The 72,089-nt window shown below is 43.7% G+C and overlaps 1 protein-coding gene across 2 annotated transcripts; it reads right to left on the bottom strand.

The window, feature by feature from the left end:
- Window positions 1-20,324: 20,324 nt before the first annotated feature.
- LOC147445348 (uncharacterized) lies at window positions 20,325-66,999 on the bottom strand. 2 transcript variants are annotated; one of them, XM_086524886.1, is made up of 7 exons: window positions 66,694-66,999; window positions 66,186-66,205; window positions 32,708-32,836; window positions 32,419-32,514; window positions 32,236-32,335; window positions 32,032-32,148; window positions 20,325-20,748 (listed from the first exon to the last, which is right to left on the bottom strand). In XM_086524886.1, the coding sequence occupies exons 1-7, from the start codon at window positions 66,941-66,943 to the stop codon at window positions 20,495-20,497; spliced, it is 966 nt and encodes a 321-aa protein (XP_086381012.1). In that variant the 5' UTR covers window positions 66,944-66,999; the 3' UTR covers window positions 20,325-20,494. The 2 variants fall into 2 exon arrangements, with proteins under 2 accessions (XP_086381012.1, XP_086381011.1); XM_086524885.1 differs by having other exon boundaries at window positions 20,325-20,754; window positions 66,694-66,993.
- Between the last annotated feature and the right edge of the window lie 5,090 nt (window positions 67,000-72,089).

Raw genomic sequence — 72,089 nt, 5'->3', positions numbered from 1 at the left:
AAATTTGCACTTCTATAGATTGAGGTGGATTTCTACATTGGACAAACATGAGTGTCAAATGATCAATGTGTTATTTCGTTTCTCTTCAATGCACACATAAGTCATCCATGAACACGTCAATAAATTTTTGAAGATTACTTCTTGAGCGCATGATACATTAACCGTTGGAAGGTAGTTGAGACATTGATAAGGCCAAATTAATTATGTGGTAAGAAAATATCTTCTCTTTAGTGGAAAAAATAGTTTGTGATGGTCCGGAGGTGTTATAGACATTGATTTTGACTAGAGAACCCATCTACAAAATTGGAGGCTTCCTTGCATGCTACATCTTCAAGCACATGGTTGGTGATAGGAAAATAGTAGTTATCTCTAATTGCGCTAGCATTAACCTATTTAGAGTTGAAAAAAACACTAAGATTTTCATTCTTCTTGGGTACTTCCCCAATAGGAGAAACCAAATTCGTATGCTTTCTTTTTTAGATCAACTTTGCCTCAAGTTATCTGGCAATTTCTTTCCTAATCTATGTTGTGAAAATGTCATTATACATGTGGTTGTTGCTTCTTTGGCTTTGCTCCCTCCTTGAGAGGAATCATACGTTGGAAAATTCATAGATCAACCTCTTTAAGATCTTTGTAATAAGGAAAACACATCCGTGTACTCTTCAAAGTCTAGATATGTAGTTGCTACTCTTCTAAGCTTAGATCAATAGCAATCTACTAGCCCATCTTGGGTGATTCCTATGTCACTGCTAAATCTATTGGCTTTGCTCGTTCTAGGACATTGTAGGCTTCCCCTACTTTTCTGGAGGGCTCTCTCTCATGTTTCAATAGGAACTATATCGCATTCTAAACATGTATGATTTGAGATGGAAAGGAACTTCCAAGTTGTTGTCACTTCCCTCGAAACTAGATTATATCAGTTCTTCTTAAGCTTCTTTCAAGGTGTGTGTTTGATTCTTGATGTATTCCCTCCATTCTACCTTGGATGGTTTACATGATTTCTTTGACCCATTTGTAGAGCTTACATCTTTAATTTCAACATGTGAGTCGGTTATTTGAGCGTTGACATTCGTTTTCTCCTAGAGTTCCCAAATTTTTAAAGAGGAAAATCATCAACCCTAGCTTCTTGAGTTTGCTCAATCAAATTTTGGATGCATAAGAATCCCGCTCCCTCCTCCAAGGAAATTGAAAATTTTTAATTAGTTTTTCTTTGAGGGCTATCATCGCCTCCATTAAAATTCTCACTGCGTTATCAATAACCAACCACTAAGCCTCCCAAAAATTGTTTGGATACATTTGAGACCTCATCTTTGGGCTTTTGTCCCTTAAGTTCTCCATTAGATGGTTCCTTTAGTGTGTTATGAGCCATGTATTGACTTAGCTGCTCTCTCGTTTTCCTTATCCTATGAGAATTTTATGGGGGTTACCTCCTACTGGCAGACTCACTATCTTCTTAAGCTTTTTGGACTCAAGATTGTATGCAAGGGACTATCCGAGGGAGCCCAAAATCCGAGCAAATATCTCAAAGCAAACACTTTTTCGAGCGACCTTGGGAAAAAAAATGTTTGTAATTGATTCAAACTACATTCTACTATTTTGCTATTAAATGAGTTGACTTGGCAATGCTGAGTGCATTCACACATCTGATCACCTAAAAACACAAAAATTGAGGAACCACTTGAAATCACTAATAGTTACCACGCCTGTAGACAAAAAAAACTTATGAATGAAGAAGCTCACACTAAGTATTACTACATTCTACTATTATGATATTAAATGAGTTGACTTAGGCAATGTTGAGCGCATTCACAAATTTGATCACCTAAAAACACAAAAATCGAGGAACCACTCAAAATCAACAATAATTACAATGCCCTTACACAAAAAAAATGTTTATGAAAAAGTTCACACTATGTTTTGCTTATTTGACACCTTGACAAAAGTAAAGAAATTTAAAAAATATTGTAAAATAGCTTGCATTGATCAACATCAAAACTGCAGTACCCCGAAGGTTCTCTGGTGTTGGATATTTACTTGCGAGCCCCCAAAGCCTAAACGAGTTCCACTTTGGACAAAGCTTCCACGTGGATAAACTCAAAGCTTGCATTCATCAGCATCAAAATTACAACTCATTTATGATTTTCTAGCGTTGGATATTTACTTGCACACCTCCCAAAGCCTGAAAGAGTTCCACTTTGGTCAAACCTGCTTGGTGGATAAACTCATAGGATCTTTCATCTAACCCAAGCACTTGAAGAAACACATAATATAAATGCTTGCATGGTAGATATCCAAGCTTCTTACTCTCTCGCTTCTAAAAATCCTTGCATGTGCATCATGGAAAATCAGACAGCGTGATCGAGTTACCCCTTTTTCCAATGACCCATCCAAATAAACGTAGAATATTTGTGACTCATTACATACAATGATTGCTTCTTTTACCAATTTTGTTGACATAGCCCTTCCCAAGTCAATCCTGCATTGGAACTCTTTTGTCAACTTAGATCTCCACTTAACAACCTTGCCCTCTCGATATTTTGGGCGAAAGCACTAGGTACTCTGCTTGGAGCATGAGTGTCCTTGCCAGTTTTCAAACCCTCTGATGTGTCACAAAGCACAAATCCATCAGCTTGTAGATGCTCCGCTTGTGACGAATTCCATGTTGTTCCCTCTGCCACGGGCCATACTCTAGGTGCTAGTCCAAGAGGTCCCACAACCATCTCATGGACATTCCATGTATGCATGTTACTGGTATTGCAAAACCAAATAAATCCCTCTCCAACTCCACTTGGGTTTGAGCTTGAACTGGAATATTGCCGACCTCCCCAAAAGCAAGGAGCTAGAACTCCATTCTTTACACAAAAAGAATTCTCATTTATGAACCATCCGCATCGGTTTCTCTGATCACCAACAAATCCAAAGCATGTGACATTGGACCCTGGCTCTGTTTGTCTTATTGCCCACATACTCTTGGCTATTATCATCTCAGGCCAAGCATTGGTTACATCAAGAGCTTCATCTCTTCCCTGTCGAGAACTACTAATGTCAACGGATTTTGTGATAAATTCAGGCCTATGGCTGTCCTCATCAAGTTGCACTTCTGCGTCAACAAAGACGGGTCCTTTTTTTGTCTTAATGCTCTTCTCTCTTGTGGGACGTCTATTCATTTTAGGACTATTAAAACCCATTTCCTCCATAGAAACATTAGCATAATCAACTAGTTTTTTTGCAGTTGAAGCACCAGAAGCATGATTCTTAAAGCACTCTACCAAGTTTTCTAAGCCTGGTCCCACAAATGTACGAACACATTTAAGATATGCATTATATTTTACACGTTGTAGTGTTGCCATTGACATGTCCACACCAGTTGCCTCGTACAAGTTGAGCTTTTCTTTAAAGCCAACAGAAGCTTGCATGCTTGGATGCTTTGTCTTTGATAGCTTTGTATTAGGGGTATAAATACTAGATTCATATTGAGACACAAATCTGCCCCCCCACATCCCACCAAGCCAACCATGTTTCTAAACATGGAATCTCATCATGAATAGCATGACCAATGTTCCAAAAGCGGCGTAGTTCCTCCTTGTAAATGTCAGCTTGATTCTCTGAAAAGGAGCACATCTCCACTTGCGGCATAATATTTTGTGTTCTTGAGATGAAGGACGAATACACTTGGTTGTGAGTCGTATCATGGACTGCTCCCATTGAAAAGCAGAAGACCTTTCTTTGCTAGGTGTGACGTTTTTGGCACCTCCAAAATAAACTGTGTAATTGCAATCCAGTTAGCATTAGCTTCATCAACCATAAAGCCTCTAAACAAATATCCCTCTCCCCCTGTGCTTATTGGAATCTCTTCCAACTTCATGTGATCACTTGATAATGTCAAAGGATGCAGGGTAGACATTGTTTCCCCAAGTGCAAATTGACTTTTGATATTAGCTGTAGAAAGCTCAATATGCCTTTTATCTGACATGATGACAAGCTTCTGTGTTTTTGAAGGACCGTAAACAGTAATGTGTCTAGACATGTCCGTGAAAACAAATTGTTGAGTAAGCCACAAATGAATATTTTAAACAAACCAAGAAAACAGAACGGGATACTCTAAAACAACTTTTGCACATGTGAGGTATTATTACAGACTATGGCTCATCAATCCGGCCAATCAATAAGACATCGTAAAGCTTTAATATTTATGTAAAGAATCTTTTTTGAAGTTGCATATCTTGTGTCACCATTCGCTATCCATCCGCATGCCGGGTGTTTATTTATTATTCTTGTATAGGATTTTTAAAGTGATATGTATCTTTAATATTATCCTCTCTGTCAAAACATTAGTATTATTGTTAGAAAACCATTATGTACTATAAACTAGCTAAAAATGTGAGTCTCAAGACACATAAGAAAATGAGAATGACAGAGCAACCTACTCCATGAGCATCCAATCGCTCCACACCTAGGTCGTCCCCACGTCGTCTGCCTACTTCTACGCGTCGAGGTCGCATTCCCAATGAGAGGTACTCCTACAATTAGCCTTGTTTGTTTTAATCTTTGCTTAAATAAGTACCTTTTGAAATATCGCAGATCATTTGAGCTTGTTTTAAGTGGCTTGCTCAAGCTTGAATATGTTACTGTAAATTCATGTTTAATCGTGTTTTTACTCCTAGCATGTCTTGCTCGAGCAAGCAGGTGAATGTAATTTTATTGCCAAGCCAGGTAAATGGTGCTTTAATAGAAGCATCTCTTGACAAAAGCATCTCTTATGCTTTAATAGAAGCAGCAGAAGTAAAAGCATTAGTGAGGGATCTCCGATGGCGCAAAGCAGGTGAATGTAATTTTATTGCTAAGCCAGGTAAATGGTGCTTTAATAGAAGCATCTCTTGACAAAAGCATCTCTTATGCTTTAATAGAAGCAGCAGAAGCAAAAGCATTAGTGAGGGATCTCCGGCGGCGCAAATCTCTTGGTAACATATAAAAATGATCTTATTTAAGGATCTCTTAACCAATCTGCGCAGCAAAAGCAAAAGCATTATTTCAATTATTATGTAGTCAAAGGGATCTGCGGCACCGCAAATCTATTGGTACCATATCAAAAAGGTGTTTTTTTGCAGCAATAAGTAGATCAGTGCGGTTTTAGAGATTGGCCTTTTTCGGTATCATGTTCAATGTTCTGTGTTCACTCTTACTATTCAGGTTTTCATTCAATGTGAATGGATTCTTGGCGTTTCTATTTCACATTCGTCGTTCAATGCAAGCAATGTCGGTCCAATGACTCGGCATGTCTAATGGCACATTGCCATTGTTGCCAGTTCAAGAACATTGATAGAGGTTGTTATTTTGTCAAGGATTTTCATAGGAAGAAGAAATGAATGGCAATACAAGTAAATGTTTAATTTTATTTGAATTACTTGTGTAGTCAAGATAATCATCGAAATTTGTGATGGGTCTTGAAGATTTTCAAGTATTCTCTAAAATTTTAATCGCATAGAAATGAAACTTTGGTCAGTTTTTTTGAGCTCTTTAAGTCATTAAATGTCGAAAGTATATTAAATATGATGACTTCTTTGTTTCTTAATAACTTTTTGTCCTGTCCAAGATCTAGAGGTCGTTCAGGCAGGAGGGTGTTGGACTCCTTGCCAATCGGAACATATGATTCCACATACCAAATTAGCTTTATTTTGGAGTCAGAAATGGGAGCAAGACAGAAATTGTATGAAGACGATGTTGTATCTCTTGAGATGGGACAAGACTCTTTGCATGATGTGAACCCCATTTTGGTTGTTGAAGAAAGTAATTTGCAGATTGTGCCCTAGGAGATAAGAGATGAGATTTCTGCAGCCATTGGGCCAAAAGATGAATCCAATGCATTCACACATAAAGGTGCCAAAATTTTGGCTTCTACTAGACTCTTCAACTGCGTCGATTGTCCTCCTATTCCACTTTGTTGTCTCTATCCATATGCCTGAGTTCGAGGCTTGAGGGATGATTTAAGTGGTTTGAAGTCAGCCTTTGCAAAGGCTGCATGCAAGAAAAACGGTCTTTCATTGTTTCCTTTTGGTCATGTTAGAGAGATGAAAGAATGGTCACAGGTGAGAAAAGCATCTCCAATTTACTTTTCAATCTATTTTGTTTTTGAAGTTACTATGCATATGGACATGTGATCTTATGTAGATGAGGTGACAAAGGAGTGGGATCCTCTTTGGGTGGAGGTCAATGAAGAGTTTAAGATGAAGTGGCAAAGTAATCCAAGGTTGTCAAGTTGTGTGGGTCATATGATCTACGTAAAGGCTGCATGCAAGAAAAACGGTCTTTCATTGTTTCCTTCTAGTCATGTTGAGAGATGAAAGAATGGTCACAGGTGAGAAAAGCATCTCCAATTTACTTTTCAATCTATTTTGTTTTGAAGTTACTATGCATAAGGACATGTGATCTTATGTAGATGAGGTGACAAAGGAGTGGGATCCTCTTTGGGTGGAGGTCAATGAAGAGTTTAAGATGAAGTGGCAAAGTAATCCAAGGTTGTCAAGTTGTGTGGGTCATATGATCTACGTGTGGGAGGGTAACCATAGAACAGTGGCATGGACTCAAGCCATAAAAGAAAATATTTCTACGTCAAAAGATAAGCATTGCAGAGTTCTTTGTACAATTATTGATCCCACCAAAGTCCCTGAGATTGCTTGCTAAGCAGCCTTCAAGGAATAAACTTATAAGCTCTTTAAAACTTTTGGGATTAATAAGAATTGTTTTTTTATAACAAAGTCAATTCACAGTTCTAAATTCTTTTTTTGGTGTTACTAGTATGAATTCCGATTCTCTTGTTACTTCACATCTTCGGGATGAGATTGTGAGTTTGTCTCATATTTGTGTTGTCAATCGTGACGTTTATTGAAAGCTCTACCCGAGAACGATCAGAAATCGATTGCAGATGTCAGAAATAATATTCTAAGGGGCAGGAATCATGGTATCCACTAAGACGTTGTGAGTGGGATGAAAACACACACAACGCCTCTATAACGATCCGACACACACTCTTGGAATGATACAAACACACACTATGGGGCACCACTCGGCTTACACAACCAGCCTGGTCGAGACAGGAAACACACAGACGGAGTGAGAAGAGAGAGATTTCCCACTTGTCCACTCAACACTCACACATACACACTCACACACACACTCTCAATTCAGCTCAAAGGAGGCAAATTGATGTTGTTTAGACTCAATGAAGCTCAGCCCAACACCAATAGGGCAAATAGTTTACACAGTATTGAGGAAATACACCAGATACAACCACAAAGTTAAGCGGAGGCTTCACTCACTGGAGAAGATTACAAAGAAAAACAGCAGAAAATCTGTGAGGAATTTGGCAAAATGGACAGCGCCATTGCGTCCGGAACGCCCAAAAACCCCACCCTACAATGTCAAAGTGCTCAAATCCGACCTCGGATGAGCAGTTTAGGGCCAAAAAATGCTCCAAAAACAGCAAAAACACACTTGCGGCTGTTCCTCCTCTCTTCTCCACGTTTGCTTCTGGTCTTCTCTCTCTTTTTTCAGTTCCCACACTTAGCTTTTTTACTTGGGGACCCTTGGCCTTTTAGTTGACCTCAAACGGACCCCGAACAGGCCAAAAACTGACCTCGCAATGCATAGTTGTCACCTTTTTTGCATCATCCGCACACCTGGCACTCAGCTTTTTCCAATAATGCGTCTCACAACCACGTGAAGTGGCCCCAAAAAGTGGTCCTCATGATGACCTTTCTACATAATTATCATAAGAAAACACCCATGTTGTGTCTGTACTTCTCCACGTGCAAATATTGACCCCATTCGGCCTCCTGACGCCACTAGATGCCATCTGACGCACCTGCTTACCTCATATCGTCAGCCCGCGGATAGCTTCCTTGAGAAGTTTTACGCGCTACCAACTCCTCATTATTGTAGAAAAAACACACTGGTACTGGTAATAGTGAAAATCGTTGCACTATGTACACCCTGTCCTACCTGTACACACGTAGGCCCCACGTAACCACCTGGCTCTGGAAAATGGGCAATCCTTTATTCGATGCACCATGCGTGTGTATGTACATATGCACAATCCCTTACTCCAAAAAACTCCTGACATAATTTGCCCATCCCCTAGCCTGTTAGATCATTCATGATCAGCAGTAGCAAAAAGCGATATGAGACTCGCAGCGTCACAAGTCTCCTCATCCTTCAGCAACACTCCTTGATCCACACACAGCTCATCTTGCTCGACCATCATCAACCTGGCATGATACAATTTAAGACGCAATCCATTTACCCTTGACTTATGTAGAAACCCATCCAGGTTAGCCAACTGATATGTACCATTCGGGAAACACTCCACTACCTTGAAAGGGCCTTCCCACTTAATTTGAAACTTCTTTTAGAAGGTGTTGTCCAACTTACTGTTGTAGCGCAAAACCAAGTCATGCTTCTTGATACCCTTACTTTTGACCTTTTCATTTATCTTTGCCAAAGCCCTATCTTGCATCTGCCCATAATGTTCCAATGCACTCATCCTATCCAGCTGAACCTCTTGTAGCTGTAAGAGCCTCTCTTCGAATGCATCACTAGGCGGCCCAAGCAACTTCTCTAACATCTTGACCGCAGGCAACTCTACTTCCACAGGCAATAGTGCTTCTTTTCCATACACCAAATGAAATGGAGTAAACCCTGTACCTGTCTTCACCGAAGTACGGTAAGCCCATAATGCAGTAGGAAATTCCAAATCCCAATTCTTTCCTTGGTGCTCTGTCACTTTCGAAAGAATCTGTACCAACTCACCATTGAATCTTTCATTTAAGCCATTACACTGTGGGTAATAAGGAGTGGTATGCTGGTGCCTAATCTTCATCTTTGCACATAAAAAATCTAGCAGTTTAGCTCTAAAGCCAGGCCCCTTATCTGAAAGTAGCTCCAGTGGCACCCCAAACTTGCAACATATTTCATCATACACAAATTTTGCCACATCCTTTGCAATGATCTGTTTTACTTCTATAGCCTCTTCCCAACTAGAGAGATAGTCCACTGCAGTCAAAATATAGCTTTTGCCCCTGCTTGTGATAGGTAACGGGCCTATTGCATCAATCCCCCACTTTTCAAACACATCAAACGCCATAATGGTTTTTCGTAGCTCTGGCTTCAACACTCTCTTCCCAAATGCTTGACACCTATTGCAAGACCTACACCAATGGTGAACATCCTTGTGCAAAGTAGGCCATACATACCCCTCTTGCAAAATCTTATGCAAGGTGATCTTTAGAGCAAAATGGCCACCACATGCGCCTTCATGATTCTCTTTCAACACTCTATAGAGCTCCTCCCGCCAATGTACACGTCTCAACACGAGATCAGCCCCTTTCATGTATAAGACATCACCAATCAATTTGAACCTGTATGCTCTACGCACAAAACCATACTTCTTAGACTTCTGAATCTCCTTTGGAATGATTCCTGTTAGCAAAAACTCCTCTTCTTGAGCCAAACTTTCCCGGCCATGATAAAGAGGTAAAGTGGTCCTCAACACAAATAGCTCCCCAATCATGCCTTGAGCTGCTTCATGTGCCTCTCCATTTAGAGCACGTTCAATGTGTCTGATGCTCCATGCTTCGAAATTTTTTAACAGGCCTTTAATTCTGAAGCACATTTCCTTCAATGAGGTGTTCTTGCTCTTCCACACACCCAGCACTTGCTTCACCACTAACAAGGCATCACCTTTTATGCTCAACCTTCGAACCCCATGCTTCAAACAAATGTGTAATCCGGCTTCCAAAGTAGAATATTCAGCCTCATTGTTACTATGAGCATCCAATTTGAACCCTCTCTTGCATACTAGCTTCCCCTCTGGATCATAAAGTGCTATACCCCCTGAAGCTGCATCATGGCTCTTTCTGTATGAACCATCAAAGAACAACACATGTGCATTGCTGATCTGTGGCACTTCTTCAACTACCTTTCTCACCACCTCTTCCTTAACAATAAGGGGATTCTCGTTGTAGGTCAACAAATCAGCTAGGGTAGCCCTTGTACTATCTTCCACTAGAAAAGAGAACTCAAACTCTTGCAGCTCAATTACCCATTTCTTCACCACATTTGACATGTTAGTACCATTAATTAACTGTGGCAAAAAGGCATAACTCGTCAAGAAAACAAAAGGTCGTGGTAGCAAGTAATGACGAAATCGTCGACAAGCAAATATTACACTAGCCATCACTAGCTCTACTTCCGAGAACTTTCTCTCCGCTACCAACTTCACTCGGCTTGCACAATACATTGGCCTCATATAATGGCTGCCCTTCCCCTTTTGCAATAGCATGGCTCCAATGGCATCATCCCCTACTGAGGGATTTACATAATAAACTTTCTCCCAATCAGGAGCCTGCATGGCTGACAACCCCCCTAACACCTCTTTCACCTCTTGAAACACTTCTTCACACTTGTCATCCCATTGCAATGGATCATGCTTTGCCACTTGTTGTAATGGATAAAGAATCTGAGAAGACAATGGAATAAACCTTTCCATGTACTTCACTTTGTGTATAAAGGTTGCCAATTGCTTCGTACTCGTAGGTGATGGAAGAAGAATAATAGACTTAACCTTGTCTGGATCAGTCTCAATGCCATTTTCTAACACCATGTGGCCCAATAACTTCACCCTTGGCTGTGCTAGATGACATTTCTTTGGATTTAGTTGTCGTCCACATTCATCATATCCAGCCAATACCATCTGCAGCTTCTCATGGTGTTCAGCCCTACTGCTATAAACACAGAAGTCATCCATAAAAGCTTTAACACAACTACCAATGAATGGTTCCAACACCCAATTTGCTCTCTCTTGATAGAAGGAAGGTCCATTTGACAACCCAAATGGCAATGCTGTGTAGCAATAGCAGCCCCATGGCGTAATAAAAGTGGTTTTTGTGCGGTCTTTAAGAGCAATCTTCAATTGAAAATAGCCTGAAAAACCATCACACACACTGTACCTCTCATAACCTGCCACTGAATCCAAGATCTGATTGATGAATGGAAGAGGATATGGGTTCTTCTTAGTGGCTGCGTTTAAGGGTTTAAAATCTACACAAATTCTCCACTTCCCATCCTTCTTTGGACTGACTACAATTGGACTCACCCATTCTGTGATCTCCACAGGGACTATCAACCCTGCCTTCAATAACTTGTCCACCTCTTCTCGCAAGGCTTCCATTTGCTCTTGACCCATCCTTCTTAGCCTTTGCCACACTGGTTTAGCACCTTCTTTCAGCTCTATATGCATCTCTTCACCCTTGAACCCTCTGATCTCTTCATATGAAGTAATGAACAAATCAGGAAAACTAGCCAGCATGTGCAAATATATCTCCTTCTCCATAGCTGAGAGGTCTCCGCTGATCATTTGTGTCATCAATTCCTGCTTCTTTGACAACTCAACTTTGGTTTGCATCAGCCCTTCAATCACTTCATAAGGCCCTTCACTTTCATCCTCGACTTCATTTGCAAATGCGATTAAACCAGACTCCTGGATTTCTTTATCCATCAAAAGAAATGCAACATCAGCATCCTCATCATTGCTGGCAGTGCTATCACTGTCCTCATCTGTCACCGTGGAAGAGTCTTCATCACTAGACTCATCCTCATCTTCATAAAGCTCCTCTAATCGTTTCCTTGTGTCCATATCGTATAGCTTCTTGGTACCTGTCTTTCCATAGAGGCTAATCATACCATGTCACCAATCTTAAAGAGCTCCCACAGCACGTAACCATGGTCTGCCCAGTATAATAGGATATGCTCCCAACCCTGCTGGCATCACATGAAAATCAACCACTGCCTTTGCATAGTATGCCTCCACTTCTAAGCTCTTTATAACACCCAAGCATTTTACTTTTTGATGGTTTGCCAATCTGATCCGAAAACCTGACACCCCAGCCACTGTGAGACCCATCTTCTCAACGCATGAGTGTGTTATGACGCATATTTGGGCTCCGCCATCCACATAACCTTGTCCCAAATTTTTCCTTTTATGCCACACATCTACTATTGGACAAATGTCTGGTAGCTCATCCATTGCCAACACCTTTATTGAACCTCTCTCTGGCTCTTTCCCCATTGGGTTAACCATCCTCTTCCATTGTCGCTTTAGCTTAGGCACCATCTCTATAAGCTGCCCAAAAGTAACATCTGCCTTCCTACTCGTCAGATCCTCCTTCAAGTCATAGCTTAATTGCCCATCCCCTAGTGGAAAATCTGAAACATGAAACTTTCGACGAGCTCTCCTTTTCCTCTTGGCCTTGACATCCTCGCCTTCATGGCTCTTTCCTTTCTTCTTACTAGGACCTGGGGCACTTCTTCCTTCCTTTTCCTCTGTGGTCCTCTTCCCAATAGGCATCACTAATTTATCCTCTAGCTTTGATGCCTTCTCCAAGGTGACTACACTTAGCACTTTTGTCTTTCCCTTTTGCTCCTGGGTCAGTCTACTGGTTCCTTCATCTCCCTTAATTTCGATGCCATAATCATGCGACCTAGTTAGCACCTGTTTTGGCAATGGATACATGTCTCCCCCCATCCTTGGTGGCTTATCACATTGCGGGCTGATGTGACCCAACTCTCTACAATTGTAACATGTGGGTGTCTGCCTCCAAAAACTACCATTGCTTTGTCCAACACCATTCCTAGGCCTTTCTTCACCTCCTGGATGATTTGCAAACCTCCCTCGACCTCGATTATTTCCCACTTGACCTAGCATGTTTAGGCTGAGATTCTTCATCAAATCTACCACTTGCCTCATGTCTTGCCTTAGCCCATCATCTTGCACTGCTGTAGTGACCACTGTTGGCATAACTTGAGGAGTAACAGAAACCACTGGTTCATGATGAAACCCTGGCATGTGACCTTGCGAAGAATCCATAGGCTGAAATTCAGATCTCATGGGCAAAGACTCCACCCCTAACTAGCTCATTTTCCTCAGCTTCCACTCTTTGTTCCTTGCTACCTCTAGTGCATCTTCATATGTTCTAGGCTTCTTTAACTCCACTCTCCAACATATATTCTCCCAAAGACCAGCCAAGAACCTGTCCTTCTTCATCATGTCAGGTGGGGGTACCTGTGGTGCTAAGGCCTTGCACATCCTCTCCCATGCCAATGAGAACTTACGTATGTACGCATCTACTGGCTCACCTTCCTTTTGCACCAAAGCCTATACTTCTTGCCACACTTTGTCAGGATCTTCTATCTTCACAAACTCCACTTCCAACCCATGCCGTAGATTGTCCCAAGTCAACCTTACGGGTGGATCAGCCATACGCAACTCCTCTTCAAATGCCTTGGACCAAACTCGTGCATCACTCTTCAAACAGATTTGGAGAAGAAGTAACATCTGCGCAGGGTCATGAATCTGGTTGCTAATGCAGGCAACCTCCATCTTTTCCAAAAAGTCTTCCACATCTTCATCACTTCTTCCATGAAACTCCGGATAAGAGAAAGCCATGGCTACCCAAATTATGATGCTTTGAGAACCCCTTTGAACACACGTGCAAGAACCCAAAACTTCTGACTGACTCAATTCCCACAAACTTCAATGGAGCTCACCTTTAGATAAGGACAAACACATGCACATAAAATGAGTTTTCATAGTTAATCATCGGAATTACAACAGGCAAAGGACATTCTAGGATCTCTCTTAATCTTCTCGGCCCGAACATAAAGACTATGCGCTGCTGGAAAAAAATCTTCCTGGACACATGAACATTTATCTGGATTCTCTGAGTTAAATGAAAAGGAGTGAATTGAGGGCCATTTTGATCATCCATTAAAGCCAACCATGAAGCTCCCAAGAAGGCACACCTGACTTAACCTCTGATTTTGCCAAAATTTCAGCAGCATAACAGCATAAATGGCTCAAAAGACCAAGAAACCAGCCATCATAACTTGGAAAAATTTTGACAGAGTTTTCCCAGAAGTAGAGCAGTAGGAACCCAAAATATAGACTGTATATATATATGCATAAACCTGTCAACAATAGAGCCCGAGCATCAAATAGGACTCACTAGTACATAGCCTATGGCGAGGTCACGAAAAGGGTGCTCCAGCTACCTGTATCACCGAAAGGATCTCCACATTTGAGAATCCCCCAGCTCAATAAAAACCTCACGCTATCGACCCTCACACGAAGGCTAATGCAAATCGCGTATAGTCAAATCTCAGAAATGACTATCTTCCAGACCAAGTCTCAGAAATGGCTGGGACTGCCAAATACAACCAAGTATGGCTCCACAAATGCGTACAATGGCAGTTTCCACAAGTAACGTACAATCCAGCAGACAGTGAGCTCAAATAGGTGCCAAGTGATGCATACCCACAACAACTGCAAGTGACATCACTGCTAGTATATCACTGTACTCCAGCTACCTGTACCTGTGTGAATCACCTGTACATGTACATGTCCCTGTAACCTGTAACCTGTAACCTGTAGCCCCGAATCTCGAAGCTTGAAGCTCGAAGCAGAAGGTACTCGAAGAAGATCCTCCGTGGGGGCGCCAAAAGAATGTGAGCGGGATGAAAACACACACAGCGCCTCTATAACAATCCGACACACACTCTTGGAATGATACACACACACACACACACACACTATGGGGCACCACTAGGATTACACAACCAGCCTGGCCGAGACAGGAAACACACAGACGGAGTGAGAAGAGAGAGATTTCCCACTTGTCCACTCAACACTCACACATACACACTCACACACACACTCTCAATTCAGCTCAAAGAAGGAAAATTGCTGTTGTTTAGACTCAATGAATCTCAGCCCAACACCAATAGGGTAAATAGTTTACATAGTATTGAGGAAATACACCAGATACAACCACAAAGTTATACAACCACAAAGTTAAGCGGAGGCTTCACTCACCGGAGAAGATTACACAGAAAAACAGCAGAAAATCTGTGAGGAATTTGTCAAAATGGACAGCGCCATTGCGTCCGGAACACCCAAAAACCCCACCCTACAATGTCAAAGTGCTCAAATCCGACCTCGGATGAGCAGTTTAGGGCCAAAAAATGCTCCAAAAACAGCAAAAACACACTTGCGGCTATTCCTCCTCTCTTCTCCACGTTTTTTTCTGGTCTTCTCTCTCTTTTTTCAGTTCCCACACTTAGCTTTTTTTACTTGGGGACCCTTGGCCTTTTAGTTGACCTCAAATGGACCCCGAACAGGCCAAAAACTAACCTAACAGTGCATAGTTGTCACCTTTTTTGCATCATCCTCACACCTAGCACTCAGCTTTTTCCATTAATGCGTCTCGCAACCACGTGAAGTGGCCCCAAAAAGTGGTCCTCATGATGACCTTTCTGCATAATTATCATAAGAAAACACCCATGTTGTGTCTGTACTTCTCCACGTGCAAATATTGACCCCATTCGGCCTCCTAACGCCACTAGATGCCATCTGACGCACCTGCTTACCTCATGTCGTCGGCCCGCGGATAGCTTCCTCGAGAAGTTTTACGCGCTACCAACTCCTCATTATTGTAGAAAAAACACACTGGTACTGGTAATAGTGAAAATCGCTGCACTATGTACACCCTGTCCTACTTGTACACACATGCGCCCCACGTAACCACCTGGCTCTGGAAAATGGGCAATCCTTTATTCGATGCACCATGCGTGTGTATGTACATATGCACAATCCCTTACTCCAAAAAACTCCTGACAACGTAAATATCTTGCACGGCTTGTCTATGATGTAAGTGGAGTGCTTTCCGTCTCTTTTGTGTTAAACGCCATGCAATTTTGCAATGACTCTGGATTATTTATTCCTTTTGATAGGTGACCAAGGAATACAACACAAGGGTGGATCAGCTCTCTCATGAGAGTTTGTTTGATGAGGATTTAAAGAAAGAGTAAGATAAAATATATCATGACCTCACTACAAAGTACAGTGATAAGATTGGGAAGGTATTCTTTCTTGTTTATAAATTTTATTGTGTGAAAGCTATGGTTTAAATGACATATTTTTAAGAAGGTTGTTTTTTGGTGTTATAAGCTTCTTAACATTTTGGACCCACACTTGGGTTTGGATTGGTTAGCAAAAGTTTTGTCATTGAAATGGAACCTTGGAAGCTTTGCAACATTGGAGAAGATTAACTTAATTGTTGTTTTGGATGCTCCAATACAAAACAAGTTGTTGTGGTTGTCTCTTCTAGAGCAGAAAATCTTACTAGAGCTGCATATGGTATCAAAAAAGGAGACCATGTTTATAAAATGTGAGTCTTCTAATACTACAAGCATTTTATGCTTTGAAGCAAGTATTGAATGGTTTTTCAATTTCTTTTTTGGGTGGACTCAAGCTGACTTCGTAGGGAGGGTCTCCTGGCTAGGGTATTTGATAGAGCATCGCAGTTGGTGACGGATATGTTGGGCACATGTGGAGATTTAGTATTGTCACCTGATTGTACTGTGATGTTCTACTTTGAGGAGATCAAACTCGAGGATAGGCCTTGTCTCTTTCCTTTGGAGATGTCTTTGGAAATGAGAACAGAAGATGCTGATAAACAAGCTCTCAAAAAGATAGACACTTTGCATAGGATTGCACAGAGATTGGCATACAGGTACTTTTGTTATCATATTGCAATGCAATTTATTTTATTTATATATGGGCATCAATAATGTATTCATTGCGTTTGTTGTCAAGATCCTTGGCCTTTTTGGGGTCTCAAAAGATTCTTCTTTCGATTCCACTACTTGCTAGAAAGTGGACACAATTGAACTTACCCGATTCATGCATGTATTCAGAGAAATTTCTTAAGCTTTCTTAATGGAAGATTGACGCTTGTCCTTGGTGGATTGACCATGAGAAAGGCCATGTGTTGGCTCGTGAGAGAGACCTTAGAGATGCCATGCTTAGAGATGGAGCTTTTGATGCCATTGCAGCTTGTTTTTTGCCAGCTTCATCGGGTGATGTAGGTACAGGGCTTCCACCACGTCCAGCAATGCAATCAATACATTCATCTTCAGATAAAGAAGAAATTTCTTATTCGCATATTTTGTCTTGAAATATATAAACTTTTTATTTTTAAAGTATTTTCGTTGGAAAGGGTTGTCTCAAAAAATGAAGGAAGCTATAGCAGACACTACTACAGACGGTTTGATGAAGGAAGCTATGCCATTCTCACATGGTTGTACTATCACTCGTACTTAGGATCCATATTATACTTTATATTCGATTTCATGGATTTTTTATGAACAATTTCTCTCTCAGATATTGGTGGATCTTCTCGATTGTGTCGTGTCTTTTCTTTTGATTATCCAGATGATGTCACGATGCATGGTCAAACTAGTCATGATTTTGATCAATGTATAGATGTCACCGGAGATTACATTGCCATTTCTGGAGATTTTTCATTGGGAGTTAGGTCTCCATCTTGGGCTTTGATTCATGAGCATATGCTCAAGGCCCACCAAAGTGATCTTGTTCAAGTCAGTTGTGTGGGCTGCAAATTTTATTTTTCCTGGACCTTCCTTATGGAGGTTTGATTAGTGACTATTGTGTCAATCCTATGGATAGGATCACAGAGGATCATGTTCGCGTAGGAATTCATCTCACATGGAACAGCTTATCAAACTCGGGATGGTTGTTAATCATGGCCTCTTTCACGGGTTTGTAGTCTTTCACCACTTCAAAGTAAGTATTTGAAGTTCACATTTAAAAGTCATTAGTCACTCATGTGGTATTTGCATTTTAAGTGATTCACTTCGATGGGTGGAGAGGTTTAGCATTGCTTTCGACATGCAAATTTATCAATGGATAGTGGTGCTTCATCATACTCCCTTCGACTTCATGGAGAATGGAGGAGAAAGAGTTGAGGTGATCGCTATTTTTTATTTGTTTTTATCATATACTTTTATTTAAGGTCTGTTCCTTTTCGAAAAAATACCTATATCCTAGATCATATTCTTTCATGTAACGGCTCTAAATGGGCACTTAGTCTCTACCACAACCGGTACTCTTGACATTTCTATATCCACAAGCTCCAACTCTAGGCAATGGAGATTGCGTCCCTAAAGCAAGAGTCGGTCTTGAGGGGTTGCCCCCTACTGAAGGGGTCTCCACCACCTTGCACGTTTCGCTCTTTCATTTTTTCTTCTAAGTGCATTTAGTTCTTCTGCTTTAAAGTAACAATTTTGTGTGTTGTGGTTCCCCATTTTTCTACACACCACACCAAACATACTCCTAGCACCTTGATCGACATCCGTAATTTGTTGACATGCTCATGTGGGGTAGTTACCTTAGCAAACTCCAAATACGTAACCCCTTGATAGTGTGGGGATTCCTTGCATAATAGCTTGTCCCTAAAAAAATTTATCGAGTATCCTTTGATTCACAATGGCTTGAAATTTGACATGTTGCTTGGTGGCACCTAAGGCTACATATCTTCATAAAGCAAAGCATCTCAATAACATTCATTTTTTCTTCAGCCCTTCCAAGAACCATCAAACAAAGAATGCTTCTTTAGGTTCTCGCCATCTTTGTTTCCTCTTGAAATTCAAAGTGTTATATTGTTATGTTTAATGTCCATTTTAGTATTCTCAATCTATGAAGGCCTTAATCATGACCTTAAAAGCATACAGCATGGATAGTTTCAAGGTCTGAAACCATGCTAGTGCCTTACCTTATGGAGTGAGCCCAAAATATTGGATCATATTATGCACATCAGCCACCTTCTCACCATACACTATCTCCCTAAACTAGACGACATTATCATCTGGGTCCATAGGCCCATTTTATAATTCACAAAGTTTTTAGAGTTGATATAGCTTGATATACTTGGAGTAACATGGGTTTTGAGTCGGTTGCTTCCAAGGAATCCACAGCAACCTTCAATTTTTGTGTGTGCTCACATTTTTCTACTTACAGTTTGAGTCGATTTAGGGCCTTTCGTTGATTAGTAGTGTTGGGGCCACGAGATGCACCTACACTCTTGGCCTTCTTTTTCACGTGATGCCGGCATCTTTAAAGGTAGCAACAAATAGTAGCTGCATGGGTGAAAAAGGGGAACCTCCAAAGACCATTCTAGAGGAGTGCTATTTAACAGGTTCCAAGGATTCTTCTTCTTGTGTTACCTTGTCAGTAGCCTTGATGGCTACACCCAAAAGAGCACGCTATGAACATACATTGTATTCCTAGATCAACCTCTTTGAAGTGGATGTCTATATGTAACACCCCCCCATGAGAGGGCGACTAGATTGGCAAAACAGGAAGTGCATAGCTAACCAGAAGAGGACAAGGGTGACCACCTCTAAGTGTGTCAACAGAACAATGTATCTTAGGACTAGGCTTTTTAAGGCGATGAGACCCATGGGGGCCCTTTTCATATATCTAACAAGATTTGCCAATGCATGCTAGCACCTTTAGCCCAAAATGGACTCTACGATATGTAAGCACAAGCGATTGAAGAAGAGAGAACCATAGGAGAAACAAAAAGCAAACGTGAGGACCCATGGAAGCCCACTCCCACCCTTATTGGGATTGCTAGGTTATGCCAAGCGTTTTCCAACGATCCTCATATATGAAGATGCTTCTGGATGAGTTCACACATCCATAGTATTTCTATACATCATGTGAGTTTCTTACCAGATGCAATGTGCTTCGAACTCCGACACATATGTCTTGAACTCTTTACACATTCTAACAAATAGCACAGAGAAAGATTGCTTTCTTTACAAGGCCCTTTGCATGCAGTGATCACTCTCGCAAGTAACCTACGTGCATCAGCAAGAGCATTGCAAGAAGGGGAGAGAGAGAGAGAGAGAGCGAGAGAGAGAGAGACCACCCTCTCAGGTAGCCACAACAGCCTCGCGCACGCAAGAGAGGGAGAGAAAATGGAAAGCCAGAGCCACAGCAGCCTCGCGCGTGCAAGAGAGGGAGAGAAAAAGGAAAGAAAGAGGCATGGCCTCCACCTACGCGCCCCTTTTCTTCTCTCGCATATGAAGGCTCAGGCCTCTTTTTAGATTCTTCGAAATTTTCGATTTAAAATGATTGGATCCCCTCTACTACTACTACTACTACTACTACTGGGCTCCATGGAGGCTTGGCAACTCTATTTTGCCTCTCCATAACATGCTAAGGCCTTACATTGGAAGTATGTGAATGGCAAGTTCATAAAATGGTGGAGAGCAAACGAACTTTTTCGTAGAAGCTCTCTCTCTCTCTCTCTCTCTCTCTCTCTCTCTTTTGCCTGTTAATTTAGTTTGTTTTAAGGCTGCTTTCTAGGTATACCTCCATAAACACTTGCAGAAAAACACAACCAAAGAGAGACAAATCACCTATAAATGCAGTAGAATGAAGATATCCAATTTAAGTTCATCTAATTTTTGCAAAATTGATGCCTATGCATTTGAGGTCCACTCCTGCGAGGGGGGGCATATTTCCACCTGTGACCTACAACACCCGCTTTTATCAATGGATGGGCCATAGGTCACCTTAGCTGTTAGCATCTTGACTTCTCTCTGTTCTGCTGACAACCTTAGCCAGATTCTCTATAACAGTTAGAAAACCATGAAGATAAGCAACTTCTCGTATAGAGGGCCTCCCCCGCTGTAAAAGCTTGCGAAGAAAAAGGAAAAGCCTGTCAGGAGTCTTGAACTCAGGCATGCCAGCCCACTTTGCCAAATAATTGCACGACATGAACACGTCCTCCCAGCGATGCAGTAGGTTTTCCACTTCATTCACACTTGCTGTACCTAAAGATACAAAAGGTTCTCTCTCTCTCTCTCTCTCTCTCTCTCTCTCTCTCTCTCTCTCTCTCTCTCTCTCTCTCTCTCTCTCTCTCTCTCTCTCTCCGCGCGCAAAAAAGTGGGGCTTCTAACCCTTTGCATAACATTGATCAGACATCCAGATGCAAGAAATATGGGAAAACCCCTGAAAGCTACACCATGAAATTATGGGGGGAAATACCCATACAACCACAAGATACATCAAAAGCTAAGATACTGTCACAGAAAAGGAAGCATGCACTTAAATACTTTCGAAATTATTCAATTATTTCATGTAGGAATCCCTACAGAACAATATTGCAGAGGGAACATAACACTAAGGACCAGAAGAAGGGCTGGTCCCCCCCCCCCCCCCCCCCCTTCTGAGGAGATTTCCTATTATCAACTTAACTCTTACAAACACATGAACCAGAGCAGCTCGCACTGATCTCCATCCCAGATTTATTCTGATGCAAGAAAATGCATGTAAATCATTAGTCTAATGACCGAAATTTGATGTACCTGTAGCCGCTATGTCTGTTTCATCCTGGATTCCTTTATGCGGGAGCGGTCACTGTTGTTCATTGCTCGCTTATGTGGGACTGAACTGAGAGCTGAGAGAGAACTCTGTCTGAGTGTGTGTATACTACTGAGAGAAGGCTGCAATCAGGTAGCGTTACTTCACTTATAGCCAAGCATGTGTTTTTTCTATGCCAGATGGCGCTCATGAGGGAGAAAGAAGGCTCGTAAATTTTCCAGAGCTGGCTGTTTCCAAAAACTCATGCTACATGTTGAATTTTTGTAATAATGTTAGAAGGTTTAGCCCTTTTCAAACTTGCCCGACCACTCACTTCAAAAGTTCAAAAGGTTAACAGGGGTTTGTCGCCAATTTGTAGCATGTTTGCCTCTACTGCTTCCACATTGGTCCCGACTTACTCTGCATGCTTCCACCAAAGGATGTATTTATGCTGTGTCTGGCCGGCCACTTTCTTCGGCGGCTACGAGTCTTTGCTAAAAATATTACAAATAATCATGAAGTGGTAAAGAAGCTCTATCTGGTTGTAGGAAGCCTACACAAATCTATCAAAAGCTCTCTCTGCCTCTTGCAATATAGCGAAGCCATAAGAACGAGTGCTAGCTATCAAAATGATATGAAGTATCTGTTGTAAGAAACCTCCTATAGGAACTCAGAGAAGCCAAGGGACTAATAAACCCCTGTGTTGTGCCTCCAAAATTATCCACATCATTCCATCATCATTGGATGTGGTACTCCAAAATAAGGTGCACATCTCCGACACAACTAAACTGTAAGAAAGGAAAGAGGAACCCACTTGTCCTCCACTACAAAAGCCAAGGGAAGGTACCAAGATGAGCATCTCTCTAACCAAACCAACTTCCCCATGACATCAATTATCTGACTCATACAACGCTGCAAACTGTCTAAGATCCATATAATAGCTAGTCTCCACCATCGCCTGCTCCAGCCATAGCAGCTATAATACGCATACTTTATTTAAAATACGGGACGTCCCATATTGAAACGTACAGTACGTCTCGTAGCGTTTTCTATTCTCGCGCCTTTTTACTAGAACGTATTCTATCCTTATGTCTTTTGCTAGTTGATCGAGTGTGTTTTAGAGCTTCATGGTGCTTATTTACGTATGCTATGATTAAACATTGAAGAGTCATTGAGGAGGTGCATAACCCACTTCATTTGTCCTTATTGAAGTATCATACCTGAAAAAGTTGACGTATTTTATTTTTGATTCTCAAAAATATGTCTAGTACGCATATTGTACACCGCGTATTAAACGTCTCGTCCCGTATCGTGGTTGTTATGGGTCCAGCAAGAGTATTATAGACAATCACCTTCGTCCAAAAGATATCATGTAACATTTGCAATCTGAATCTAATTATAAGTGCACTCTCTGGACCAAGAGAAGTCTGGCGTCCTATAGACATCAGCAAGAAAAACATGCCAACACAAAGTGGCCCACTGTAATAGGACTAGTCTTTGAAGTTCTTAAAGTCGAAAAGAATGTAGCAGGGCATATCTTTCGTTAGCACGATTTGAAAGATTGTTGAATAGTCTATTAAATAGAGCTTATACGAATGAGTTGAGATATTAAGAGAGAACATATATTCTTTTTTTTTAAATAATACACTAAAGACGGATTTGATAAAGATTAATGAATAACAGATAGTCTGTCTATGAACCGTAAAATTGAGATTTTTATTAATATCAATGTTTTATATTTATGTGTTTTAGCTTAAAATGCATGGGTAGGCTTAAAATAAGTTGTAAAAGTAGTGGAGACTCAAAAATAGAGTTTTTATGAGTCGCGACCTAAAAGTTGCGTTTTTAGCCAAACAGGGACGTTTTTCGCAATTCTGTCCGCGCTGCCTTGTAGACCAGACCTATTCCCGTCGTTTTGAGTACCTGGATCGCTCTGTTTTGAGTTCGTTTGTAAAAGTTACGATGAAAACAAACAGAAGGCAGCAGCAGTGTAGTGTACACAGGGACAGACAGACATACAACATCATACAGTTCTCCCTGCTATCAACCAAGAAGTGGATTGTTTCTTCATGGTAGAGTATAGCAATTGAGATTATGAAGGTATATAATTATATTTTTTTTACTTTGATTATCATGTTGAATTGGTTGCACGAGTATGTTCTTTTGGCTATTTTGTAGGCGATGCAGAAATCAATGTGTGAAACAAGATCTGTGCAAAGTGTCATGATAGAAATCTAACCTTTACGGATCGCTTAGCGATCACGTTCTTATATTATTCTCGCAGGTATACTTGGTACGAAAATCGTGCAGGCTTTTCGAGGAAAAGAAGGATAAAAGCACGACGGATGGTGCGTTTGGAGATCATTCACCATTCTCTCTTCTGCGAGTGCGAGTGCGAGTGCGAGTGAGAGTGCGAGTGCGAGTGCGAGTGAGACGCTGCATGCAAGCGAATTGAAGCTCGGGGGTGGTCGGGAGGTTCGAGCTCCGTACAACGGAGTGCGCCCATATATTTTGCTCCTCTGTTAGCAAGCGGTTGATTCTGGACATGGAAGGATACGAGAGGAGGATGAAGGAGCAAGAAGACCTGATTCGGCGACTATGAGAAGATCTGAAAATTGCAAATCGGGAGCGTGCTGAGGCTCTTCGGGGCAAAGCAGCACGAGAGCTTGATATCTATGTAGACCTTGATGGCCAACATGAAGGTGAAAACCATGCTAATCCACCTGGAAACAATAATCATCGTGGCGGCGCTGGGGTACTGCCAAAAGAAACGATGACGATATGGGAGAAGCGACAACCAAATCATTCTTAACGAAGGCTAAGATTAAAGAGTTTGATGGCATAAGAAAGATATGCGAAGATTTAGAAGCGTGGATTGAAGAACTCAAAGATTTGGATTATACTTTCAATATCGAAAACACGACCACGAGACTTTCGAATGCTCGAGCAAGGTGACCGATAAGACAATACGTACCAAGATGGCTCAATTGGAGACTTTTGGCGATGCGTACGATAAAGGTAAGTCATCTACCCCTTCTTTGTGATGTTTTATGTCTTTGATACGTCCTTTGAAAGCTTCTGTGAGATCGAATTTATAAGTAGAAGTTGAGATTAAAATTTGAATTTCTTAATTGATTTGGACAGTATTCATTGCTTCTTATTGTCTAAATTGATTGAGAAATTAAACTTGAAATTAAATCGAGAAGTTAAAAGACTTGTGGACTTAACTAGTGGTAATAATAGTTCCACGAAAGAGTTAGTAGAAATTTTTATTTTTTATTTTTTTTTCTTTTTTCTTTGAAGAGTCGAAATCATAAAGATGATTTCTATAAAGATGATTTCTATAAAGATGATTTCTATAACATAAACATTGATATGCATGATGTTATCATTGGTATCAATTAGATCATTGAAAATCATCTTTTGATTGATTGTTAAAAAAGAAAAATATATCTTTAATCATTTGATGATGATAAGTCACACTCTTTGTGGAAAGAAAGAGATTCTAAATCTAGTTTTGGCAATGGAATTGATAAGGTGACTTAGATAAGAGTGTGAGACGCAATGTATGGCTATAACTGTCCCACACCTATAAATTTTCTTAGCTCAAGGAATAAGGTAGAACTGTCACGTGAGATGCTTGAAAAAATGGATAACGAGTTGGCCAAAATCAGGGAGAATATTAGAGAAGCCCAAAAGAGACATAAATTGTATTATGACAAGAAACATCGGGTTGTGGAGTATGAAACTGGGGATATGGTTTTCTTAAAAGTTATTCCCGAGAAGTCTCATTTAGTTCTTGGGAAGGATAAGCGATTGTCTCCACGATTTGCTGGGCCATTTAAAATTTTGAAGCGCATTGGTTCATTAGCTTACAAATTGGAATTGCCTTCTCATGTCAAAGTGCATCCTGTATTTCATGTGAGTTTATTGAAAAAGTATGTTCCTAACGTGCACCATGTTTTACAGGACAACCCTAAGTTGAAAGATGACGGACCATTGACTGTAGAACCAGACTTAGTACTAGATAGGCGTTTTAAACATCTGGGAAATAGAGACATTGTGGAAGTTTTGGTTAAGTGGCAGAACTATCCAGTAGAGGATGCATCATGGGTTGATCTTAGTGTTTTGCAAAGAGAATTTTTCTCTCTTTAGACCAACTCTGAGGACAGAGTTAATTTTGATAAGGGAAGAATGTAATAGGACTAGTCTTTGAAGTTCTTAAAGTCGAAAAGTATGTAGCAGGGCATATCTTTCGTTAGCACGATTTGAAAGATTGTTGAATAGTCTATTAAATAGAGCTTATACGAATGAGTTGAGATATTAAGAGAGAACATATATTCTTTTTTTTTAAATAATACACTAAAGACGGATTTGATAAAGATTAATGAATAACAGATAGTCTGTCTATGAACCGTAAAATTGAGATTTTTATTAATATCAATGTTTTATATTTATGTGTTTTAGCTTAAAATGCATGGGTAGGCTTAAAATAAGTTGTAAAAGTAGTGGAGACCCAAAAATAGAGTTTTTATGAGTCGCGACCTAAAAGTTGCGTTTTTAGCCAAACAGAGACGTTTTTCGCAATTCTGTCCGCGCTGCCTTGTAGACCAGACCTATTCCCGTCGTTTTGAGTACCTGGATCGCTCTGTTTTGAGTTCGTTTGTAAAAGTTATGATGAAAACAAACAGAAGGCAGCAGCAGTGTAGTGTACACAGGGACAGACAGACATACAACATCATACAGTTCTCCCTGCTATCAACCAAGAAGTGGATTGTTTCTTCATGGTAGAGTATAGCAATTGAGATTATGAAGGTATGTAATTATATTTTTTTTACTTTGATTATCATGTTGAATTGGTTGCACGAGTATGTTCTTTTGGCTATTTTGTAGGCGATGCAGAAATCAATGTGTGAAACAGGATCTGTGCAAAGTGTCATGATAGAAATCTAACCTTTACGGATCGCTTAGCGATCACGTTCTTATATTATTCTCGCAGGTATACTTGGTACGAAAATCGTGCAGGCTTTTCGAGGAAAAGAAGGATAAAAGCACGACGGATGGTGCGTTTGGAGATCATTCACCATTCTCTCTTCTGCGAGTGCGAGTGCGAGTGAGAGTGCGAGTGCGAGTGCGAGTGAGACGCTGCATGCAAGCGAATTGAAGCTCGGGGGTGGTCGGGAGGTTCGAGCTCCGTACAATGGAGTGCGCCCATATATATATTCAATTGCTCCTCTGTTGTATCAAACACTATCAATACAAAGATTTCTTCCTCTGTTTTGCTGTCTATCTCTATTATTCGGTTCACGTGACACCCACCCCTCGAAATCTCCATGGACCACGAGCAAAGAAGTAAGGCAAAGACATGGATAACGGGGCATCTGGTGGTGATGCAATAATAAAACTCCTCAGCTAACTGAGAAGACTCACTATCTTGCTCTCTCCAAATGAGCCTGCTATAAGAGGCACCTGCAATTGAATCTCCAAAGAATCAACAAGCTGTTGAACTGGCTTGTCTCTATTCCTCAAGCTCTATCTATTTGACCACCTACTCTAAAACATCCTCTCGATCCTAATATGTTAACCAATCCTTGCGAGGGTCTATCTAGGAGCCACTCTGCCTCATCAATCCTTTGTCTCATTTTCCGTTTGTAAACAAGGACAGGCTGTACCTAACCCTGTCTACCTGTCTCTCTTTTGGCTTTGTGTTAACTCATCACTCTGCTGCCGCTGACTTTGACCCCTCTAACCTCTATCATGCTGTCACGCACGATCCTGTTGCTGTGTAGAACTTTGCAGGTCTGTTGTAGCTGCGAGGGTCGTCCCCTCCTGTGACTAGTTTATCTTTGATGTCGCTCCCTAAAACAATCCCTCACCAAATGCCCCCTCACATGACATCTAAGGCACTAGTTCGGTCTACCCGTAACAATGTAACACCTCTTTCCACACGGAAGTGTCTGTCTAGGAACTTTGTGGAGGGCGGGGTAGCCACCTTAATAGATAGCACAGATTCTGGGTCTCTAATGAGCACATAAAAGGTATGCCAAAGATCAAACCCATCTGTCTCAACTTGTCCGCCAACCAACACTGAGCAGGTAGCTCTGGCAAAGCAATTTCTACAGGATACTTCGAGCCGTGACATCCGTCCTTATAAGCAGTAATGTAAATTCTTCATATGAGGGATGCAGCAAAATCAATGTCCCCAAAAGTAAGAGGAGAGCAACCAACTATCCTAGAGGTAAGCTCCTAGTATGAGAAAATATCAATGAAAGTACCTATGCCCAACAAGATGATGTCCTCCATTGTGCCTTTATCCACAGCAACTAAACAACACATTAGCCACTCTCAGGTTTTCACTCGAGCATAGGAGCATCCTACTAGTCCGCCAAAGACCTCTGTGAGAGAGCACCTCAACATGGTCACCCATCTTTTGCTGAAGATCATCTAATAGGACCACCGACGGTGACCCACCCCAAACAAACCTGCCACTCCAACAATCCCAGCCCACGCACCTCAAATCAACCCACCACTCGCCCAATCCCACCCTCACCTCTCAACCCCAGTGAAAGCTCTGGCTACTATGCACGCACGCACGCACCCACGTGTGTGTGTGTGTGTGTGTGTGTGTGTGTGTGTGTGTGTGTGTGTGTGTGTGTGTGTGTGTGTGTGTGTGTGTGTGTGTGTGTGTGCAGTGAATATTGCAGTGACTACATTAATCAAGACTTAAGGCAGTGGCTTTAAAAAATTGATGCATTAATAAGAAGGCCATTCAGTACAACAATTTGGAAAAATTGAGTAACCCCTTCGACTTTTATCCACCACAAACCCAACTTATGCAAGTATTAATCTTGATACGTGCATCCATCATAAACCAAAAAAAACTATAATTAGTCTCATAGTTTATGGACTAGTTTCATAAGATCAATACACATGTTACAGATGTCCACATAGAGATATTGAGGATATGCAAGGACCTAATTGGCCATGGTTGGAAAGGTTGTAGTGGCGGTGTAGGGACCAAGGAGAATGTCCTCCAATCTTAAGCTCAGAGGATTCCATGCGAATGCTCTTTAGTAGCATAGAATGGGTGGGTCCATGGGAGAGGAGGTCGTGGCTTCTTCTCTGTTATGGGTGGGTGGGGTGATGTAGAAAAGAAGAGGGTGGGCGACGGGCGCGCCATGCGGGGAGTGGGTACCTTATGCACGCGGTAGTGTACTATTATGTTCTCCATCCATATAATCGCATGATGGTATGCTTTGGGTTTGGTTTAAACCAAAGCTTATAGGATTTTACTTTCAAGTAAATAAGCCTATGATTCCACATGTGATGCTTCTATGCTACTTTGTGGCCCTCCTTCCTTCCCAAACTAGGAGGTCCCAGAGGGGGCACTAGGCCCCCAGAGGGACCTAGTGCCCACCATTGAGCATTTGTAATATTGTTGGTATGTCATGAATCTTTGATGTGTATTTGGCCAAATAGTTCTTCACTAACCGCCAAAGTCTGACTCTCTCAAATCCATTGGCACAAAAACCTTGTACTAACCTTTTAACATCTTGGGTTGTTGTCTAAGTTGAAGAGTTGGAGAAGAGGATTGGTTTTATTTGGAATAATATTACTTTGTGAGCCCATTCAGATCATCCATTTTTGCCTCTGTGGATGTATTTACACGCTTGAATTGAAGAGCTATTGTCTTTTTGTATCTTGCTCCTGTTTATCTTGCCATTTTCAATTTCCAATTGCACGCTGAAAAAACTAGCTTTTATAGCTATTCCATTCTTAAAAGATGTACCACTATGATCTATTGTCAAACAAGGCGGGTTAATTGGGTTTTGGTTGGGGAAGGAGGAGTGGCCAAGGTTGTTGACCCATAATATATCATCCAAATATCTAAGGAATTCGAAAATGATGTTAGTTTTCGTCTCTATAGTTTGAGTCTTGTAGTGTGATTGAGATATATTCAAGAGTGTAGGTAGAGGTTGTCACAATCTGGTGACGTGGCATCCGTACCCGGACAAGCGCATTGTTGACGTGGCAGCAAAACCTGAAAAACGCACCGACATGCTGACGTGGTAGGCTGTACGGACTACCGTACGGAATTTCTGTATTATGCAATGGCTTACCGATCCTGCCAATGCCGTGTGTCCCGACCTTGCTCCTGCATCTGGTGCTCCTACATCGACATCATCAGCTACCACTTCTTCTATTGTTACATGTGCTGGCTCCTCATCTACTTCTTCTCATGGTACTGCTTCTGGCGGATCAGGTACTATGGTCACACAGACTATGGTGGATCAGTGAAATCTGAACCATCACAAAGTTTACTCTTTCTTACTCATCAACTGTGCGGATAGCGTGTTGACGTCTTTACGCTCTCAAACCACTGCACATGAGGTATGGGGTTTCCTTTGCAACATGTACGAGGCGAAGACACCCGGAAGGATCCTTGCTCTGGAAAAGGCTTTGATGGACTTATAGGTCTCGTCATTTCCGACTATCCAAGACTTCATATCCTGCATGCTTCTGCTCCGTGATGAGCTAGCAACTTGTGGTCACCAGATCTCTTCCGAGGGCATGGCAACTCGGCTGCTGCTCAAGCTTCCAGACTTTTATGATTCCTTGTTCCAATCACTTACTACTTCTACGCGCCCTACTCCTATCACTTGGGAGGAGCTCTTACCCGCAGTGCAACAGATAGCTTCGCGCATTCAGGACAAAGCCACCTCAGAAGCCTCTGCGGGTGCTACTGCATTGGTTTCTATATCCTGTGGGGTTAGTAGTGCTCTCGGACAATCCGAACCTAGTCGTACACCTTCTTGCCATGACATTATGTGTACCTATTGTGGAAAGAAAGGTCATTACCCAGCAAAATGTTATAAATGACGGCGCGACCGTAAAAAGGATTTAGATCCTGAGGATGGGACGGCTTCTCGAAAGACGTATGCCACCGCCATCTCTAGCCCTTCACAGGCCAATGGCTTCACCCTCTAGTTTCATCCACCTCCTTCCCTTTTATGATCGAGATAACTTTTTGGCTTGGAGTTTGCCATTTTACCACCTTGACCTTCTATCCTTTTCTGTCAGAGTGCTCTACTTCAAAGGGGGTTCTCTCTCTTCCGTCTCTCTTCTGTTGACCCCACCGATGAGCTCCCCTGCTCGTGTTCCATCTTTTCCTCATGTATATCCTCTTCAGCAACTTGTTTTGTTGTTAGCCTCTCCATCAGCTTCCTTGTGCAACTTGATCAACCTAACCTAGCTTCGGTCATCATCACATTGGTGATGGACAGTTTGTCGTTTTGTTTGGCTAGCGCTTCTTCTTTTCACACTCCAGATTTGCCAGGCGTGTTGCATCTTCTTCCTCAACGACTCCGCATTTGTCGTTGAGAGGGAAGGAGGGGCGGGTGGGGGTGTTAGATTCTTCATCACCAGATGCTTCCCACCCTTCCTACACGCTTCACACACATCACGTGCAGTGGCCCTTGGTTGTGGGTTGGCCACCCATACACCTGCTGGACAAGGATCTTCATGTACATTTAGGGTTTTGCTCAACACATTGCCCGGTCGTCGGACCTATTCTGATCCTTTTCTATTTTTTCCATATTCATGGGTATTTTTGGCCATTGTCGTTGGGGCTTCTGATCTGCCCTACCTACCCCTATTCTCCTATATACAGGAGGGGGATGTGCACTCTCCCATTCATCTTGCCATCTTGTCTTGTACCAGCAGTATTGCCATCTGGAGTTTTTGGGGCTTGCCAACCTTTTCCATCTGTCTCTTGTGTCTCTCTCTCTCTCTCTCTCTCTCTCTCTCTCTCTCTCTCTCTCTCTCTCTCTCTCTCTCTCTCTCTCTCTCTCTCTCTCTCTCCACCTTCCACTGCTCACTCTGACACCAACACACCCATCAACCCACACCCACCAAACCAATTCCAAACCTAAATCACCCATCAAACAAGAGAAAAAACGAAAAAAACAAGCAATAAACAAGCAGAACAGGCAAACATACATGCACACACACGTCAACCACGAGCAGTCATGCAAAACACGCTCACCCCAAGCACATGCAAATCCACAAGTACAAGCATCACACACAAAAGAAATAAGGCAAATACAAACAAGCAAGCTAAACAAACGAAAACTATGAGAAACAAAGAAAAATACCTGCGTAAGAAAAGCAAACAAAACCAAAGGAAAGAAATGGTTGCAAGCTCTCTCTCTCTCTCTCTCTCTCTCTCTCTCTCTCTCTCTCTCTCTCTCTCTCTCTCACTCACACACACACACACACACATGCATACACACATGTGACGAAGCAAAGATGTTTTCATGCTACCAAATAATCGCATGAATGCAAAGTTTAATGTAGCTTGGGAAAAACCATCCCTCACATGATCAACGTGTGCAACGAAAAAGGAAAAGTCCAGTGGTGTGCCCGTGCCGACACACAAGGGGACGACAGCAAAACAAACAAGCAATCAAAAACTCAACAGGCATTATGAAAGAAACAAAACACACAAGCACGCAAGCAAACAAGCACACAGCAAAACCACACAAAATGTCTGCTCACACACACACACACACACACACACACACACACACACACACACACACACCCACTTTGCAAGAAAGCACAGGCACAGCCAACCACAAAACGCAGACAAACAAAAAACGACGAAGAGTCATGGACATCGTGGGGCATACGATTGATGTGATTTTTAAGTAATGACATCATAATGCAAGGCTCAAAAAAGAACTGACCCGGCAAAGTATTGTAAACCACTGAATCCGGTCGTACTGTCTCATAGATGTCAAGCTTTTTGGGAACCCATGATTCATACAGTCTTGACAGGACCACTGTAACTGCATGACTTAAATCTGCAAAATAAGGCAGTTTGACTGATCACGGGCAAGGCCACAAAGCATGACCGACTCTATGAAAGCTGACGAAAGTATTAGACTTACTAAGGGATCCCTGCCATGAACCAGTGCATATAGTACAAACATGGGTACATTGCAGCAGTTCTTCAGTATGAAGGCCACAGTCCTCTCTCCCGAACACAAGCTGTGGCATTGCTTCTTTGCAGCAGTGAGTATCTTACACCATGTGAGAAGTCCTGAACTAGGGATGTTTAAATAATGTATTACCGCAAGTTTGAGGTCCTCATGCTCCGGTGCAATCAGCTCACTGAGACTAAAGCTCGGAAGCCTGATTTTTCCAATTCGCCTGGTGAAAGCAACTGCCTGGCACAGTAAATACAATACAACATAAGCTGCAATAAATTTCCATTCCTGGTTGTACTTTAAAAGATGTTTCATGTGCCGGCACATTTACAAGCTTAACTCCACAATAGCAGAAAGCCAGTACAAGCTTAATGTGCCGGCAAATTAATGACAAGCTTAACTCCACAACAGTAGAAAGCCAGTACTCAATTACCATTGAGCAATTCTCTATTGCTTGTGATAAAGATTCTTTAGCATGGATCTGACAAAGAAGCTCTCTAGACACAGTATTGGCAGCTGCATTGAAACCCTCTTGAGATTGATGATCACAACATGCATTCACCTGTTTAAAGAGCACTCTCTCTCTCTCTCTCTCTCTCTCTCTCTCTCTCTCTCTCTCTCTCTCTCTCTCTCTCTCTCTCTCTCTCTCTCTCTCTCTCTCTCTCTCTCTCTCTCTCTCTCTCTCATGCATTGATGATCACAACATGCATTCACCTGTTTAAAGAACACTCTCTCTCTCTCTCTCTCTCTCTCTCTCTCTCTCTCTCTCTCTCTCTCTCTCTCTCTCTCTCTCTCTCTCTCTCTCTCTCTCTCTCTCTCTCTCTCTCTCTCTCTCTCTCTCTCTCTCTCTCTCTCTCTCTCTCTCTCTCTCTCTCTCTCTCTCTCTCTCTCTCTCTCTCTCTCTCTCTCTCTCTGTGTGTGTGTGTGTGTGGACGAGGGCGACCTCTGCTGTGGACGAGGACGAGGGCGAGGGCGACCTCTGCTGTGGATGAGGGCGAGGACGACCTGCTGTGGCGAGGGCGACCTCTGCTGTGGACGAGGGACGAAGGCGACCTGCTGTGGATGAGGGACGAGCAGGCTCAGACGTGGGACGAGGGACGAGCAGGCTGAGGCGAGGGCAACCTACTGGTCGAGGGACGAGCTGGCTGAGGCGAGGGCGAGCAGGCTCTTGGCGAGGATCGCGGGCGAAGGCGGGCTGGCTGAGGCGAGGGCGAGCAGTCGTGTTGCCAACCTGCTGGATGAGGGACGAGGGGGCGAGCTTTCTCTCTGCTGGACGAGGGTCCTGGGCGAGCTGCTGAACCTGATCAAGGGCGAGCTACTAGGCCTGGGCAAGCTGCTGGTCCTGTGTCAGGAGGGCGGGACGAGACCAGCCTGCCAGGGCTAGGGCGAGGAGTCAGCCAGGACGAGGGCGAGTACCTGGTGACTAGGGCGAGGCCAACCAGGGTGTCCGCTGGTGAGGGCCTTGACTCAGTGCTCGCTTTGTTCTTCTTTCTTAGATGGACCAACCAGTCGAGGATGGTGATCCAAGTGGCTTCCCTGAGGGATAGTTTGGCTTCAGGGCGGGCGCTCCAGCAAAGCTAATTCTGTATGCCTATGCAGCGTGTTAACGAAAGCGACTTTCAAGCGGAGGAACAGAGATAGTATACTCTCGCCAAGCTCACTGCGAGCAGGGAAAACCCCGTCAGAGTCCAAGATGATTTAATGATGGAAAGAGTTCAAGTGATGATTAAATCTGAGCTCAGCTTTATGAGAGATGACATCAGGAAAGAGATGTACGCAAACGCAGATAGTTATAAGAATTCTATGTATGCAGATATGAGGAAAGAATTAGATAAAGCGATGCTTGGTAGGCATGATGAGATGTATCTATCTGTGAAAGGGGAGATGCAAGCTCTAATGCGTGCAAAAGTGAATGTAATGGAATGTATTATGCAGAAAAAGTTGGATGAGACAATTACAAGCTTTGAATCTTGGAAAACCAATGTGGAAAAATGCATGAAGGAAAAAGATGCAGTGATTGCAGAGCTTAAAGGGGAACTTGCAGCTTGCAAAATTATGCCCAAAACGGAAGGGGAAAATCAACCCTCAATGTTAAAGGAGCTCGAAGATATTAAGGAGCAGGTGAAAACTCTGCGCGAAGGAGAAGAACAAAACTCGAAAGAGGCTTCCTCATGGGCGGAGCGCCTTGTTAAAACGCAGGAGAAAGATGATGAAGCAGAAAAATGGATCGAAGGTGCAAAGAAAGGGAAGGACCGGATGCCAGAAGCCGCACAGACTTCTACCATCATCAATATGACCATTGAGGAGGAACAAAAGAGGAGGACTAGAGCCCTCCATTTACTGGTATCAAAGACACCGAAAATGTAGAAGACGAAGTGAAGGAACTCTTGCAGCACATGGGCATCCCGGAACCTATGCACACAGGTGCTTGGAGAGTAGGAAAGAAGGGAGTGGATGAAAAGGGAAACCTCAAAGAGAAAGCACTTATTTTGCGTTTCCCGACTTTGGAAACAAGGAAGGAATTCCTGAAGAAGAGACCAGCACTTAAGAAAACTGGAATATTTATGGGGGATGACCTTACTTTAGCACAAATAGCACATATGCAAGAGTTGATGCAAGAGATCAAGGCAGCAAGGGAGAAGGGAAAAATTGCCTTTTACAGAGGAGGGAAAGTAGTGGTTTTGGAAAAACGCACAGCATGACGATGCGAGACATATGGGACCACACTCCGGATGGCGGCATGGAATTGTAATGGATCATATAGGCTGGATGTGGGTGCCTTTGAAGATAGCTTCAGAGATAGAGACATTGTCTTTTACTCAGAGACACATCAAAAATCTGGACAATTGATGCCAAGTGTGACTGGTTATTTATGGGAGACAGCTTGTCGGCCAGACGCTAGATCCCAGCATGGAAGTCGAGGTTCACGAGGGGTAGCAGTCTTATTCAAGGAAGAGTTGCAGCCACTATTACAGATTGTCCGGAGAGATGACCAGGCGACATACATGTGGGTGAGACTGAGAGCTGAGACAGACAGATTCTTATACATTGCTATATGTTACTTTCCCCCTAGCACATCAGTCTATACCTCACCTAGAGGGCAATCCCCTTTCTCTATACTTGATGATGACATATGGGAGTTCTCTAGAGATGGAGATATCATTCTCTTGGGAGACTTTAATGCCAGGACGGCCAACTCCCAAACGGTATTTTATGATACCTCGGAGGAGATGCTTAGAGAGATGGATATATCGGAGATGGGACTTGGCAGACACTCACAGGATAAAGAGCACACAGAGTACGGTGGATATCTCATGGAGATGACAACTACGCATGGTCTGGCCATACTTAATGGTCTAGAGATTTTTCCTTCGTCTGGGGGATTCACATGCTTTCCACACAGACATGGGGCCAGTACAATGGACTATGTCATGACTTCACCGAGCTTCATCTCTCATATTCAGGATCTCAGTGTGGGCCCTAGGCCTGTTGGAGTAGCAGTGGACCATGCTCTCCTAACTTTTTCAGTCTCTTTCCAATGTAGTGTCTCTCAGACACCACGGAGGAGTGCACACACACGGTATACTTTTACACCAGAGACGGATTCAGTTTATGTGGAAGAGATTTACAGACGGATGGGGGCAGCCGAGCTTGTATATGCAGTGGAGGAGATCACCACTTTATTGACGGAGATCTTGCATGGGGCAACAACAGACGCATACCCACACACTCAACCAGATCAGAGAAGACGTTCTGGGAACATGCCTCAGAATAGTTGGTATGATGAGGAGTGCAGAGAGATGAGAGTTCAGATTCAGAGAGAGCTTATGCTTGGAGTCATTGCATATAGACAGTCTCGGATTGCCCTTCGGCATTTAGTGCGACGGAAGAAGCGGGCCTTTTTAGCCCAGATGGAACGTGATTTGTATCAGCTCTTTTTGAGCCGAGATTCAAGTGAGGCCTAGCGTCTCTTCCATGAGCACTCACCTCCTCCAGTGATAACCTCTCTCGAGATTTGGGGTCAATATGCAGCATCATTATATACAGTACCTGGGCAACCACCATTACCAGACCCTCTAGAGCCATGTCCAGCCACTAGTACCTTCTTTACCACTGAGATGGTGAAGAACGCCATTAACAGGATGAGGACTAGGAGAGCATATGATCATGATGGTTTGGTGGCAGAGCACTTGATACATGCTAGAGATTTACTGTCAGAGGTTCTTGCGCGGTTGTTTAACCGTGTCATGTGTGAGGGACTACCCGAGTCCTGGAGATTATCTACTATTGTACCTCTATTCAAGGCAGGGGACCCCACAGTGCCAAGGAACTACCGTACTATTATGATAGGGCACACATTGGCACGGTTGTATGCATCCATTCTTGAACAGCAACTGAGCAAGACAGGCTGGATTCGGGAGGGGTTTCTCCACTTTGGACCATATTCTTACACTCAGAGCCATTATTGAGGAGGGTCGGGCACATGGGAGACGGATGTATTGTTGCTTTGTGGACTTCCGCAAGGCATTTGACATAGTGCCGAGGGCCAAATTGATGCACAGGCTACTGAAGTTGGGAGTACCCACAGAGATCATATGGGGGATCATGGCTTTATACGGCTCAGTGACTGGCCAGGTACGCACTCTTGAGGGGATTTCTGACATTGTTCATTCCACTATTGGAGTGAAACAGGGGTGTCCTTTGTCCCCAACACTTTTTGGTATGTATGTAGATGAGGTCTCTGACTACATTGACAGGGAGGGTGACAGAGGCGCTCAGCTGGCAGGGACATGGATCCCTTTATTATTATATGCTGATGATATTGTGTTGATGTCAGAGTCGCCAGAGGGCATGCAAAGACATTTGGATGCATTGCACAACTTTGCAGAGGATAGTGGACTGTCTGTGAACCTTGGTAAAACCAAGGTTATGGTGTTTAACACCACACCACAATGGGTCAAGAGATCGGCACCTACACCCGTATATGGCCAGGACACTGTGGAGTACACAGATGAATATACATATCTGGGGGTGGTATTCACGGGACCGAGGTTTACCTTGAGGAGAGCAGCAGAGACTAGACTATCCAGAGCCTATGCGACATTGGGAGGGCTAGAGAGGATGTGTTCGCAGGTTCAGTTTCAAGAACCACGAACAAAACTATGGCTCTTTGATACTTTGGTTGCTTCAGCTATACTTTATGGGGTCCAAGTTTGGGGACCATTTGTGAATCATGACAGTTGGAGGAACATGGAGAGACCCTTGGTATTTATGATATCCCGGATGATTAGAGCCAAGGCCTCTGTACCACATGCGATTATTCGAGCAGAGGTAGCCGCCCCTCCTATAGAGATTGAGGCTCTTACCAGATCAGTGTCCTTTATGCACAGTCTATGGGATACACATAGAGGCAGATATACTAGACTGGCTCTTGAGTCTTCTAGACAGTTAGCGATGCAGGGAGATGCATCATGTTGGTATGCACAGATGAACTCATGGTTTCAGAGGCATGGTCTCCGCATGGATAGATTGCCTCCCTTTCACTACTCCCTGGATGCACCCTCCCTGCCAGTCACACGGACGGAGATCACTAGACTCATTCGTCAGGATCTTATACAGTTGGACACCAAGAGGACATGGGTAGAGCCGATACAGGAGTTGGGCACGAAGATGGCTTTCTACAAAGAGCACCTTCTCCAACTTTCAGGAGATGGGTTTGTGACTCGTCCGAACTACATGGACACTCATTTATCTCATGGTCTGCGATGTGCTATTGGTCAGATTCGCACATCCTCACACCAGCTGGAGATTGAGAAGGGTAGATTCAGAGGGATACCGCCGGAGTCTAGGATATGTCAACTATGCGGTAGAGAGCCAGGGACAAAGCTACACTACATATGCCACTTCACTGTGTATTATGAGATACGAGGGCGCTTCCATTGCTTATTCAGGGAGGGTTTTGGACCCCTAGATAGAGTCATGAGGTATCAGGATCAGAGATGCCTTGGCCTATATCTACTCGAGCTACACCGACATAGAGATAGTCTGTTGAGGAGACATGGAGTACGACAGTCGCAGAGACAGATCACAGACTTCTTTGGATCGAGGGAACCAAGAGACCAACCACCAGCACAAGGTTGTACCCGCATTCATACGAAAGGCACGCTCATTGACAGGGCGATTGAGCTCAGGAGATCGAGACGACCACGACCGAGACACAGGAGCACACTACATCGACGGAGACTCCAGCAGAGGATCAGAGGCATTCTAGCACGACACCCAGATTGTCATTGAGGGCCTATTCTACATTTTCAGATTTCAGATTTCAGATTTCACATTTCACACTTCATTTTCAGTTTTCATTTTTTACTTTCAGTACTTTTTGTACTTGTACTTCAGACATTGTATTAGATTCACCACTTTGTATCTGATGGTCTCATAGGTCATTTTGGCCTTTTGAAGACGTTAATATATCATTTCATTTCTCTCTCTCTCTCTCTCTCTCTCTCTCTCTCTCTCTCTCTCTCTCTCTCTCTCTCTCTCTCTCTCTCTCTCTCTCTCTTATATATATATATATATATATATAACCAGCTCGGACACCCAAGCAAGAATCAATATCAACACACAAACAGAAACTAGAACAAAATCAACACCGGAATTCAAAAGAGAGAAAGAGAAGCGGTGGAGTTCCGCTTCCAGATGCACCGGCCCTAAAGTCTGGTGCCCCTTTCGGTTCCTTTTTCTTTATGATAATCACAGAATACAACTGCCCAAGAGAGAGAGACTCTACAACCTGCAACCATGCAATGATCTGCCGATACCACACTTATATAGGTACACAGTGGCCCTAAAATTGGGCGCCCCCAAAAATAAGGGACTGCTAAAAGCAGTAGCTCAAAAATCTGCCCGACAAGTGCGCCAAAAAGCTGCCTGCTGTCTGTACATACTACCATTCGGCAGTCCCGAGATTCATGGCACAAATTGCAGAAGTGGTTTCTACGTCTTCTGGGTTTTTAAAAACTGCTACAGCAGCACTTTTGCCCGCCTAGTAAGCCACATCATCAATTATATGACATAAACCCCCCATTAAAAGAAGGGTAATAATTGCCTCGACTACACCTGCAAAACAAATAAAGGACTGAAAATAGCTAAGTAGACACGACTCTATGCACACATGCACCAGATTGCCAATCCTGCAGTTGCACAAAGACACCAGTCACTGAGCAATCATCATCACCATCGACATTTTAGATACGATTCATAATCATTGAAAGTTATTCAGCAATCACATTCCAGACTGCGCTGACCTTTTCATGGATGTCTTGATCTACTAAATCTCGTTACTATCATATTCACATCGCCCGTCAAGTGAACAGTGCAAAAGGACACAAGTCACTGAGCAATCATCATCACATTCACATCATTATCCCCATTGACATCTTAGATACAATTCAAAATCATTGTGACTTATTCAGCAATCACATTGCAAACCGTGCTGATCTTTTCATGGATGTCTTGATTTACTAAATCTCGTTACTATCATATTCACATCACTCGTCAAGTGGACAGATGAAATGTCTGCCACACACACACACAAGAGAGTACATGTAAAGTTCTTTTTAGGAATTCCCATTTTCCATGTACATTTTTCATAAAGTCATTCCACAAAATACTATCAGTCTGTCATATTCACATCACTCGTCAAGTGATGTGTATAACAGATAAAATCGAGCAGACATTTCGTTTGTCAAACACGTACTCAAAACAAACACACAGCACTTTTGCAAACCTGGCAAGAAAATACAGCACACTGAACCTGAAGTGTCGAGCTCGCTGCTGCTGCTCCCCCCCCCCCCTGTTGGAATTAGGGTTGCAGAGAAACACACACAGCTTGGAGAAGACGAAGGAAGCTCAAGGCACACAATAGAGAGTGTATTCCTTAGTGTGCAATGGAAAGATAGATAGCCCTAGAGTGATGGGCGTATATACAATGCACTGGGGAAAAAACCTCCTAAAGAGGGAAAAAATGCCCCGGCGGTCCTAGTGTGTTCACACACATCACTACCACATGTATATGGTAACAAATCCCCCCTGGAGTGATGCGGTGAACGAGAGCTGGCACATGAGTAAAGGGAAGTGCCATGCCCTGAGGACAGGATCAGTCCACAAAGGGGAGTAAGCCCAAAGCTTTGCGGAAAGCTTCAAGCTTCTCACGAGACAATGCCTTTGTGAAAAGATCTGCAAGGTTGTCCTGTGTTGGCACATAAGCCAAGCTGATCTCTCCTGCTGAGAGCCTTTCCCTGACATAGTGGTAATGCACCTCAATGTGCTTTGTGCGAGCATGAAAAACTGGGTTCCTCGCAACTGCCAATGCGCTCTGACTGTCAGTGAAGATAGTGTTGGCAGTGTTCTGTCCAACACCCAAGTCAGCCATAAGGCGTCTGAGCCATACACACTCAACCGTAGCTGTGAAGACTGCCCTGTACTCAGCCTCACAACTCGAAGTGGCCACAGTAGGTTGCTTCTTGCTCAACCATGATATACATGAACTGCCAAGCATGAAACAAAAACCACTTGTGGACACTCGCGTGTCAAAACAACCAGCCCAATCTGAGTCCGAAAAAGCATGTAAGTCTGGCGGCAATGATCCCCCCTTGGGATAAAACAAGCCAAGATGTAAAGTGCCACTAAGGTAGCGGAAAATCCTCTTGACAGCCTGCCAATGCTTAGACCCTGGGCTATGCATAAATCTGCTGACCTGCGAGACTGCAAACTGAATATCTGGCCTCGTGTTGCATACATAAATGAGGCAGCCAACAGCAGTTTGGTAAAGAGTGACATCAGCAGGATCGCCAGCATCATGTAGACTCAACTTCAAACCTGTTTCCATGGGAGTGGCAATAGGTTTGCAATCCTCAAGTCCAAACTTACATAGCAATGTCTCTATGTAACTTTTCTGACACAAGGCAATACCACCATCACACTGCTTAAACTGTATACCCAAGTAATGATGCAACAGCCCCAAATCTTTCATCTTGAAAGTAGCATTCAAATCAGCCTTAAATTCAGCAATATGTCTCTCATTTGGTCCAGTGATCAGCAAATCATCAACATAAAGAACCACAATGAGAAATACATCATCCTCACGCTTTACATACAATGTGCTTTCTGTTGGACTGTTACGAAAGCCTCGTTTAACCAAATGAGTGTCAGCTTTCTCATACCAAGCACGAGGAGATTGCTTCAACCCATACAAAGCCTTCCTACATTTGCACACTTTGTCCTCTTGTCCTTTTATGACAAAACCGCGAGGCTGCGTTACATAAACTTCCTCAAATATGTCACCATTCAAGAAAGCAGTAACAATGTCTGATTGATGTACATCCCAACCAAAATGAGCTGCCAATGCACATAGAAAACGCACAGTAGTCATACGACAAGTGGGAGCAAAAGTCTCTTCATAATCTATGCCTTTTTGTTGTGCATAACCCTTTGCAACAAGTCGAGCCTTATGGCGATCGATCTCACCATCCGGCTTGCGTTTCAACTTGTAAACCCACTTCGTACCAATGGCCTTTTTGCCAGGAGGCAAATCACATAAAGTCCATGTGTCATTCTCTATAAGTGCATCATATTCTGATTTCATGGCAGCAATCCAATTTTCTGAATTCTGTGCTTCATCAAAAGACAGAGGCTCCTCAACATCATGTAAACTAGACACAGCCAAAGCATAACAATCTGATGCATAAGATGCATGGCGAGAGCCTGAACGAGTACGACTAGATAAAGGTGCATCCAATTTACTGTCACGCAAAGTGTGCACCAGCCATTTTGGCATACCTCTAGCTTGCTCATTTTCAGCCCTTTCCTCATCAAGTACATCATGTACATCTGCATCAGTAATAGGCTGTTCTAAAACATTTTCAGAAACCCCCATAGGCTGTACATTTGCCTCATTGGAACTTACATTCGTATTTCCACCACTGAAAAGAGGCAACAAAGTGTCATAAATGTCCTGTGAGCTTACATTACTGTCTCTAGTACATGACAGCAAGGGTTGAACAGAATCTTCCACAAACACTACATCCCGTGAAACCAAAATACGTTTTGTTTGCGGATGATACAACCTGTAACCTTTGCTTTCAGCACTATAACCAACAAAAATACATTTGACAGCCTTATCATCCAATTTTCTGCGCTGCACTTGTGGCACCAAAGCATATGCCAAACAGCCAAAAACACGCATGTGCTCAATAGAAGGTTTTCTATCATGCCATGCTTCATATGGAGTAATAGACTGCAAAGCTTTCGTAGGACACCTGTTAAGTACATAAGTGGCACACATGATGGCCTCAAGCCAAAAGGAATGTGGCAAAGCTTGACTTTTGACCATACATCGTGCCATTTCCGTTAGTGACCTGTTTTTCCTCTCAGCAACACCATTTTGCTGAGGTGTATAAGGCACTGTACATTGGTGTTTTATCCCACGACTAGCCAGAAATGCATTAAATTCATGAGACATATACTCCCCCCCTCGATCGGAACGGAGGGTGCCCATAGTACATTTTGAGACATTTTCAGCCATAGCCAAAAATTGTTTGAAGCACATAAAAACTTCGGACTTCGCTTTAAGCGGAAATACCCACGCATGCCTGGAGTAATCATCAATGAAAGTCACGAAGTACAGGTAATTGCCCAAGGACGGAGTTTGCATGGGCCCACAAACGTCACTATGCACAAGCTGCAACCTGCATGTGGCCCTAACTGAACCATCCTTTGGAAACTTAGAACGCTGCATTTTACCCAGAATACAGCCTTCACAAACATGTTTGATAGGTGCTTCAAGAGGCGGCAAAGAAGCAATCATATCAGATTTCTGCAAACGCAGCAAACTGGCAAAATTCAGATGACCAAAACGTGCATGCCAAAGTTTTGCATCTGAAATAGCCCTTGAATCTGCAACAGCATTTGCAAAATTTTGTCCACACTTGTCATACAAAGTGAGCTTATACAGCCCACGGCACAAAAGCCCAGATGCAACAATTTCATCACCAAAACTGAGATCATGAACTGTACATCTGTCATCCACAAATTTGACTACAAGTCCAAGTCTAGCAAGTGCGGATACAGACAAGAGATTCTTCTTGATCCCAGGTACATAAAGTGCATCAACAAGTGTGAAGGAACTGCCATTAGCAACAGTGAGCACAATCTTTTCAACTCCCTGAACTGGATAAGAGGCGTTGTTGGCACAAGTGACTGAATTCCCATGAGGGACAGACTCGAGAGAGGTAAACAATTCACGATGTGAGGTAATGTGCTTTGTAGCACCACTGTCGAAATACCACACATGTGAATCTGCAGCAACTGACAAGCATGCATCATGGACAGCAGGATTGTAAGTGCACTCTGCGCTAAAAGCCCATTCTGCATCAACATCAGCATCACAATCTCCTTTCACAGAAGACTCAACAATGGCTGCATTTGTAGTGGAACCAGCATTTGCAGTGGAACCACCCTCTTTCTTCTTAGCCTCTTTGGCCTTCAACTTAGGACACGACTTGATCAAGTGATCATTGGCTTTACAATAATGGCAACGCATTTTCTTTTTGCCCTTATCACCAGAATTGCCAGACGAAGTGCTGCCAGCAGAAGCATTAGGAACAGAAATTTTGCCACTCGCAGCAGAACCATAAGAAGTGGCTGCATTACTGTTACCACCCTTTCTTTGAGAAGCAATAAAAGCCTGTTCAACTGCACGCTGCCTAGTCCTGTTTTTTCTAGAAAGTGACTCTTGCAACAGCAATGTGCATAATGCATCAAACTTGACAACTTCAGGATTTCCTTGGGTCATCAGTCTCCAAGTACTAGCAAAAGTCTGGTAGGAATCTGGTAAGGCATCAAGAACAGTCTGCACAAGGGAACTGTCAGAAATGACTTCACCTGCAGAAATGAGTTGCTCATTGATATCCTTGACACTAGCAAGGAAAGTGTCCATATCATCTTCCTCATGCATAATCTTCGACTCTAGCTCTTTACGCAGCAAAGCAATTTTAGCCTCATTGCGGCTTGCATAAAGACCTGCTAGAATATCCCAAGCCTGTTTTGCAGATTTTGCTGAACGGATGTGAGGAATAATGGTGCGCTTCACAGACAACGCAATCAATGCATGAGCCTGCGCATCCTTAACATCCCAACGAGCTTGTTCTGCTGTAGGCAAAACAACTCTAACAGCTGCAATCCTTGCAGCAAGACCTGCAACATCCTCAATATCGCCTACATCTTCAGAACCAGGACGTACATCAATGCCCTGCACAATGTTCCAGACACCTTTTGACACAAGAACGTGTTGCATCATATAAGCCCACATAGGGTAGTTGTCCCCATCCAACCTGTCCTCAGCAGCAAACATCTTGAACACATCTGTGTTGTTGTTGTCAGCCATGGTAAATGCTGCACCTGATGTGAAAACTGCCCGAAAATAGGAGAAATGGAGCGGGAACAACTTGTGCTATATAGCACAAACCGTAGAAGACTATAAGGCACTTGTTATGCAGAAAACGGCACTGACAAAAAATCTGCACAAAATGACGAAATAGCCTGTGCAGTACTGCCCGTAGTGGAAACGGAGGCCGAAATGAGCCCAAATCAAAATTCTGAGCAGACCGAGCTCTTCGAGCACTCCCAAAATATTTGTCGACCTGCGAACGCTTGCCAAAGCTCACTGAAATCGGAAAAAGTGAGCAGGCGTGTGCTGGAGCAGCTGGCGACTAAGCCCGGGAGGACGTGACCTGCTCTGATACCAATTGTTGGAATTAGGGTTGCAGAGAAACACACACAGCTTGGAGAAGACGAAGGAAGCTCAAGGCACACAATAGAGAGTGTATTCCTTAGTGTGCAATGGAAAGATAGATAGCCCTAGAGTGATGGGCGTATATACAATGCACGGGGAAAAAAACCTCCTAAAGAGGGAAAAAATGCCCCGGCGGTCCTAGTGTGTTCACACACATCACTACCACATGTATATGGTAACACCCCCCCCCCCTTTTCGCCATCGCTGCCTGCCCCCCTCCCCCTGCGTAGCACCCTCGCCCTCACCTCCTCGCGGAGCCCTCCCTGCCCGCCCCCTGAGCAGCCCACCCTGGCCGCCCCCCTGCGCAGCCAACCCCCTGCCCACCCCTTGGGCAGTCCACCCTACCCGCCTGCTGCCACTCTCTCGCCGCCCCGCCCGCAGCCCGCTGCCCCCCCAGCCCGCTTCCCAGCCAGCCCACCTTGCCCCCCCCCCCCCCTCTCCCTCTTTCTTCGCTCTCTGACTTTTTTTTCCCAAAGGTTTCCTTCAACCGGCTTTGGCAGTGCTGATTTATTGGACAGTGCTCGTCACGGTTGGTTGCAGCAAAATTACTCTATCCGCTTCTCCAACACAGCAGTAGACACAGATGGAGGCTCCAGCTCCGCCACAGAGGGTGTCACAAAGTGATGACGTGGCAGACAATAGAAACCCTAATTTCTACCAGAAACCCTAATTTTCGAAAATCGCGGAGGTTGGGGATTTTTTTTTTTGTTTTTTGGAAAATTATGAGCAACGCGAATTTTGCTTTTTTTTAATTTTTTTTTTTAAAAAAAAGACTCTCTAAGAGAGAGAGAGAACTGATGCTTTTTATTTTAAAAGCTTTTGGGGCTCTGCTTTTGGGCATCCCTTGTATCTTTAAATAAGTGGTGAGGGCTTCACTTCTCAGAGCATCTGGACGCAGAGTTTGAGAGTGAAACCCTAGCCACTCTCTTGTACTTTAAATTGATTAATATAAAAAGAAATACCGAAAGGGGCGCCAGTCTTTGGGGCCAATATCTCTAGGCACGAAACTCCGCCGGGCCAGTGCAAATCTATTGTGATCTGTGAATTGTTTTGAAAGTCGTTATTTGGTGTTGTCGCAGTTGATTCTTGACTTGGAGTGTCCAAGTCTGTTACAGTGGTATCAGAGCACGGCCGATTTCTCTTCTACGGGAAATCCGATCCCCGAATTTTTTTTTTCCGCGGCACCTATGGCTTCAGGCAATGATCAGTCGACTCCGTCTGCATCTGGAGATGTGGGCTGGGATCACAACGAAGATTCAGACAGAGAGTATGGCCCGCCTCGGCCTACTCAGGCGGAGCAACAAGAGATGGAGCGTCGTCAATTGATTGGCGATGCAACAAAGATGATGCTCAATTTTGCCAAGGACCCGAAGATGGCAAAATGTATGAACCAGACCTCTTTGGAAGAGGTACAGATGGAGTGGCAAAGAACCACAACACCACTCCCGAAACCCGCTCTCAAGAAACCTTCTGCCTCCAAGAAATATACGGAGAAGGAACTAGAGAACGTGGTTGATGCACGGATTGCTCAGCCTTTTGAGGCGCAAAAGAAAGGCAAAAAGCATGGCAAAAAGCAGAAGAAAGGCACTGACTTCCTAGGATATTTGGGTCGTCGGTCGACATTTGACAAGGCAAAGAAATTGAAGAAGCGCGTCAAGTTTGAAGACCTACCCAGTTCTTCTTCTTCTTCTTATGACAGTTCTTCTAGCTCTTCAGACTCGAGTGAAGAAGACAAGAAAAGCAAAAAGCAAAAAGCGAAGCAAGAAACAACGCTTCGGAAAGGGCAAGAAAAAGGCAAAGAAGGCTACATCTCGCCCAGAGACTGACAGTTCTACTGAGGACTCGTCTACAGACAGCTCAGATTCCGATGACGGAAAGTTTTATGCGAACAAGAAGAATTTTTACAAAGCCAACCAGTATGACTTTCTCAAAGATTAAAGCAAGAAAGTCCGAGAGTTTAAGGAAGGTGGCCACTCGATCAAGTTTGATACTTTTTCAGGATACTCAGATGCTTCGAAGGCTTTGTCTTTTATACAGCAGTTTGACATCGCTTTCGCGAGAGGACGCTATTCAGAGCACTCCAAAATTCGGAGAGCTACCTCTTACCTTAAGGGGAATGCTCGTACTTGGTGGTCCACGCTTCTTTTAAACAAGACTGCGCCAGTTAAATGGCTGAAATTTAAGAAGCTTTTTATTTCTTCTTGGTTGACGCAAGAATATGAACGAGAAATACGAGCTACTTGGAACCATCTTCGAATGACCAAGAAAGATACAATCAATGCTTATTGTGAAAGATTCTGGAGCTCTTTTCTACCCGCCTCTTCATTCAAGAAGATCTTGTTCAGAGAAAAGATTGAGCGGTTTACCTTGGGTCTACCTACAGAGATCCGAGATCACTGCTTGGAACAGAAGTCAGCTTCTATTCAGGAGTTGATGAGTCATGCGAAGCGGGGCTTTGCCATTCACTCTGGTCATGACATTGTCCATCTATTAGCTGCTCGAAGACCCTTGCAAAATCTTCATCATTTGCATATTGTTCCCTCATATCATCAAGTTCATGATGATAAGGAATTGACAAAGCTGAAATTTGTGGCTTCCTTGACAAGGCATCAGCCACAACGTTCTTCTTGCCTTCCACATGCACAATCTGAAAGTGGAACATGGACAAGATATTTGCCCATCGCATATGCTTCTCAGATAACTTTGCCTGTGTCAAGAAGTATCGCAAGGTCTGATGGTCCGTTTGGACAACAAAGTCTGCACCTAGCAGGTAGTGTTTCCAACTTAAGAGCGCATGAATCACGGCCTGCAGTTCTTTTTCATAGACTTGCATAGTCTTTTCTAGCCCTTGCAAGATTCTACTCTCATAGGCTACTACCCTGCCATCTTGCATTAGCACTGCACCAATGCTACTACCGCAGGCGTCGCACTGGACCACAAATGACTTCCTAAGATCTGGAAACACAATGACTGGATCTGAAGTCGTCTTTTCCTTTAAGAGATTAAAAGCTGAAATCTCTTTTTGTGTCCATCTAAAGGTGACTGCCTTCTTTTGAAGAGCATGTAAAGGTGAAGCAATCTCAGTAAAATTTCGGATAAACCTTTTGTAATAGGAGCATAGTCCCAAGAAACTTCGGACATCGTGCACTGTTTTCAAATCTGGCCATGACATGATCACTTCAACTTTTGCAGGATCCATTCTGACACCATCCTTTGAGACAATGTGTCCCAGAAAGTGAATCTCTTCCAGAAAAAATTCACTTTTCTTTGCATTGATGAGCAACCTATGACTGCGTAGCTCTTTGAACACAATGGCCAAGTGATGCCTATGCTCCTCTTCATTCTTTGAGTAGACTATCATGTCATCACAGAATGTACCAACAAACTGCTAGTGTGGACGGAAAATTCTGTCCATCATCCTATTGAACGTAGCAGGAGCATTTGTGAGACCAAAGGGCATCACTAAAAATTCGTAAAGGCCAAACGTCGTTCTAAAAGAAGTCTTGTGCACATCCTCTGATCTAATGCGGATCTGATGGTACCCACTCTTTAGATCTATCCTGCTAAACATAGCTGCTCCTTCTAATTTGTCTAGAATATCATCAATTCTAGGTATAGGGAACCTATTCTTGATGGTATTCTTGTTCAGTGCACGGTAGTCGATGCACATACGCCATGAGCCATCCTTTTTCTGCACCAACAACACTTGAGAACAGAATGGGGATGAACTGGGCTGAATCAGCCCCTTTTCTAACAGCTCCTGTACTTGGCTCATTATCTCTTTCTGCTGAGCCGCACTAACCCTGTACGGAGGCTTATTTGGTGGGCTACTGCTTGGCACCAAATCTATCGCATGGTCCTCGCTCCTGTACTTGGCTCATTATCTCTTTCTGCTGAGCCGCACTAACCCTGTACGGAGGCTTATTTGGTGGGCTACTGCTTGGCACCAAATCTATCGCATGGTCCTCGGATCTCTCTGGCGGTAATTGAGACGGTAATGAATCGGAAAAACAGTCACTATACTGTTGTAAAAACATTGACCTTTCTTTATCTAGCACAGATAAATTTGATTCATCACAATCTGACACTTCACGTGCAAAAACCAAGTACGCAATAAGATGCTTTTTCATTACAGAAGTAATAGCAGAAGCTGATACAATGGGAATAGACTCCCCTTTAAGCTTTACATCCAAAATGTGAGTCTTTCCCTTGCTCTGTACAGTGATCTTTTTGTTGTAGACATCCATGATTCCCTGTACACGAAATAACCAAGGAATACCTAACAACACATCACATCCGTCCAGTGGCATGATGTTAAATTCTTCACCATCTACATAGGACTGGATATGTAGGCGCAACTTTCCGATGATGGGTGTCACAGCCTCTGTATGGCCAGGACATGCCAAACTTGCCTCTGCTATATACCCCATCTCTTCAGGTCTGATTCCCAACTTTGAAGCCAATTATGGGGAAATGAAGTTGGCTTTGGCACCTGGATCAAAGAAGATAAGCACTGTTTGATCCCTGACCTTTCCCCATGCTCTGCAAAGCTCACTTGCATCTGAATTTGGCTTGTCGCCCACCATATTTAGCACCTAGACTAGCCATGGGCTTCTTTCCTTTCCTATCCTCCTTGTCTTCAGAATCAGCCGACCTTTTCTTTGTAGGACAATTGTAAGCAATGTGGCCAGGCTGCTCATAGATGAAGCATTTGTTCTCTGACCTCAGGACCTTCTTTTGCTCTTTTCCATTTGTTCTCTGACCTCAGGACCTTCTTTTGCTCACAAATAGAAAACGTCTTTTCCATTTCTTTGCTGGTCCCTTTTCTGATTCAGCCGTAGCTTTGCCTTTCCCTGCATTGGTTGGCTCCTGAGTCCCTTTAGGAACCTCATTGGGAACGTGCTTCTTCGCTGAATTTTTCTTGGCTGATTCTTCCTTGACGCCAATATTGAATTCACAATCTTCTCCCTTGAGCAAACCATTGCCAGTGTTCGCTACCTCGATGAGCTGCGTCAAAGTAGTGACTTTGGTCTTCGTGCAGTACTTTCTCAATCCTTTGGGTAGGCCACAACAATATTTTTCAATCTGTTCTGTCAATGGCACAAACCTATAGGAAGTTACTGGAAGTAGAGCTTTCCAAAACTTCCGATTGTAGTCATCGAGATTCTTGCAAGTGGCAACATTAAGCTGGTGCCATTCCGTCATGACATCTGCTTCAAAGTCATCAGATAACCATGCTGCTGCAAAAATCTACTTGAAGTAGTCAGCCATAATTGCAATTCCCTATGTCTGGTCTATGATCCCCTGTGTCTTCAAGCCCAACCTGACCAAGGCTCACTTCTATGGGAAAAAGTGATTTAATCTCGGCAATGGAACCATGAAACCGGCCTGTACTTTCAAAAAGGGCGGTAGACCTTAGACTTAAACCTTATTTGCTTTCACCCATTTAATTTGTCGCCCACTTTACCTGTACTTTCAAGACACAACAAAGGGGAAAGGGATGCAGGCTGCTAGAATGCACCTGTATGAGAAGACCGACACCAGATTGGCCCCTAACTTAGGCGCCCCTTTCGGTATTTCTTTATTGTTTAAAAGAGGGAATAAACGTTGTGGTTCCCTACAAGCTGCCCCGCACAAGCTTGGCTGAATTTCAACTGTTCCGGCCCGATTTCGGCAGCATAACTATACTAGGACCCTTCACAGTCAGTATTCCCACGCATTGAATGACTTTCCCGACGCATCCGGACATTTTGCAAAACCTGGCGAGAATCTGCAGCACGCTGAGTTCTCTGTTTTCAGCCTCGAAAATGCGCCAGATCAGCTGTACAGCGGTCCCCTCGCGTCCCCAAACCTCCTGGGGGTATTAGGGTCCGTTTAGGGCCAAACCTAAACCTGCAAAAATACACAGCAGGCTGTAATTCACTGTTTCGGGCTCCGTTTCGCGTGTCGGTCGCATCCGTAGCAAGTCCTCGAGCTCCCGCACCTGTAGGGCTACTTGCCCTTTGAATCGGACGAGATTTCTGGCATGAAACCTCTCTGAATTCACCTGTACCTGCAGGGGATTAGCCGCTAGCTAATCCAATACCTGTGCAAGAGGCTCTTGCCTCGGCAATCGCGCATGAACCCACACAACTGTACATTGGTCAATTAAAAAGCCCACTAGAGGGGCATAACATACTGCCATAGGGGGGAGAGAGAGAGCAATGCGTAGCGTGCATGGCATCACTCCTGGCACCGCACTGTACATAAGAGGGAAAGGAAGCACTCCATAGCTCTTAACCTATGACAAAAACTGCAAATGAGCCCCTCCCTCCTTCAAATTCAGCGCCACTTCTTCATGCATGAGGAAAGTGCACAGAAATGTGCCACTTGGTACATTTACAGCCTATTTCCGGTTTCGGGGTTGCCGCCTAAAAATCTCCCAACCGGTTGCCCAGTTGACTTCACGGCAGAGTAATAAAATGTTCCCTTGTCATTCCGGAGGAAATGACGCAAACACATTTTCAGGTCCCAAAATAGCAGTTCCCTAAATTTTAGGAGATGCTGCCATTGTATCTTTCTAGGTCATCTGACCCCCTTTGTACACTGTAGCCACACCCAGAATTGAAATGTAGCCTCTGTAGCAAAGGATTCCACTTTGGCTAGTCAATGACCCCACTTTGGCTAACCATAGTCCTTGTCCAACCTTAGTGCTCTCTTGCCCTCAGGCCTGGACTCCTCTGAACAGTTCCACACTAGCTATGCAATGCAAGGCAATTAGGTTTCCCGAGGGGTGTTTCCAAAAAGTGAAAGTAAATAAATAATAAGAAAGAAATCAACAAAAAGGATAGATAGTAGTCACACGCTGGTGACATGGGCGCTGATTTTTAAGCTGGGAGGAGGCCTCTTTTGCATATGTCACACAGGTTAAGAGCTATGGAGTGCTTCCTTTCCCTCTTATGTACAGTGCGGTGCCAGGAGTGATGCCGTGCACGCTACGCACTGCCCTCTCTCTCTGTAATAACAGACTTGGACACTCCAAGTCAAGAATCAACCGTGACAGCACCAAATAACCACTTCAAAACAATTCACAGATCACAATAGATTTGCACTGGCCTGGCGGAGTTCGGTGCCTAGAGATATTGGCCCCAAACACTAGCGCCCCTTTCGGTATTTCTTTTTATATTAATCAGATCAAAGTACAAGAGAGTGGCTAGGGTTTCACTCTCAGACTCTGCGTCCAGATGCTCTGAGAAGTGAGGCCCTCACCACTAATTAAAAGGTTACAAAGGATGCCCAAAAGCAGAGCCCCAAAAGCTTCAAATCAAAAGCAATTGCTCTCTCTGTCTCACAGAGAGTCAAAACTTGAAAGCAAAAGCATTCTCTCTCTCTTTCTCATTGCATAGAGAAAAAGCAAAACTTGCATCGCTCATCATTTTAATTTTTTTTTATTTCAACCTCCGTGATATTCGAAAATTAGGGTTTTTGGCAGAAATTAAGGTTTCTGCTGTCTGCCACGTCATCACTTTGTGACATACCCCCCTCTTGAAAGCATTGTAATCGACCACGATTACGCCTGCAAAACCGACAAAAGCCATAAACCGTCTTAGCAGACACTGACTGTTAGTACCTACGTACTAGGAACACACATCTAGCACATGTACAAAATCGACAGTCACATCACACGACATCACAGGACATCACATGACATTCAACATTCATTCGGATCTTAGACCATGATTTATCGGCAATGTAGCTAGCAATCACATCTAGGTCCAATCGGGACCTCATCGATGTCCGATTGACTAACCCCTATTGCAACCATGTCTATTCGAGATCAATCAGACCAAAATGCTGCAGTCATTTCGTCTATCAGTTCCTGCACTCAAAAGAAGTCAAGAACAAATCAGTATCATTATCAGGAATTCCATTTCATAAAGTCATCGAGCGGAATACTGTCACCTCTTAGTATCCCTGAAGCTCAAAGAGACATCAGTGACTTTAGTATCAAAATCAATTTCCGACACTCCATCTCTTGCTGCTCCGCTAGAGTAGGCCTAGGCGGGCCATACTCCGTGCTGGAATCTTCGTTGTGATCCCTGCCCGCATCTCCAGATACAGAGGGAGTCGACTGATCATTGCATGAAGCAATAGGTGCCGCGGAAAAAAATTCGGGGATCGGATTTCCCGTAGAAGAGAAATCGGCCGTGCTCTGATACCACTGTAACAGACTTGGACACTCCAAGTCAAGAATCAACCGCGACAGCACCAAATAACCACTTCAAAACAATTCACAGATCACAATAGATTTGCACTGGCCCAGCGGAGTTCCTTGCCTAGAGATATTGGCCCCAAAGACTGGCGCCCTTTCGGTATTTCTTTTTATATTAATCAGATCAAAGTACAAGAGAGTGTCTAGGGTTTCACTCTCAGACTCTGCGTCCAGATGCTCTGAGAAGTGAGGCCCTCACCACTAATTAAAAGGTTACAAGGGATGCCCAAAAGCAGAGCCCCAAAAGGTTCAAATCAAAAGCAATTGCTCTCTCTCTCTCACAGAGAGTCAAAACTTGAAAGCAAAAGCATTCTCTCTCTTTCTCATTGCATAGAGAAAAAGCAAAATTTGCGTCGCTCATCATTTTAATTTTTTATTTTTTTTCAGCCTCCGCGATTTCCGGAAAATAGGGTTTTTGGCAGAAATTAGGGTTTCTGCTGTCCGCCACGTCATCACTTTGTGACACTCTCCCCTACGAGTAGTATGTTATGCCCCACTAGTGGGCTTTTCATTTGACCAATGTACAGTTATGTGGGTTCATGCGCGATTGTGCCGAGGCAAGAGCCTCTTGCACAGGTACTCGATTAGCTAGCGGCTAATCCCCCACAGGTACAGGTGAATTCGGAGAGGTTTCACGCCAGATATCTCGTCCGATTCAAAAGGCAAGTAGCCCTACAGGTACGGGAGCTCGAGGTCTTGCTACAGATGCGACCGGCACGCGAAACGGAGCCCAAAACAGGGAATTACAGCCTGCTGTGTATTTTTGTAGGTTTAGGGTTTCGGCCCTGAACGGACCCTAATACCCCCAGGAGCTTCGGGGACGCAAGGGGATCGCTGTACAGGTGAACTGGCGCATTTTCGAGGCAGAAAACAGAGAATTCAGCGTGCTGCAGATTCTCGCCAGGTTTTGCAAAGTGTCCGTATGCGTTGGGAAAGTCACCTATTGCACGGGGATACTGACTGTGAAGCGTCCTAGTACAGTTATGCTACCGAAATCGGGCAAGAACAGGTGTTTCTTAGCCTAGATTGTGCGGGGCAGCTTGTAGGAGATCACAGGTTTTATTCCCTCTGTTAAAGAATAAAGAAATACCGAAAGGGACGCCAATTTTGGGGCCTGCAAGTTGTCGACGTCTGCTCGGGGCATTCTAGCTTCCGAGCCGTGTGTGTATTCAAGTGTTAATTCCCGTCGCAGGTTACCTTTGCAAAGTGTTCTGTGTGTGTGTCTAAAGTAAAGAATTTCGGGTGAAAGTCAACGTCTATCGCCCTACGGGCCAGTTTCATGGTTCCATTGCCGGGATATCAATCACTTTTTCCTTAAAGAGTGAGCCTGGATTGTTTTGGGTAAAGACAGAGTGCAGGAACGCGGGGATTACACTATGGCCGACAAGGGGAAGGGAATTATGGAAGAGGGTTCCTCTTCAAAGGACAGGCAAGAGATTCCTATGGTTTTCGAGATTGGCGAGAGCTCACGGCCACGTCAGTCTGTACCTCCTGTCAATGTGAATGTCCCTCCAGTAGTACAAGGCTTTATGACTGGGCAACTTGAGGATGATGCGTTCAAGACTCAGTTAGTTGCCGCGGTGAATGTCTTTTCGCAACTGGTGCAGAATCCGAGGTTTATGGAGTTCTTGCAAGCGCCACCAGTGCAACAGCAAAATAGGCAACCTACGCCACGTACGGAGGTTGTTGATGCTCAAGCCCAGGTACTTCATGTGGCGCAAGAGGAAAGGGAACACTCGCATGTTGCGGAGTCGGGGGCTCCAAAGCAGGTTCCTCCTGTGCTTGAACAGGTGGCTAGAACGCCTATTCCACATGTTATGCCAGTTCAGCCCGCCACCTTTCAAAGCCAACATGCTGTCTTGAATGGACAGGGAGCTGGATACCAGGCAATGCACTCAATTTTTCCACCACCCACGGTACATCCTGGGTATTTCGGGGGTGGATCAGTATTCCAAAGTATGGCTGGTTATGCGCCTGGAAGTCAGCCCGTACATGCCAGGAACAGTGTTCGGGGGTATGCAAGGCATCATGCCAAACCCCATGTATGGTAGTATCGGCATGCAGCAAGGTTTCCACTGCAACCAGGGCCAGTTTGGGGTGCCACAGGGTCATTTTGGCATGGCTGGTTTTTCTGGACAGCAGCCAGATATCTCACCTCTGACGCAAAATGTGAATGGCCAAGATGTGCCGATCATGCCTACTACAGTGCCCATGTTGCAAACCATTCCGTATGACAACTTGGGGGCACTAGAGAAGCCGAAGGCTTACAAAGAAGGTGGTGCAACGGTAAAGTTCGGCACCTTCAGTGGATTCGAGGATAAGACGAAGGCTCTTACCTTCCTCCAACAGTTTGATACAGCTTATGCGGGAGGGAATTTTACAGAGGCCTCGAAGGTCAGGAAAGCTGCCACTTTCTTAAAGGACAATGCGCTTACATGGTGGACGACATTGTTAATGCAAGGACAGGCACCCGCCACTTGGGTTTACTTCAAGCAAATGTTTGCATCTGCTTGGCTGTCAAATGAATTTGAAGCCGACGTCATGACTGATTAGCGCCAGCTTACTTTAGCTTCGTGCAAGAGCTTGCTGGAGTACAATAGGAGGTTTTGTAAAGCGCTACTCTCAATGACCTCTTACAGATTTGTGCCATTGACAGAGAAGATAGAGAAGTACTCTTGTGGGCTGCCTAAAGGGCTTCGCGATTACTGTACAAAGAACAGAGTGGCTACCCTTACTTAGCTTATGGAAGTTGCGAAGACTGGTCTTGCCTTGTTGAAAGGAGAGGACAGTGGATTTCCGAGCAGTGACAAAGGAGGGCAGCAAAAGAAAAATTCAGCGAAGCAGCCCTTTGTGAAAACGTCTCCTGATGCATCATAGGGGTCAGAAAAGGCCATCAAAGACAAGGATTCAGCCGGGACTTCTAGAGCGCACGCAAAGAAACAAAAAAGGAAGCCTTTTGTGCACAAGTCGCTCGAGGAAAAGAAGGTCCTAATGGCTGAGAACAAATGCTTTATATGCGAGCAGCCTGGTCACTTTTCTATCAATTGTCCACAAAGGAAAAGACCAGCTGACTCAGAGGATAAAGAAGACCAGAAAGGCAAGAAGCCTAAACCCATGGCAGGTTTAGTGCCAAACATGGTGGGTGACAGGCCCAGCACAGATGCTAGTGAGTTATGCAAGGGATGGGGTAAAGTTAGGGATCAGACGGCACTCATCTTCTTTGATCCAGGTGCCAAGGCCAACTTTATCTCAGCAAAGTTAGCTATGAAGTTGGGCATCAGAGCTGAAGAGATGGGGTACACAGCAGAGGCAGGGTTGGCATGTCCTGGCCACTCAGAGTGTGTTACTCCCATCATTGGAAAACTGCGTCTGCATACTCAGTCGTATGTGGACGCTGAAGAGTTTTACATCATGCCGCTGGAAGGTTGTGACGCCTTATTGGGGATCCCGTGGATGTTCCGAGTGCATGGAGTCTTGGATGCCTACAACAAAAAGATCACTGTACAGCATAGGGGCAAAACTCACATCTTGGATGTAAAGCTTAAAGGAGAGTCAGTCCCTATTGTATCTGCTTCTGCTATCACTTTTGTAATAAAGAATCATCTTTCTGTGTACTTGATTTTTGCACGTGATGTCTCAGATAGTGATCAGTCAAATTTATCTGTGTTAGGTAAAGAAAGGTCAACATTTTTGCAAAAGTTTAGTGACTGTTTTTCTGATTCATTACCGTCGCAATTGCCGCCAGAGAGACCTGAGGACCATCGGATAGATTTGGTGCCAGGGTGTAGCCCACCAAATAGACCTCCCTACAGGGTTATTAAAGAAGGGGCTGATTCAGCCTAGTTCTTCACCCTTTTGCTCCCCAGTGCTCCTAGTGCAGAAGAAGGATGGCTCATGGCGCATGTGTATTTATTACCGTGCGTTGAATAAGAATACCATCAAGAATAGGTTTCCTATTCCTCAAATTGATGATATTCTCGATCGTTTAGAGGGTGCTGCAATTTTCAGCAGGATAGACCTTAAGAGTGGGTACCATCAGATTCGTATAAGGCCAGAGGATGTGCACAAGACTGCGTTTAGAACGACATTTGGCCTTTATGAGTTTCTAGTGATGCCGTTTGGGCTAACAAATGCTAATGCCACGTTCAACAGAATGATGGACCAGATTTTCCGCTCACATCAACAGTTTGTTGGAACGTTCTTCGATGACATGATAGTGTATTCGAAGAATGAAGAGGAGCATAGGCGTCACTTGGCCATTGTGTTCGAAGAGCTGCGCAGTCACATGTTACTTGTCAATCCTAAGAGAAGTGAATTCTTCCTCGAAGAGATCCACTTTCTTGGCCACATAGTCTCAAAGGATGGTGTTAGAATGGATCCCGCAAAGGTCGAAGCTATCAAAACATGGCCAGACTTGAAGACTGTGCACGATGTCAGAAGCTTCTTGGGATTGTGTTCCTACTATAGAAGGTTTATCAGAAATTTTGCAGAGATAGCATCGCCTCTTCACGCTTTGCAAGAGAAAGAGGTCACTTTCAGATGGACCCAAAAAGAGATTTCAGCTTTTAGTCTCTTTAAGGAAAAGTTGACTTCAGATCCAGTTATTGTTTTGCCAGATCTCAGGAAGTCATTTGTGGTCCAGTGTGACGCGTGTGGCAGTAGCATCGGAGCAGTGCTAATGCAAGATGGACGGGTAGTAGCTTATGAAAGCCGAATTTTGCAAGGGCCAAAGAGGACTATGCAAGTCTATGAGAAAGAGCTCTTGGCCGTGATTCATGCGCTTTCTAGTTGGAAGCACTACCTCTTAGGTGCTGATTTTGTTGTCCAAACAGATCATCAGACCTTGCAATACTTCTTGACACAGTCAAAGTTATCCGAAAAGCATATGCGATGGGCAAACATTCTTTCCATGTTCCACTTCCAGATTATGCATGTGGAAGGCAAGAAGAATGTTGTGGCTGATGCATTATCAAGAAAGCCACAAATTTCAGCTGTGTCAATTCCTTATCATCATGAGTTAGATGACATGAAGGAACAGTATACTGCTGATGAAGATTTTGCAAGGATCTTTGAGCAGTTACAAGAGGGGCAACATCACGAGCACTACCTCCTCAGAGATGGTTTTATGATGATGCATGGCAGACTTTGTGTCACTAGGCCACTGCGACATAAGGTCATGGAAGAGAGTCATGTCCCACCGTATGCAGGGCATCGTGATATTGATGCAACAGTTAAAGCGATAGAGACATTCTTCTATTGGCCTACCTTGAGGAGAGATGTGGATGCCTTTGTGCGGGCATGCATAGTTTGCCAAAAGGTCAAGTTTGACAGGCAAAAGGCACCAGGGTTGTTACAACCATTGCCGATTCCGGATAGGCCATGGGAAAGCATTGCTATGGACTTTATCTTTGATCTTCCAAGGACGACAACAAGGAGTGATGGTATATGGATCATTATCTGCAGGTTCAGCAAGCAGGCCCATTTTATCCCTATCAGGAAGAAGATAAAATCTGATCAGATGGCACGCTTGTTCATGTACAATGTGTTTAAGTACCATGGTATGCCACAATCGATTATCAGTGATCGTGATCCTCGCATGACCAGTTTGTTATGGAGAGGATTGTTTGAGAACATGGGCACTACGCTCAAATTCTCGTCTTCGTTTCATCCACAAACTGATGGACAGTCAAAAGAGGCTAATTCTACTGTCTTAGATCTGCTGAAATGCTATGTGTCAGATAATAAGGGCAAGTGGGAACAGTATTTGCCTATGCTTGAGTATGCGTACAATAATACGATGCATTTATCTACTGGCAAAGCACCTTTTGAGATTGTTGAAGGCGGCAAAAAGGTTCCTCCCATTTTGAATACAAAGGACAAGATCTTTGAGGCAGATCAATATGTTGAGAACATGGATGAGATGTATAAGAAGATTAAAGTTGCCTTGGAGACGACTCAGGCAAAGTAGAAAAAGGCTGCTGATCGTCACCGTCGTGAATTGCTGTTATCACCTGGTGATTGGGTTCTGTTAAGGTTCGAAAAGGCAAGGTTAAAGAAGATGAAGGGCAAGGAACGGCTGTTTCCTAAGCTCGGCATGCGTTACTATGGGCCTTTTCAAGTGCTTGACAAGATCAGCGATGTGGCTTACAGGCTAAATTGCCTGATGCGTGGAAGATTCATAATGCATTTCACGTGAGTCTTCTAACTTCTAAGACCCTTCGTGGGTGATGTGCCAGAAGATATGCCAGATGAGGATCAGCCAAAAGTTGAGGAACTTGATGAGATCCTGGTACCTGAGCAAGTTTTGGCACATAAGGACAGAAAAGTTAAAGGACAAGTTGCAAGACACTATTTGGTGAAGTTCAAGAACTATCCACCTATGGATGCAAAGTGGATGGAAGAGCATGAACTGTCAGAGTCACCAAATGTGTTGCAGCTTTACCTTGAAGCCTTTGGGTTACAGCCTACTTATGCCCCAACCCAACGTGTGCAAAGGAGGGCTAATGATAGAGCCAGTACATCAAATGTACATATGAATTCAGTGTAATAGATGAAAATGACAAAAGTATGAAGGCCTCATTAAGTCATTCGTATCTATATGTTATGACCTTTCTTGCAGATACATGCGATGATAAAAGAGTGTTGATAGCACAAGATCATCAGTGGCGTGTATTAATGGTATGCAATCGAGGACGTTTGCGATTTCAAGAGGGGGGTATGTCACAGGGACGTGGCAACTATTAACTATGTCACGAGGACGTGGCAACTGCTAACTTTAGTTGTTGGTTTCTTTCCAAGGGGTTTTGTTTTATTTTTGAGACCCTCTTCTTGAAGTAGCGAACGGTCGGACATTGCATGTCCAATGTGAACGGTAGTTTCACCCGCAGATGGGTAGTGGTCGGCACTGGAATTCGTATGGTAAGAGGATGTCTAGGCTCAGAGCAATATCATATAGGTCCCCCTCGTCGCATTTAGCAAGTTGGTGGATACTAGGAAGCGAACTCAATAAAGGCCTAAAGTCAAGGTGTGACTACCAACTGAAAGTATCCGATAGTTGGGCCACATTGCATTTTTGGATGCGGTCCCAATGAGGATAGATGGTCAAAAGACCAGTGGGAGCCCAACGGAAGCATCTCCTAAAATTTAGGGAACTGCTATTTGGGGCCGAGAAATGTGTTCGCGTCATTACCTCCGGTATGACTAGGGGAACATTTTACAACTCTGCCGCGAAGTCAACTGGGCAACCGGTCAGGATATTTTTAAGCGGCGAACCCGAAACGGGAAAATGCTTGTAAATGCGCCAAGTGTCGATTTTTCATGAACTTCCCTCTTGCAGAAAAATGGGCGTTGATTTTTAAGTTGGGAGGAGGCCTCTTTTGCATCTGTCCACAGGTTAAGAGCTATGGAGTGCTTCCTTTCCCTCTTACGTACAGTGCGGTGCCAGAAGTGATGCCCTGCAAGCTACGCACTGCCCTCTCTCTCCCCTACGAGCAGTATGTTATGCCCCACTAGTGGGCTTTTCATTTGACCAATGTACACTTATGTGGGTTCATGCGCGATTGCCGAGGAAAGAGCCTCTTGCACAGGTACTCGATAAGCTAGCGGCTTATCCCCCACAGGTACAGGTGAATTCGGAGAGGTTTCACGCCAGAAATCTCGTCCGATTCAAAGGGCAAGTAGCCCTACAGGTGCGGGAGCTCGAGGTCTTCCTACAGATGCGACCGGCACGCGAAACGGAGCCCAAAACAGGGAATTACAGCCTGCTGTGTATATTTGCAAGTTTAGGGTTTCGACCCTAAACGGACCCTAATACCCCCAGGAGGTTCGGGGACGCAAGAGGATCGCTGTACAGGTGAACTGGCGCATTTTCGAGGCAGAAAACAGAGAATTCAGCGTGCTGCAGATTCTCGCCAGGTTTTGCAAAGTGTCCGTATGCGTCGGGAAAGTCACCTATTGCGCGGGGATACTGACTGTGAAGCTTCCTAGTACAGTTATGCTGCCGAATCGGGCCAGAACATGTGTTCCTTAGCCTAGATTGTGCGGGGCAGCTTGTAGGAGATCACAGGTTTTATTCCCTCTGTTAAAGAATAAAGAAATACCGAAAGGGGCGCCAATTTTGGGGCCTACAGGTTGTCGGCGTCTGCTCGGGGCATTCTAGCTTCCGAGCCGTGTGTGTATTCAAGTGTTAATTCCCGTCGCAGGTTTCCTTTGCAAAGTGCTCTATGTGTGTGTCTAAAGTAAAGAATTTCGGGTGAAAGCCAACATCTACCGCCCTACGGGCCGGTTTCAGGAAGGCTCTCCCTTCCTTAAGAAAAAGGAACCTTGAGCACAGTTCGGAGCACTCATCTTGAGCAAAGTTCAACATTCACTTCCGCTGCACCTAACACGCGAAGAATGTCGTGAAGCTCGTTGAGCAGAAACTGCAAATATTCTATTGAATCCATGAATTCCATGTCTTGGGTTCTTTATAGCTTATACCCTGTAAGATAGAGCGATGAAGACAGGAGCGCGCCCGATGCGCGATGAAGTAAGGGTGGGAGTGACTAGTAAGTTCGGGGTCGGGACCCAAAGATACTTCAAATAACAATTTCCAGTAGTCTCTGGTTTGCTCTCTCTGCTCTTTTGGAGGACCGGTATGCTTTCAGAAAAGCACACGCCTGATGGTCTGATACCACTGTCACAAGACGGGCACCACATGCCAATAGAAAAGAAATGCACAAGAGCAAGTCATCGCGCTACATGAGACAAAGGGGGGAGAGAGATGCACAAGAGCAAGTCATCGCGCTACATGAGACATAGGAGAAGGCAAGCTTTCCATTAAAGTTGTAAACCTGCACCCACTACTCACACACACACTGTAGGTCACTTCATGAACCAAAAACCAGCCCCAGCCTCAAAATGGACGCCCCCTCTTGCTGAGGTGTCCTGCAGACTGCTCTCCTTCTGCCAAGTGTCCAGTTTGCCAATTCCCTAGTTCCCATTGACTTATAAAGTTGTAAGTGACTTTCCGAGTGGCCCAGACTTCATTTGGCGCACACAAGCTTCCATACTCATCAAAATTCAGTGCTAACTGGCCCGACCACTCCCAGACTGACCGACCCAGACTCCCGACGTGAGAAACCTATTCGGCCGCAGCCGTTTCACACTGGCCATGCAATGTCTACTTGCACCTTTTCAAGGGTTCTGCGGAAAACAATTAAGAATAAAAATAAATAAAAATATCTAGTACTTATTTACGGAAGGCAACAGGAAAAATACACCTCCTGGTGACATCAATGCCCAATAATGGGTGTAGAACATATGCTCCCAAGCACAACACACTATACGCACGCACACACCATAGTGATTGAATCATTGACAGTGGTGTTGTTAGGCACATGACTTCTTCTCATAATTTGATGGACCATCAAAGGCCATACGAAGCTGCAGCTATTTTTAGAGAAAGATAAGTGGCTCATGTACACAGTGAGAGGGCTATGGAGCTTATTCCAAATGGTTGGGGGAGAATGTATATCTCCCATGTGTTATATGTGACTCGATTTGGTTATGACATCTTGTATGTGTATGAGTTTTGCATGCTTGGTATGGTGGTTTTACTTGACGAGCATAGGGTCTCAATTCGAGATAAACTTTTCGGCCTGAAAGTCAGAGGGGATACAGTTTCTATGTAGACTTGGCATGGTGGTCGTATTTGACAAGCATAGGGTCACAATTCGATAAAGTTTTCGACCTGGAAGTCAAAGGGTGTAATCACTTCCGGCAAGTGATCGGATGGAAAAACAGAGATAACCGCAATCTACACACTTGGCAACACTTTCAAAACTTCAAAACAACTTGGAAAGAAAAAAAGAGAGAATCTACGCAAGAGACACGGAGTGGCGGAGTTCCACTCCCTAGATGGCACTGGCCAAAGATTCGCGTCCCTTTCAATAGTTATTTTTTAATTATTGATTCAACAAGGTACAACTTCCGAGGGTCCGACTTGCTTCAAGACTCTAGCGTCCATATGCTCTCTAAGAAGTGGCCCTTTGGGCACGTATAGACTTACAAGGGATGGCCAAAAGCAGACCCCCAAAAGCTATAGTTTTAAAAGCACTTGAGCTTAAAAGTATCAGCTGTAAGGTGCAGCGGAATGATTGTTTGCGCTTTGCTCAAGATGAGTGTTCCGAACTGTGCTCAAGGTTCCTTTTAGTTCTTATGGAAGGGAGAGCCTTCCGTTCTTAATGGAAAGTGCTATGATCACAAACAAAGTGAATGGACACTGTGCGTGCAAGTGTATGAGACTGAGAGATAGAGAGAGAAGAGAGATACGACACCAGAGACGTTGTAAAACCCTCCTCCGAAGGCCCCACTCGTCGGCGAGAGTGGTCTACTTATTGATTGCACAAAGTGGTACAATGACGATGCAAAGGACTGATGCAACCTGGGACTATGTCGGCGACGATGACGGTGATGACGACGACAACTTAAGGGCTGAAATCTGCGATCTTCTACTGCTGAATTCTGACTCTATGTCGATAACGACGATGCACTGAAAACGCGGATGCTGAAATCTGCGTTTTCCGGGCTGAAACTGTAAACCTTGCGGAAACTGATCGTGCGGCGAGGAACTGCTGCGGGAAGGTGAGATCTGCGAGGTTCGGGACTTGATCTGCGATGTCTAAAGGCTGAAAACTGAAAACGCTGGTCCTAGGGCTGATTCTGTCGCGATAGATCTGCAAAACTCTGAGGTTGCTGGCAGATGCAAAAACGCTAGGGCTGAAAATGGTGTTTCTGTCGCCGCGGTTCTGCAAATGCAAAACGCTAGGCTGATTTGCTGTGGTCTTGTCGCCGTGGCTCTGCAAATGCAAAACGCTGGCTGATCTACGATGGTCTTGTCCAAAAACGCTAGCCAAGTTGCTGTGGAGCAAAAACGCTAGAAGTCCTTGGGGTCCTGCTGAGAAGGTGCCTGTTGAGCATGTGCTCCTGCTGCCTCTTCTGCCAAATAGTGCTAGCTCTAGTTTGCTTATATACAAACTTAGCAAAATTGCCCTACCTACTTTTGTTGGAAAGTCACTTCAAAATAATAAGTGAAAATACCAATAAATAGGAAAATAGGCTAAATGCACTGGAAAATTCCCCTAACTGATGCTAATGGATTCTAATGGGAATTCCAATGATCATGTTGTGTGCAACCAGAGAATATGCATCTATACTAAGTGTCTGGGCATGCACGATCTACGAATAGACTCACAAAAGTGCCAGATCACTCCTAAACTAGACTTGACTGGAGTGACTGAACCCTGATCATGCTGTAGCTTGTCGACGGACACATAGGGCTGGATGTGTCACATGACATCAGCTCTCACAAACTCACCTTGAAATCTGCCCCAAATCAGCAAGCAAAAAATGTTGAAATCCGTACAGCATGCCACGCGGTAGGTCAACGCAATTTGCGGAAATCTCCTCCAACGTTCAAGCTTTTGATGATTAGGTTTTAGGCCCCTCGGCCGGTGCTCCATAAGTTGATCGGGGTTAAGGTTATTGATTCCTAACCCCTAGGTTACTTTAGGCCACTCGGCAAGACTTTGTAAGTTGGAGTTTTCTTTTCTTTCTTCTGCTCTTCCTCTCTTGGCCGGTTCCTGCAAAACTCTAAGTCAAGTTAGTTCACGACCCGAAGGTCACTCAGATGTGCTAGCATCATGCAGATGACCCTAGATGCAAATACCACATAGAGAGAATTGATCACGGCAAAGAGGATTCCGGCTTCGACCAAGAGCTTGGCATGGACCACCTTTCTAGGGAAAATGAGTCTGGGGCGGACCAAACGAATGCATTGATTCAATGCATCTATGGCCTCAACGCAAAAACCCTAACCCTAAAACACATCACAAAGGGGGTCTATGTCGTCTCCCAAATAAGATTCATTGCTCTTGCAAAGTCTGATATCAAATCATTTATCTAATAAGTCCAAATTATTGACTCAAGCAATTTGATCACCAACAATTATTTATGTGTGATCCATGCAAGTTTGAGCCTTAGCGAATAATTTTCCCTCACTAAGCAAAAAAGAAAAATTCTCGTAGTCCTACACAAGTCATGGAATCAGAGGGAATGGTGATGCTTGAGCCTAAGAGATCTTAAGGGCTTTGAAACATTCACGAGCCGCTTAGAATTACTCTAGGGGTTCCGATAAATTTTTTGCCCTAAAGATGACCTCAAAAGGCATTTCCATTGATTGAGAAGCACCCCAAAAACGAGGAAGAGTGGACCATAAGGTGTCGAAGGCACTAGAAATCTTCAATTAATAGCGGAAAATGTTTTAAGGATCCTGAAGTCATTAACCAGGATCGAAAGGCTTAAACATGAACCGAAACCTGTGGTTTTCATGTCCCACCAGTTGTGCAGCCAATAGGAACTGCATTAAGCAAGGAAGCAGTCCACTAATGTGGCACACCCGAATTTGATCTATTCACACTGATATCTGATTTATTGATGTATTTGATTCATCCTATGGATCGATTTTCGGCCATTTAAGAACTTAGATATAATCAATCTTTCTGTCTTTCTCACCAAACCCAGGTTTGAGTTCAGTGTTCCACTATTCCAATCCTATAATCATTGTTTGGGAGCATTGCCACAAAGAAAGTAGGACTTTCAAAATTCAAAACCACTAGTTCAACCTTGAAATAATGGAGCAAACGAGCTTCTTGACTGCATTAATCATGAAAAAATTCTATTACAATATCTAATTTGCCATAGGAAAAACCATGGGTATGGCGCAAATCTTATTCAACTGAAAGAACCTGAGGGAGACATGTCACCTACCAAATAGATGTCTCTACACTCTGCTTACCTGGGACAGAAAAAAAGTGATCAAAATTTGCTGGGCGATGTAAAGTGGCTAAAAAAGCAGCAGAAAATATTAGAAGACAAGCACAAAACAAAGATACAGGAGACATCACGATTTATACTTGCGGCATCCCTCCAAATCAAACCCCTTAGCCCTCTCTTCAGACACTAATACAGGTCTACGTCAAGTCATATTCACCTCAACACTTGCAAAGACACATTTTGCAAGCTCTACCAAGCGTCCTATTACAGAAGCTAGAGCTCAAATGATCAATAGAACAAACGACCATTAACATCCAACTCATCAGAAATATATTGGGCCATTCACTAGAAACCCAAATTGCATGAAACGTATATATATATCTCTCTGGATTGCTCCTACAACGTTAAAGTTTCTCTTCATCCCTTCTTCTTCTCCCCCTGTGTGTGTGTGTGTGTGTGTGTGTGAGAGAGAGAGAGGGGGGGAAAAAGAGAGGTACGGCACCGAAGTTGGCAGCTGCACGACAGACAGAACCAATGTTGCCTGCATGCTGAGTCCCGACGAGCACAACACGGGCATTCCTGAGAATTCCGTCGGAGAAGTCGGGAACATGAATATCGCGTCCAGGAAGAGCTGGAGTAGCACTTGAGCACACCCACAAACGTACACTGAGAGATGGACTAGCTCGCCATAGCCTCCTCTCTCGAGAAGGGTAGCAGGAGCACAGCCAAGAGACTGCGCTTACCGTGCTCATCGCTTAATTACTTGAGACATGCTCATCAATTATTACCTTTGGCCTGCCAATGGCGAAGGCCAAAAGTTGTTTTTTTTCCCCAATGCCCAGCCATATGTGATAAAGGTTCCTGCCCAAAGAGCAAAGGCATTAGAGTTGTGTTCTCTTTGTCTCTGGTTTTGCTTGTTTTATCCTTTACTAATTTTTCCATTGGTTGATACATAAAGTAATCCTTCCTATGCTGATCAATTCCTTGAGAGAACCATGATGTTGTAATGGCATCAAAGTCATATGGGAAAATGGGGGGATACTGCTGTGATCCTGGGGGGAAAGAGAGAGAGAGAGAGAGAGAGAGAGAGAGAGAGAGAAGGTAAAGAACCTTTGGGGATGACAAGGAGAGACATTGTTGTCTGAGTGGGAGAGCCTGCATTAAAGTTGTATGGAAAAATGGGGGGATACTCTTGTCATCTTGGGGAAGAGAGAGAGAGAGAGAGAGTAGGTAAAGAACCTTTGAGGATGACAAGGTGGGGCAGTGTTGCCTGAGTGGGAGAGCCGGAAGCACTGAGGGTAGGGGCAATGTTAAAGCTATAGGCCCAACAACCTATTTGTAACTAACTAAAAATAAGGATTTTCTTTTTTGTTTGTATTTTATATTTCAAACTTTTTGGCCTACGGAAAGAAGAGGCTAAAGTCATCATAAGCTTTGGATACCCTACAGCTGGCACGTATTTCTTTGGACATGGTGCAATTGATGTATGATGGAGTGGACATAGTTTTATATCCCATGCTCTCTCTCTCTCTCTCTCTCTCTCTCTCTCTCTCTCTCTCTCTCTCTGTGTGTGTGTGTGTGTGTGTGTGTGTGTGTGTGTGTGTGTGTGTGGCCCACAACCTCGCTACCCAAATGTTGTAGGCATTTAATGCCATCCATAGACTTTAGCACATAGAATGCCTCTGACCAACTGGTGCAGGGGCATATTTTGACGTGGCACGCCCTTTTAGCTTGTTGGCAGGCTGGTGGAGCACCCCTGCCTTGACCAGCCTTGATATACACAATTTTTCGTTCAAAGCTCCTTGTGCTCAAGTCTTCCATTCAATTAGCAGACCCAAGCGAATGCTCTATCAACTAATGTGCTAAGCATATCTCTCTGTCTCTCGGGTCCGCACTTTGCAGCCCACCACAAGAGCAGTTCCTCCACAACCATTTTGTTGTTTGTGGGATTGTGGATAGTCATCATAATGGCCCTTTGCTAGCCTTCAAGCTATGTCACTCGAGGTCTCATTTTGTCTGCATGCTCACACTCTTGCTTATTTGTTAGCCTTTGAGCTGTATCGCTCAAGGTCTCGTTTTGCCTACATGCTCACACCCTTGCTTATCACTTCTGATCATCTCACTGTTGTCTTTGTTGAGCTTTTGGTTCACACTTAACCCTTCGAAGCTCTCAAGTGTGTAGTCTAGCGTTAGAGCCAGACCAGCTTCCTCACTACTCACATGTTGCATGTCAACCCAACAATTTTGCCTTCAGGCTTTGTATATCAACTCCCAAGGTCCTAAGCACGTGCAGCACTGTGGTCCTGGAACAACATAGCCACAACCGCCATCTATGATACACGAGCTCACCCATGAGAAGAGCTCAAACAAACGTGCAATGGATGCTCAACCTGGAGGAGCAGGGGAGCTAGTAGTGTCAAAAGCACAGTCTCTCACATCTCTCCCTGGCATGCATTCTCTTTCTTTCACGAGTGTCCTACAGATTAGTACACAATGGTTCAACTCTATTAGTTTCCCATGTCTTATTTTATGGTCTTTCAGGCAAACTAATAATTCTTTCAAGCTCCAATTGCATTATTATTATTTTTGTCTACGTGTGTGTTTGTGTCTCATTGATGTAGGAAACCTATATGCATACTATTCATGATGGAGTTGATGGTTATATTGCCTTGTGGATGGCTTCCATGTTGCATTTTCCTCTAAAGGTGAATTTGATTTCAATCCTGCGAGACTCATCCGTGTTCATGCCTATGCCTCTGACATGTGTGTGTGTGTGTGTGTGTGTGTGTGTGTGTGTGTGTGTGTGTGTGTGTGTGTGTGTGAGAGAGAGAGAGAGAGAGAGAGAGATTGTTCTCTATCCAAGCCAGGCTTGTGAGACTCATCTGTGTTCATGCCTATGCCTATGACATGTGTGTGTGTGTGTGTGTGTGTGTGTGTGTGTGTGTGTGTGTGTGTGTGTGTGTGTGTGTGTGTGTGTGAGAGAGAGAGAGAGAGAGAGAGATTGTTCTCTATCCGAGCTAGGCTTGCCATAGATGTGTCTTTTTTCTTTAGCGTTGCTGAGGAGATAATTAATAGTGGGGGAGAGAGAGTGAGAGAAAGTCTCTTAGATGTGGCCTCGTGATTTATCACTTGTTTCAATTGGTAGATAAGTTAGTGGGCATTCATTGTGGCATGAACACTCTCAAGAAAATGATGAATCACAAGCCGAGAGACATAGAGAAGCGGCACGAATCACGACATACTCTGTGTGTGTGTGTGTGTGTGTGTGTGTACAATGGGCCAATGACATGCATGCCAGCAATAGCCACTAGCTTTGAAGCCAAAGCGCCAACTGCACGTGCACTTTAGGTACCAAGCCTTCTCTCTCATCCTTGATGCTCTCGCCTTGGCAGATTTCCCTCAATCATCGGCACGATGATTCCATTTGCCTCGATGTACCGGGCTATTAACAATATTGACTATTAGCCCATTGAAGCTTATCTATTTTGTCCAAAATTAGACAAAAGGATGAAGCTCATGAAGGTTGATGATGACATGGCCGCAACAGATCAAAAGGCATAAGAAGTTGGGAGTCGTACGCCAAAGACTATGAAGTCGACATGCTTTACACGTGAGGAGGCATGTTGCAAGTAGAAATCCCTGAGAAAATTGCGGCAAGGAAGCTCTGGGTTGTTTTTACTAAATGCAAAGGGAAGGACTTTCGCCAAATCCAATGGCCTATGCATGCACCTTGACATGTGGCCCTATGCAAGATCTTTACATAGGTGAGAGAATTCACTATGACATTGATAGCCAGGGGTTATTGGAGAAACATGTTGTGCTTGGCAATGCTTTCACATGCCCACTTCCCGTAGCTTGGAGAGCTTGCTTCTCATCTTCAACACCTTCACATACCCACTCCCTTCCACTGGAATTTACGTACTTGAATACTTCGAAGGTCCTAGACTGAGATCCAACGAGTTGAGCGGCCCTATTCCATCACAATTATGCTCTCCATCCTTTGCCTTGGAGAAGATGCTCTCCAAAAAAGGGTTTGTAGGAAAGATTCCAACAACCCTCGCAAATTGGTTTTGATTCATCCAAGCATTAATTGATGTGTTGTGGTTCTTTTGGTAAAGCTAGGCTAGGTTGATGTGCCTTTTCATTGGAAGGCCTCGTGATTTTATCACTTGTTAACTTTGAGGTTAAAGTAATGATGGTTTTAAGTGAATACTATCAGATCATTGTTTGTTTTTTTAATGTTAAAGTAATGTTTCAAAACGATCTATGGTTTGATTTGTCACACTTCACCTTCACAAGAATTGGAATTGAGAGAGAGAGAGAGAGAGAGAGAGAGAGAGAGAGAGAGAGAGAAGGTTAACATATGCATCTTCTCTCGCTATTCTTGTATATTTGTCCTGATTATATTTTTATTGCATTTTCTTAATTATGTTTGCAAACATTTCATCAAAATTGTCTCTTTCTTCGTGGATAGATTTTTGAGATTCCTCGGGATTGCTCCTGCAACATTAAAACTTTTCTGCTTCTTTTTCTTCTCCTTCCTCTCAAGATCCAAGGTCCAACTCATCGAAAACTCCAAGCCTTCAAGATGTGTCATCAAAGAATAGATTCTAAATATCCATTCATTAATACCATAGGGACCATATAAAATGCGACAATTTATAATCCACTGCATAAACTGACTTGGTGGCCATCTATATTGAGATCTATGTGGTGATAACCTATGATGCTTTTAAAATAATGCACTTCATACAGTGCCATAATAGAATACTTGCAATAGTATTAAAGCCTGCAAAATGAAGATAGCAACCTATTTATGCATCAAAGATATTAAATCTTTTAATGGCATATCAATTCAAGTTCAATCTATATGCGCCAAAGGATCACAAAATCCTCGATAATGTGAACTATATCCTTAGCAAGTGTAGGATCCCTCCAGAATGAAGGATCTAAAACAAAACTTCAAAGACACAAATACGTAGAATGATTACTCCGACTTCTCTTCTAGGTAAAAGTAGATGTAAAGCTTAGTTATTGCATACTTTGAATATAAGCAGGTCCATCATTGAGCGTATGCAAAACCATAGGGTATTGTGCCATTCTTTCTCTTCTCTAAAAAGGAAGATTTCAAAGAGAGAGAGAGAGAGAGAGAGAGAGAGAGAGAGAGAGAGAGAGATGAAAAGAGATAAGAGGACTTTGATATTATCCAAGTACCATAGATAATCGACTAGGAAAATTGTTACCATATACATAAGGTAGTGATGAGTGAACACACACTTAGGACCAATCATTTTTCCCCTCACTAAGAGGTTTTTCCTCCGTGCATTGTATATACGCCCATCACTGTAGGGCTATCTCATCTTTCCATTGCACACTAAGTAATACACTCTCTGTTGTGTGCCTTGAGCTTCCTTCATCTTCTCCAAGCTGTGTGTGTTTTTCTACAATCCTAGTTTCAACAATTGGTATCAGAGCAGGTTGCATCCTCCCGGGCACAATTTCCAACAGCTCCAACATATGCTTGCTCATTCTCTTTGATTTTTTTGAGCTTTGGCGAGCATCAGTAGGTCGACAAATACTTACTGCTCAGATTTTTTATTTGGGCTCAATTCGGCCTCCATTTCCATTACAGACAGTACTGCGTGGACTATTTTGTCATTTTGTGCAAATTTTTTGTCAGTGTCGTTTTCTGCATAACATGTCCTTTACAGTCTTTTACATTCTATATAGCACCTGTTGTTCCCGCTTTGTTTCTCCTTTTTTCAAGCAGTTTTCACATCAAGTGCAGCATTTACCATGGTTGACAACAACACAAATGTGTTCAAGATGTTTGTTGTTGAGGATAGGTTGGATGGGGACAATTACCCTATGTGGGCTTACATGATGCAGCATGTCCTT

The sequence above is a fragment of the Adiantum capillus-veneris genome, chromosome 12 (genome assembly GCF_014529385.1).
Source record: "Adiantum capillus-veneris isolate H3 chromosome 12, ASM1452938v2, whole genome shotgun sequence".
In the NCBI taxonomy this organism is placed as follows: domain Eukaryota; kingdom Viridiplantae; phylum Streptophyta; class Polypodiopsida; order Polypodiales; family Pteridaceae; genus Adiantum; species Adiantum capillus-veneris.
The sequence above is the reverse complement of the archived record's forward strand: the minus strand, read 5'-3'. Positions and strand labels throughout refer to the sequence as shown.

Bases quoted from the DNA above. Each gene is read 5' to 3' on its own strand.
- LOC147445348 (XM_086524885.1), bottom strand. From the start codon at position 66,943: ATGAGCACGGTAAGCGCAGTCTCTTGGCTGTGCTCCTGCTACCCTTCT. The intron at 32,515-32,707 runs GTAATTGAGTAC...TTACTGTGCCAG, and splicing joins CAATAGAGAATTGCTCAATG to GCAGTTGCTTTCACCAGGCG. The intron at 20,755-32,031 runs GTCAGTTCTTTT...TTGTATCTTTAG, and splicing joins GGTTTACAATACTTTGCCGG to GTACAGCAAGTGTGAATGAA.